The sequence below is a fragment of the Rhamphochromis sp. 'chilingali' genome (genome assembly GCF_963969265.1).
Source record: "Rhamphochromis sp. 'chilingali' genome assembly, chromosome: 4".
NCBI classification, from domain to species: Eukaryota; Metazoa; Chordata; class Actinopteri; order Cichliformes; family Cichlidae; genus Rhamphochromis; species Rhamphochromis sp. 'chilingali'.
Window position 1 is genome coordinate 33,383,280 of NC_137948.1, and position 65,191 is coordinate 33,448,470.

A 65,191-nucleotide genomic window follows, 5' to 3' on the forward strand; every position below is an offset into this window, starting at 1 on the left:
CTGAAAAGCCTGCAGCCTACATCTGGTACAAGAACAGAGAGTTTCTCTATGAGGACTGGTCTCCCTGGTACCAAGAGCTGCTCAGCAGTGAGGAAGCAGTCACATACTCCTGTGCTGTCAAAGGCTACGAGCATCTCAGAGCCCCTCAAGTCTCTGTGGGTGAGTCATGATGGACACCTCCTCATCATGTTATGAGATGTTAAACACAAACACTTTACTCTTCAGACTCTAATGAATTTACTGAAAGTTGTTGGTTTTTCTCAGGTTCCATCACAGAGACCTGCTTCAGTGTGACCTATGCTAAAGGGAGAATGTGTTCTTCTCAGCAGACATCAGTGGACGAGTCCTGCTCCATCACATATCCCAGAGGTGAAGTTCTGGACAAACTGCACTTTGAAATTTCATTTTTATTTCTTAATTTATTTGACATGACAGAGATGAACTGGTGGAAAATGTGTTCATCATCTCCCAACAGAAATTCATGTCCAGAGGACTCCTGCTGAACACAGAGGTCACATCAGACTGACCTGTAACAGCAGCTGTTTTCTGACTGAGCCTCTGATTTCCTTTGTGTGGTATGAGAACAGAAAGCCTACAGTGCAGGAGGGAAAACAGATTCTAGTTCACATCTCTCAGCCAGACAGTTTGTCTTGTGCTGTAAAAGGTCTTGAGGATGTGCGCTCTGCTGACGTCTGTGAGTAAACTTATTGTCTCTCCACTTACAAAGTATTACCACCACTTCTTGCAATTATGACTAATCATCACACTGGTTTCCTGTAAAGTTCAGGATCAGTTTTAAAACGTTGGTGATCACATCACAATTCTCAGCTGCAGATCCAAAACTCTCCCTCTTCAGATCTGCTCATCTATGATACTAACAGTATTCATCTCCTGACTTCTGCTCAGCTTTTTCAGTCTCAGCCAAGAGTAACTCAGTCTGTCATTTTGCCCAGTGTATTTCTTTCTTCTTTTATATATATTTAATGTTATTATTTTATTATTGCTTTTGTTAATTATTTGGTTGTTTTTATTCTAAGTATACTTTAAAGTGCTTTTTACTTGTTGTTGTGTTTAAATGTGTGATAGAAATAAACTGATTTGACTAATTAAGTTAAAATATCTCTTCTCTGTTTCATTGATATTTCAGGTCTAAATGATTTCTGCTGGGCGTTGAATTATGTCCACAGCAGAATCTGTGCTCTGGAAGGATCTTCAGTCAACATCTCCAGTAAATACTCACATCCTGACTACGAGCAGATAAAGTCTAAATGTTGGTATAAAGTCAAGAGAGAAGCTGAACAGCTGACTGAGGATGCAGATCATGTGGAGTATGATGACAGCATGAAGAACCAACACATCCTCAGATTAAAGAAGCTGAAGAGAGATGACCCAGCAGAATACAGGTTCACCATCACAACAGGAAATGAAGAAGTGAAACAGTTTGATTTTCCTGGAGTTACTCTGATTGTCACAGGTAATTACAGCTTGTTTGACTCACTGTTCATTGTTTAGATCCCAGTTAGTCCTGTGTGTTACTCAAATAAGCTAACAGAAACTAATCTAAGCTGGTAGTGGGGAGACTCACCCAGCTCTAACAGCCTACAGCTGCATGACTACAACGTTTCAGCTTGATGATGAAATCCACGAGCAACTCCAGAGTTAGCTACAATTATTAGCTATTAATGGCAATTAACAGAAGCTCTGCTCACCTATGTTTGCACTTGTTACTTTAGTGGTGAAAATAGATCCCAGGTATGTGTTAGCATAAGGACTAGAACAATCGGTGAGAACGATTTGAGAGATGTAATATTTATACACATGTTTTAACCTTTACAGTTACTGAAAGAGTCAAAAAGAAAATGTCCACAACTTTAGACTTTAAATGTAGTCTTGTGTTGCTTTGAGGGAGAGAGAACATCAATGAGAAGCAAAAAAAAAAAAAAAAAAAAAAAAAAAAAAGGATGAACTGAAGCTCTGCCATCACGTAATGTCGCATACTGCTGTTTCTGATGTCATTTAAAAAAAAAAAAAAAAAAAAAAAAAAAAGGAGAAGCAGAGACTCAGCACAAACTCACCAAACCTCTTCCAGGTTTCAGTCCAACACAGCAGGAATTCCAGTTCATAAATCCATTGATTATGGTTCAATTTGTCACGGTTCTGGGTCCGTTGGACCCAGTATTTTGAGTTTTATTATGTTTGGGTTTTAGTTTTGGATTGTTTTCTTCTTCTCTTGTTGTGTTTATGGTGATGATTATGATGTTTATTATTAGAGTTCCATGTTTCTGTTTATCTGGGTTTAAGATGCGGGTTTAGTTTATATGTTATTTCCTGTCTGTCTCTCGATGTCGAGCCTGCGTGTGATGTTTTATTGTGAAGGTCTGCGTCTCATGTGAGTGTGTTCAGTTTTACCTCTGTCTCGTCTCACTGATTGTTCCCAGCTGTGTCCACCACCTGTGTGTAATTCCCGTGTTTCTCTGTGTGTATTTAAGTCGTGTCCTCCGTCATTGTAGTTGCTGGTCCGTCTGTGTATTCCACTCTGTGTCATCTGTGTATCTACCATGTCTCACCCGTGTGTTCTCCCTGCTGTCCATCGTCATTCTCCTCTGCTCGTTCTCATTCAGGTTTGTGCTTTGTAGTTTAGTTGTTCTCCAGTCTAGTTTATTTCGTGCTCCATTTGCTGTTTGTCCCTATTTATTTCATGTTCAATAAACCACCTTCACTTCTCCACTACTGCCTGCGATTGGATCCTCATTTATTATTTTCACACGGCTCTCCTCACCCGCCGTGACACAATTCTCTCGGGTTTCCTACTAAAGATGTTCTCCAGTAATGTAAAAGGTGTCACACGTACAGTAAAGTAATATTTTTACATTTCTGGCCGTTTGAACATTTACTGTCAGTAGGTTCATTTTGGGTAAAAATCTTTACTAAATTATCTTTTTTTTTCTTCAATTTAATACAGTTCTAATATTTGTAAAAACAAAAAAAATTTCTCACTCACTTTGTAACATTGATGCCTGAAAACCAACCTGCTGTTTATAAGAAATATCTCTTACATTTACTGACCAGTCTGAGTGTCTTTCAGAGCTGAGAGTGAAGATGAGTCCTTCTGCAGTGGTGACAGAGGGTCAGAGAGTCACACTGACCTGCAGCACCAGCTGTCCTCTGACTGACAACACAAACTACATTTGGTACTTGAACAGTCGACCTCTGACCCCGAGAGAGAACCAGAACAAACATCTGATCTTAGACCCAGTCAGCAGGGAGGATGCAGGAAGCTACTCCTGTGCTGTGAAAACCAACAAAGAGATCAGCTCTGCTCCAAAGACTCTCACTGTCCAAAGTATCACAGGAACATGGACACCAGCAGCTGCAGGAGTTTCTGCAGCTCTGCTGGTTTTAATACTTCTCACTGTCTGCTGGTGGATCAGGTGAGGATAAAGACTGTTTCCTCTGTCAAATCTCTTAGGTTTCATCTAGAATTTACACACTAACCAGACACCACCTGTTCATGTTTGTATTCACTATTTTTCATAAACCAGAAGAAAGAAGAACTCTCACCAACCTTCAAGAAATGAAGATTTGGATGATTTGGAGGTGATAAAAATAAAGTACAGTTTTAGTACAACACAAAACATCAGTGTCATTCTATACTTTTTCATACAAGTCATTTTTAAGAGATGATACGTTTCTTATTCATTATTTAATCACATCATTGTTCTTTCTTAGTTTTTTGTCTTCTTTTAGTTTTTCTTCTGCTGACACAGAAATGTTATGTACCACATGTTTTAAGGTCCTGTACTCTACAGCAACAAATAATAGACCAGTCAGTTTTTTAAAAGCTTCATGATAGTTTTTTTTAAAATGTCAGAGCAAATTATTTAAACAGACTCACTCACATAGTTTAACTCATATTGAATATCTATGAATATAAGTTTGAATCTACTATTTTGGGCTAATTCTACCATCCAGCTGAGCTCTTAGTTGAAGGATCTGCAATAATGTATTCATTATTGTAAAAGTAACAATAATCATCATCATCACTGAAAATGTAACTTCTCTGTTTCTTTGTTATCATTTAAACTTTGGTCCCCAGTATGACGACATCGCAGCCCATCGAGGAGAGCAGGACCTGAACTACCAAAGACTCCACGTCTACAAGAATGAAACAGATTCTCTCTACTCCACGATTCCTCCATCTCAGCCCCGAGAACAACATCATATCCACTACAAACCTGAGTATGTCTGAAATATTAATTACACTGTAAATGAGGGCTATATTGTTACAAAACTGTAGATTATTACAGACTGGGCTTTATAATAACCTGAATAAGATCCAAGTGGATTATAGAGTTCATTACTTTGTGTTTTGAATATAGAGGGCTGTGAGCTCCTTTCCAGATTCAGTGGATCAAATAAGGAAATTGTTTTTGTCTTATATTTCACATAGTCAGTCATCTTTTTTTAACTAGATCAAAGAGGACTTCCAGACAGTCTCCAAGAAGAACATCAGACAACAAAGAGCAGGTACAGAACTGGATTCAAACAAAAACATCTCCTCATCTGTCGTGTTTGTCTTCACCTAAAATAATCAAAAAAGTCTTCAGCTTTTTCAGTTTTCTCACAAACTCTACCTGAAGATTTTCTTTTATAGAGTTTTTATTAGATTATATACAGTTACACCATGAACATCATGTGACAGGGACACACTACTATTATATTTTGAGATACTACAAATGCCATACATCGACAATCATTAGGCTGATATCAGGCTTACATATTATTTTTGGACATTGAACAGACGTGAAGTTTAGCCCTGACTGTACACAGATTTCACTCTGATTTGAACTACATCAAAAAGCCATGTAGTATAATTTATGTTAATAAACTAGGAAATAATTCCCTGAAACGACCACTAAAAGGCTTGTTTACCACATGTTTAACACAGACATTTATCAGTTGAGCTCTACAAAGTGATGTTTATAATGCTCTGAAAGGAGAGTGAGCTAAAGATTTAGTTTAATATAAATGTATAATTACTGTCTCGTCTCCTCAGATGAACCCTGAAAGTATCTCAGCTCAGTCAGCAGAGCAGGATGATCATCACTACAGGAGACTGCACTTCAGTCAGAACCACACAGCTGATCTCTACTCCACCATAGAGCCACTGCCTGCTCACTAAAGAAGAGTTTGTTACCATGGTGATTTAAAGGAACATTTTGTGGAGAGTTTGTGTCTGAAATAACTTCAGTGTCACAGCAGAGACACCACAGCTGGTGTGTCTGTCAGTGGGTTTCACACATTGTACTAAAACAGACAACACAGGAAAGTAATTAACAGAAATATAGAAATACTTCAGCTTCACTTTAAAGAGGTCCAATGAAAATAGGAGACATGCTAATGATATTACTCTGTGAGCTTTGGTTTGTTTTACTTTCTGGGTGCTCTGCAGCTTTGACTGTAAAATTATTAACTCTGTTTCTGACGCAACATAAAACATCAAAGTCATCACGTCTGCAGGTTTAACTTCTGTCAAGTGTTGGGGGTTTTTTTTCTAAACCACAAAATAACAACTAAACCACATGTCTCTGTTCCCACTGTTACACTGACAGGTATTGATGAAAATATAATTACGTTTAATTACATTACATTTAATAATTTCCTATGTGTACTTTGTAAAAACTAAACAATAAAAAGAAAAAATGCAGCAAAGAAGAAAACAAATTCTAAGGAACATTCAATATGATGTCAGTGCATCGATTCTCCACTAGAGGGCTCTGCTTTGTGGGAAAGACATATGAGGAAGTGTTGCTTTTAATGCTGAATGCAGTCTGTCTGCAGACACACTCACACGAGACATCTTTTTAACCAACAACACAAAGCATCCCTCTGAAAATGACATAAGGGCTGAACTAACAACACGTAATAGAAGCATAACAGAATTTTCATGCTGGTGAGTATTTTTTTTAGGTAGGGGAGACCGGGGATAGTTGTAACATGGGTCAGTTGTAACTCTTCCAATTTCTCCAATCAGGGCTAAGTTTCAAATGATGTGACTCATCCTGTGCATGCCCAATTCAGTTCTGCTATCACATGTGAAAAATCAGCACATTTTGTCAAACACAGACAATTTCAAGGTTCAAGGTTCTTTATTTGTCACATGCATAGTTATACAAGTATAACACACAGTGAAATGTAGCCTGACACGCTCCTCGACATGTGCAAAAATTGGGGGGGGGGGGGGTGTAGAGGAAGAACATTATATATATATATATATATATACATACATATAGTATATACACTGGGTGAATGTGCAGTAGTAGCAGCAAGCAGGTGAATTCTGTACATTAATATGAATAGACATCTGACTATTTTACGGGATAGACAATATAAACATATTTAAAATTAAAGGAATTGAAATGTACATTGTGCCTTGGTTTAGAGTGTCTGGAAGAGAGTCCTGTCTCAGTCAATTATAGATGATGTGAGAGGGCGGGTGTGTGTGTTTAGGGCACGGATGGCTTGGGGATAGAAGCTCCTCTTGAGTCTCTCTGTCCTTGCCCGGAAGATGCGGAACCTTCTACCAGATTGCAGAAGTTGGAACAGTTTGTTGCCAGGATGGGACGGGTCCTTCAGTATCTGCGCTGCTCTAGTCCGGCATCTCCTGGTGTAGGTGTCCTGAAGCGGGGGGAGAGCAATCCTGCAGCAGCGTTCTGCTGTACGGATCACTCTCTGGAGAGCTTTTTGGTCCTTCACACAGCTGTTCCCAAACCACGATGTCATGTTCTGTGTGAGGATGCTCTCCACAGCGCCTGTATAGAAAATCCTGAGGATCTTTGGAGAGACCCTGAACTTCCTCAGTTGTCGTAGGTGATACAGGCGCTGCCTAGCCTTTTTGGTCTGGACCTGAATGTGGGCAGCCCATGTCAGGTCTGAGGAGATGTGGACACCAAGATACTTGAAGGACTGCACCCTCTCCACTGGAGCTCCATTGATGATAATGGGCTTGTAGTCTCTGTGCTGACCCCTTTTGAAGTCCACCACCAGCTCCTTGGTCTTGCTGACGTTCAGCTGGAGGTGGTTGTCCTGGCACCACGATGCCAGATTCTTCACTTCATCCATGTAGGCCGCCTCATCGTTGTTGGAGATGGCACCCAACACCACTGTGTCGTCAGCAAACTTCACAATGGTGTTGGAGCCGTGGGTGGCCACACAGTCTGAAGTGTAGAGGGAGTAGAGCAGTGGCGAGAGGACACATCCCTGAGGTGCTCCTGTGTTGATGGTGATGCTGTTGGAGAAGCACCTGCCCACCCTCACCACCTGAGTTCTGCCAGTGAGGAAGTCCAACACCCATGCACACAGACGGCTGTTAAGTCCTGGATCCCTGAGCTTTGTGAACAGTCTGCAGGGCACTATTGTGTTAAACGCTGAACTGTAATCAACAAACAGCATTCGCACATAGTTACCCTGTTTCTTGTCCACGTGGCTGAGAGTGGTGTGTAGGACGTGGGCGATGGCATCCTCTGTGGATCTGTTGGATCTGTAGGCGAACTGCAGCGGATCTGTGGTGTCTGGGATGGAGGAGGAGATGATGTTCTTCAGCAGCCTCTCAAACACCTTCATTACTACCGAGGTCAGTGCAACTGGCCGGTAATCGTTCAGGGATGAGGGTTTGCACGAAACACGAAGCACGAAACACGAAAAAAAGTCATTTGTATGCCAAAAAGTAAGTTTTTCTACTTTATTTCAATTTGTAATAGCATTATCTGCTTTGCAGCTAAACTCAAACTTAAATTATGTTATTTGTATGTCTATGGGGATATATTCTGTGTAAGTCTTTAGTGCTAATGTTTTAGCCGTTGGCTGTAATGTTAGCTAGTTTATGGCTATAGGAGTCTGGGTCAGTTGTAACAGTAACAGTCTGGGTTAGTTGTAACAATAATGTATGTTACAACTTACCACACTATTACTTTAACTTATATTGAACAAGTTGGGGCAACGACATCAGCAGAGAGAGGTTCACTGGTCGCATTTGTATATGTGGTTAATGCCATTGGCAACACAATTCCTCCACTGTTTGTGTTCCCACACATACATTATGCAGACCACTGTGTCAGAGATGGGCCAGTAGGAAGTACTGGTAGTGGAACTAAATCAGGATGGGTGCAAGAAACAGATTTCCTCATCTTTCTGAAGCACTTTGCAAACCACACCAAGGTAAGCCATGATAAAAAGTAATGGAATTGCGATGCTGGTGAACAACTACATTTTTTCAGCTTCATTGTTATGTTCAAAATTGGTGCAAGAGTTGTAGGTTATAATGCCCACTGAGCCAATGAGGCCAAACTCAAGGAAGACCAACCAAAATTAATGAAATATTCAGCTGCAGAAAATTCCATAATTTGTCTTTTTTGGGGGGTTGGAATATGTTCAAAAGCTAGATTTCTGCATTCTGTCACACACATTCATGTGTTGAATAAACAAAGATTACATGTTAATGTTTTGTTAGTACCCTTATTTCATTGTGTTACATTTTACCCCAGGATATGTTACAACTAACCCAGACTATGGGGTTAATTGTAACATTTCACTCTTTGTGTTTGAGACCATACCATGCAATGGGTAATTGTGCTGCAGAGAAAATAGCTGCACTATTTAATAGCAGAGACATGTAAATACTTTGCATTACATTTTGAATCCACTACCTTAAAAGAGCTTCAATTTACAGACAGAAATGTCAAAAATGTTACAACTATCCCCAGTCTCCCCTATCATTAGCCTAAAATAAATACCAGAGTCTTTATAGCCAGTCTTCAAACTCACCAGCCTTTTTGAACTAACTGTGGGATCTTCTAAATGTTAACTTTATTTATAACACACATCTGTGCTCCACAATAAACTTTTTTGAACACTTTTCTTACGTCTGCCACCGTTCTGTTGTGGAATTCTTCCAAACACGTTAATTCAAGATTCTTTCTCTTTACGTCTACAATGCTAACTTGTTAGAATAATGTTGCAAACTAGCTCTGAACTGGTATTGATACTGTAATGAAAATATTATTTTTGTTTGCATTTTTTTCTAATCAATTAGTGTCATAATTAAATTGCTGGATAAATTGGCTGGGTGAGTTAACTTTGATTCCGCCCCAAAATAGATACATAAACAAATGCCCTCGATCCTCAATGAGCTCAAATAATGTTGTAAAGGAGAGTGGACCAATATTCCTTCACATCAATGTGAAAGACTGTTAAAGTAAAAACAAAAATAAGTTATTAAAGTAAAAAAATGTGTCGGTCAGATTGGTAACAAGTCCAGACTGTTCCCTGCCTCTTTCACTATGTTATGGATAGGCTCCAGCCCCCAGCAGAAGGGGATGGATGGAAGTGAAAGAATAAAGTCTGGCTCTCAAGACTACCATGACCTGAATGACTGAGATCCTACACAGACAACATTTTAACCCATTGCTGTTTAATGTTTCATGACGTATTTATAAATTTGGACCAAGAAAGGAACAGGACCAGTTTGTGAATTAAAAAGTCACAAAACCTGAAAAGGCAGATTTTTGAGAACCAGTTCAAATGTGTTTCATGTTCAGCAGAAAATACTTTTATTTCATTGTGCTTGTTTGTTGATCTGCAAAGACAAAGAAAAAAACCTCAAATATGTTAAAGGATGAAATTTATTGTTTCACTTTTAATGCAAAATGTTTGTTACATGTTCATGAATATGAAGTCTTATTGATATTCTATCCTGTAACTATCCTGGATTTTTGATGAAGACATTTTTGACTTTACAGGAAATTGAGCTGCACTGTTTGTTTGTTTGTTTGTTTGTTTGTTTGTTTGTTTTCTTTATTACAGTCTTTGGGACTATTTTGCTCTACAGTTTTGCTGGCATGTTGAGCAAAGCCTGATATAATGATGACTTTATAATGTGTGAAAGAGACTTTAAGAGAGATATGCACATAGATAAAGCACTGTTTTTGAGGCTTCCTCTTATCCGGTGTGAGACAGAGCCTGAGAGCGATTGTCTCAACATAAAGAGCTGGTAACCATTTCAAATGTTTTAGTTTCAGTTCCTATGAGGGTTTGAAAGAAGCCTGTAAAGAGTCACCACAGTTTGTCCATACTCATCAGAAAAAGTAAATACAAGAAGTGAATGTAATACCAACATCATGAACAGAACAATTTAAGTTCTGTACAGGCAGATGCGTTGTTATATTTTATCTTCTTTAAGTTGATGTGTTGTACAGGCTCTAGGTGTCCACAGCCTGGTCATTGCGTCTGAAAGTAACAAAAATGGTGCATTAATTAAAAAAATACAAAAATACAAAAAAAAATCTAATTTTATAAGGAATCTGCTCTGTGGCTTACACATGAAACGTGGTTTTTAAAGGAGGATTTACAACACAATGTAGGCAGCACGGTGGCACGGTGGTTAGCACTGTTGCCGCACAGCAAGAAGGTCCTGAGTTCAATTCCACCATCAGGCCGGGGTCTTTCTGTGTGGAGTTTGCATGTTCTCCCCGTGTTTGCGTGGGTTCTCTCCGGGTACTCCGGCTTCCTCCCACCGTCCAAAGACATGCAGCTTGTGGGGATAGGTTAATTGGATAATTCAAATTGCCACTAGGTGTGAATGTGCGAGTGAATCTGAGTGTGAATGGTTGTCTGTCCCTGTGTGTTAGCCCTGCGACAGACTGGCGACCTGTCCAGGGTGTACCCCGCCTCTCGCCCCATGACAGCTGGGATAGGCTCCAGCGCCCCCCGCGACCCTGAAAAGGATAAGCGGTAGCGAATGGATGGATGGATTTACAACACACTTTAGTCCTCCTGCTCAGTGGGGAAACATATTTTTTTTCACTTACTGCAGTAGAACAACTTTATGTGAAAAACTGATTTGCAGTGTAAATGTAGTTAAACTTCTTTACACTGACAGGATGGGCTTCTCTGGTCCCACCAACTTAAGAATAAAGTTTTTATAAACATAAAACTTAAGCATATGTGTAAGTTCAAAAAATAATCAGTAATCTGCAATGACTCATCTGTTCTTTAGTTCACTGCCACTAGCCCATCTTGTCAAACTCAATACTGACATCATTACTCTTGTCCAGTCATCGTCTTCTTACCCACCCTCTCTAAGCCAATCAGCTTCCATTTCACTCTGCTCCACCACAACCACCCACACATGCAGGGCTTGGGGTGCAGCTGTGTCACTGAAGTGCAGGGGAGGCACTCCCCCTCTGTCCCCTTCTGGCTGCCTGTGGCTCAATTTTCTTCACACACCCCCATTCTCTGTGAGCCATCGGGGTGTAGCGGCTTTGAGGAGGAGTTGGCTGTCTGATTGGAGTCTGGGATGCGGGGCTTCCCTGCTACTGCGGGAGCGGTCTTCTTGTCTCCACCCCAGGGAAAAGGGTAACATCTCCTGGGTCTAGGTGTAGTTTCCCCCTCTGGTGCTGGTTGTGCCTGGTAGTGATGGGATTTCTGGCTCTTTTTAGAGATCCGGCTCTTTCGGTTCGGCTCACTAAAAAGAGCCGGCTCTTTCGGCTCCGAACCGGCTCTTCAGGTTGTTTTGTTGCTTTATTTCATTTATTATTAACAATAATATAAAATTATGCACAAAAGGAATTACTAACGTAAAAAAAAAATGGTTTTATTTATATATGTTTATATATAAATATATGCGGTGGCCCCTAGAGACAAAACACGTACAAACTCCAAAACACATTTCTAGCATGAACTGAACTTCCAAATCAGAGCTACTAGATCACTTAAATTACACAATTGAAAGCATATGTGTATTGTTTGTGTATTTATACACAGGCACTCATATATATTCAAATAATTTTAAAAAAAAGTTCATTTACCTGTTACTACCACACACCAAATCCGGTCGTTGGTACTTGCTGGCTTGTGTAGCCACAAGATAACAAAAGCTCAACACTGCGCCCAGCATCCTGGAGCACTTCTGTTGTCTTTTGTACGTGTTTTGAGTTTTTATGTGCTTCGGAGTTTGTACGTGTTTTTACGTGTTTTGGAGTTTGTACATGCTTCAGAGTTTGTACGTGATTTGGAGTTTTTACGTGATTTGAAGTTTGTACATGCTTCAGAGTTTGTACGTGATTTGAAGTTTGTATGTGCTTTGTCTCTAGGGGTCACTGTAAATATACTTTTATTTATTCACTCCACATAAAATGTAATAAATAAATCATATAATACAAAAATCAACTATTCACATTTCAACTTTTAACTATTTAAATTTTCAGCTTTTGCTTTTTACAAATTTAAAGTGAAAACAACACAAAACACTGCAAACCACAACCCAATTAAATATAAATTATAATATGAAAACAAAAAGAACATGCATATTCTCTGTCATATGGGCCTGCATGAATAAACTTTCTGAATCCTTTATCATCTGCAACCGAAAATAGTTGTGGATGGTGATGACGCGACGAATCCGACGAATCCTACTTCCGGGTCTAAACGCTCCTGTGTTCAATATGACACAATGCTGTGTTCCTGGTTGTTTTAACCAATCTGGCTCAAAACAACAGTCTAATCTGTCATTTTACCGGTTTCCTTGTGAAAAGAGAGAGAAGAGGAAGTGGCTGAAGTTGATAAGGTATGTTACAACTCGTAAGTGAATGAATAAATTTGTAAGATAAGAGCTAGTGGGCTCTTACTTTAGTTAGCTAATATAGCTAGTGATGAACAATTAAAACCTGCTACTAAAAGACAAACTGGCTTTTACGAGTAATTGTACTTATATAGGCAATGGATTTTATTGTGTGTTTTTTTTAATACAAAGACGTTGTTGCATTTTTGAAGTCATTTTTATTTCTCCAAGCAAAGATTGAGAGCTAAGGGTCACTTCGCTATATATATGAACCTTAGTTACCTTTCGACCCTCAGAGGAATAAAAATTACGTCCAAAAAGCGATGTCTATGTAAGAAAATACATTACAATCCCCAGCCTATGTGCCAGTTAATTACCAAAATAAAGACCTAACCAACAAATAGCAAGCAAAGGTTGCCAGTACTTACCTTTCTGATAAGCTTAAAAGCAAATTAGTACAATAATGTGTAAGAAAAGCATCTGGACTTCTTTAAGTTTTAAGTTTCTTGAAGCTTCTCTCATCTGGATGAAAGAAGCTTCTCTCATCTGGATGAAAGAAGCTTCTCTCTGTTATTTATCTCTATTTTTTTTTTTCCATTAATCATAACTAATGGAGGGCTAGCGTATGATCTGAAATTTCTCTCTGCCTTTTTAAACACTTCCACAGACGTGAAAACTTCACCCCAAACTGCAACTCAAGAGTCTGCAGTTGGCACTTCCCTCAAGGAAAAGCTGCGGGACCAACAAGATTTGCATGGAACGACGGGAAGTCTTTTCAGTTCCCAGATGACCACAACCCTGTTAGAAAAAAGAGCAGGTCCCAGCTATTGGTGAAAATCAGAGTGAAAGATCAGATGAGCTACATCATTCCAACAATGCAGATACACAGACAGCTACTGCAAGTTCCACAAGTTCTTCCCAAAGTCTTCTGGTGCTAGAGATTCAGAATGACATGCTAAGAATAGAGAATGAAAAACTTAAAAAACAAGTAGAGAAGCAGACTTTCTCATTCAGTCAAATATCTGACAATCCTGAAAGGGTCCAGTACTATACTGGATTGCCCAATGCTGCTTCTGTCCTGTTTTTAGAAGCGCTTCTTTCCAGATTTGATCTTAAATATCATTCTGATTGGACTGTCCAAATGATGCCCCTAATTGACCAGTTATTTCTAACCCTGATCAAGCTCAAACTTAATTTTATTCATGAAGACCTTTCAACAAGGTTTAACTGCAGCAGAGGCACAGTAACTAATATTTTTACAACAATTGTTAGTGCACTGTATGACATTTTGTATGTTGGCATGCTGGAAAACAACATTCCCTCGAGAGCCAAGAATCAAACATCGCTGCCAGATTGCTTCCAACCATTTCCTAACTGCAGGATTGTGCTTGACTGCACGGAAGTTTCTGTTTGTAACACAGAGAGACTTGACACACAAAGTCATTTGTACAGCCAGTACAAAGGACGGACCACACTAAAGGCTCTAATTGGTGTGGCTCCTAATTAGGGCTGGGCGATATATCAAAAATTTATCGTTACCGAAATTTATGACTCTCATCGACGTCATTTTGCCCATGTCGGTAAATTCGGTATTTTAAAAAAAAGAAAAGGCATGTGCAGGTCGGCGATGTTCATGTCCCTTTAAAACGCTGTGCTACGTTACAGACTTGACGGGGTGGAGTCACATGACTCTACTACCTGTTATGCTGGACAGACACTGTGCGTTTTTTTCAGTCGCGCGATTCAGCTCCTGCTCAAACTGTACGATTGACTCGCAGGGGTTAGAAGTTCATAGGTCACGATGCAGGGTCTCACACTATACGGCCCGATGCTCTGATGCGACCTGAGTGCTCACACTGTGTGTCCATAAAATGAAGGTTATAACAGAAATTCTGTCGCTCGCTCTCCCTCTCTGTCTTTCACTCACACAGACACGCACACCACCACCATCAACTTTGCTAAATTGCTAATGAAAAACATTGATCAAGCAGCTGTGATTGAGCAGCAGTGTAGATCCAACTATTTTCACGGTTGTTGTGGTCGCGATCATTTTGTGAGGCCACATCGAAAAGCCTCGGATGAGCTTTCCAAAGTTCTACAAGTTGTGCCTCCGTCGCTTGTGTCCAGATCACACGCTGCACTGTCGTGTTGCGTCGTCTTTTTCGCTGACATTTGTGTTTGCGCGTGCGCAGTGTGACAAACTGCGGTGACACCCTCACGACGGTCGTGAATCCTCGCGACCAAGCGATTGATGATTGGGAGCTCGTCGTGAGGTGTCAATCGCTTCTCGTTACCCCACGTATACTATACGATGCATGACGCACGATGAAGGCCAAAATCGTGCCGCTCGCCAAAACGGTCGCACGACTCAAAAATCGGCTCAAAATGGGCCAAAAATCGCACAGTGTAAGCCCAGCATAACAGGACGAGACACGGGTGAACAAATGGAGGACGATTTAAATGTTGAAGCAGCAGCGACGGAGGTAGAGCTGGTGGAGGAGGAAGAGGAGACGCTTGTTAACAAAAAAAATGCATCATCAATCGTTTGGCAACATTTTGGATTCAACAAGGATGATATTGATCAAACAATTGTTAAATGTAAACTCTGCAAAAAGACTGTTGCGTCAAGTCAAGGTAACACAACCAACCTCTTCCACCACCTGCAGCACAAGTTTTTGTTTAAGAGTTTATAGTTTTCACTAGTCACATGGCAGTGCTTAGTATTTATTATAGTTTTTTCTGTGTTCAATTGACATTTGTGTTTGTGACATTATTTGTTTACAGGTTATAGTACCTCAAGGCCTTAGCAGAGATAGGCCTTTGTCCATGATGGCATTACATTTGCACAATCATTGTTTACTTTGTGAATAGCCAATGTGAAACATATTTATTATTAAACTATTTTGTTTACAAGGGATACACATTTTTTAGAGAGCATGGTTACATATTGTATCCTACACTTTTTATTTTGTTCAGTTAATAAATCTTAACCACTAAAAATACTTACTACTATTGTCTTCATTTATTTTCAGTGACATTTTACAGTCCTTTAAAGTGGTAATAATATAATTGCAATGAATAGGTCTAGGGGGAATAATATTATCAAAATAACTGGAGGAACTATGCTGCCTGCCACAGCCCCATCAAATGAAAAAAAAAAAAGTTTGGTTTTTTTGGCACTTGGGGTGGTTATCGTCCATTTATCGTTATCGAGGTTAACTGCTCAATTTATCGTGATATTGATTTTAGGCCATATCGCCCAGCCCTACTCCTAATGGTGTAATAACCTTTGTAAGCAACTTGTACGGTGGAAGTGCCTCAGATAAGGCCATAACAGCTGACTGTGGAGTACTGCAACATCTACAACCAGGTGACATGGTCATTGCAGATAAGGGCTTCACAATTCGGGACATCCTACCAGAAGGGGTCTCACTGAATATTCCGTCCTTCCTCACCACCGGACAATTCACACAGGAGGAAGTGAACAACAACAGGAAGATTTCCTGTGCAAGAATACATGTAGAGCGTTCCATTCAAAGACTGAAAGTTTTCTCAATTTTGCATCACATCCCATATCAGTTAAAAAAAAATATTAATAAGATCTTGAAAGCATGTGTGTGTCTTACAAATTTACAAACACCTATTCTCCGTGAAATTGAATAAATTATACCTGTGAGAGTTCAGAGGTAAAAGTACATTGTGTCATTTTCTAACTACTTGTGGACCAGAAAACACAACTGTTGAATAAGTTTACTTTTATTATTTATAACTCCTAAGTGTTCTGGATTGTTTTGTGTGTATACTCAGGATGTTACAACATAAAAACAACTTAGTTGCATAGTTTCAAATTGAGAATGGTCTCATTTGTGATTCGTATAATGTTTTACTGTTTTTATCAATGGCTTGTTACATTTTTCATTCCATTCCAGCTTCCTGATTACTGCCTAGTTTTCTTGCTATGCATTTTCAATTAAAATGAAGAATACCAGATACATGTGTTACTCTTTATTTTCAGGAACAGTTTGTCCAAAACATTTTATTTTTTCAAATCTAAAATTAATATAATTTAAAAATTTATCTGAATATATTTACAAAGTTACAATGACAAAAATGTACAATTTCCAAATATTTCCAAATAGTTTTAAAATTAACTATAAACATTTGGACTGATAAATTACTCATGCTGATATGAATTCAAAGCTGCGATAAAATATGGGGTAAAAAAAACTTCCCGGTAGAACGTTTCCAATGCTTCAATGTTAACAGCCCAAGTTTGTTCTCTATCCACATGCAAGATGAAAAAGTCACATGGAGTCCAAACAATAAAGTGACAGCTTTTCGCCCCTGTGAGATAGAGGTTGCCCTGGATCTGATGCCAGTAGTTGTGATTCTTTTTTAATACCAGGAAACCACTTGCCTCATCCAGCTGTAGGAAAAAGTCCTTACTTTCTGCAGCCTCCAATACAGTTTTGGCTCTGGCTGACCATGGGCATTTCACCTCAATGATGCACTCATTAGAGACAGTCCCATCTGGAGAACCACCAAGCAGGCCACTGTTAGATAAAAACAGTCCCCTCTCCTTGATAGCTGCACCAGTACAGTCAGTGTACAACTGCTTGGCCTTTGGCTCATGAAGGATCCCCCAATCACATGCCTTTGGGGATGAAAATACAACTTAGTCATAAAGGAATTCTTAGATGCACAGACCCTTTTTACTAACAACTTACTTTAGATCCTTCTGTCAGGTTGTACTGTCCAAGCAGAGTCTTAAATAAGGAAGGGGGGTATGAGCGCTGCTGGACTGCACTCAGGACCAAACCGAAGTTGCTGGCTGTGATTCTCTTCTTGCGATATGCTGACCTTTTATAAAGAAACACAAAATAAGAGACACAGTTAACTAAAATTTCCTACTTAACACTTAACAGAATTAATTTCAAAGCACTTTCTTACCACAATGCATTCTTCGTTTGCCCAACTGTTGCTTCCTCGATCTGTTTCTTCTCTTCGTCAGACACAGCCAGTGATGCCAAGAGATAACGAGCCTTGTCTTCTGCTTGGGGAAATCCCAGGTTCCTCAGCACTTCATCAAATGTCTTGGCTGGTTTAGCCTAGATTTAAAGCAAAAGGATTTTAAAGGTTTTAATGGAACCAAGCAATTTTGACCACAGAATAGACAAAGTCAGGTACAGAGTATATAAAATACATGTAAAAAATAAAGTGGGGACAGTGGAAGCAAACAGTCTGCTGTATGTAGTTTACAAGAGTTTACATACATGTACAATTTATACCACATGTTAAAGTAAATATCAAAGTACCTGGGAGCATTCAGGACTCAAAATCCAGCCCATCCCAGTAAAACGTTGCAATTTCGATAGGGATGCCACTGCCCATTCCTTGTCCTCCTGGGAGACAGGTCTTTCGATTCCAGCTGAAAAAAAAAATGCTTTTAGTAATCTGAATAAATAATAATTATAGCATATAAAACACAATGCTTTTTAAAAAGTTAAGAAAATAATTATTATAATTAATTCAAAGAGCAAATTTTAAATAAATAACTGACCTTGTGTTGTTGAGGGTGTCATCACAGACACTCTCTTGGCAGTAATTTCTTCTGCTTTGCATGATTTTACCCTCTTCCACACACATTCCACGTCAGTGCGAGACACATTCTTCTCCACCCAAATCAACAATGCCGCCATATGATGGCACTTATCATTGCCAATCGGGCACTCACAGGAGCTGAACCTGACTGACTGACCCTCAACATGCACCTACATTGAAAGAAAGTTAATGCTTACCCTAAACATTCTAACAAACACTTGCAGCGCTGCTCTGTGTACTGGTACTAGGTTAACTAGGCTAATATAACTGGTACTAGGCTAACATTACTAACTCTCCAAAACCTCCATGTTATGTAGATTTTCATCTTCGTTTACTTCCACTGTTATAGCATTGCTGTACGTGTGTGTGCTTTATGAAATACATCAGAATACAGAATATCTCATGTTTAATCGTCGGCTAGCTAGCTTACTCCTAGCTCACCTCAACATTGTAAATCTTCTTTTTCATGGATGCCTGGACACTTCCCTTTATAATTCTGCCTGGGAGAACAGTTACACTGACCACTTTACTAGAGTTGAAGGAATTAAGACCCTTTTTAACCCTAATTGGTACTTTGCTAAAGAAGGAGGTAATCGTGAACCAAGTCACTGGCTCCGCCATCGTTGTTTCTTGAGGAGCACTTAGACCCGGAAATACCAGCAACGTCATCTGACTGAACAACCGGATACCTTTCTAATGTGACGTTGTTGTCCCTGGCTCTCTTTCTCTCTCTCTCTCCCTCTGGCTCTGTTCCTGTGCTACTGAGTGTAACTACCGCCCCTCCCCCCTCTGCCCAGCGTAAAGCACAAGGCTCCCGTGCAGAGTGAAGCGGAAAAAAAGTGCAAGAGAGAGAGAGGGTGAGAGAAAGAAAAAAAAAACCCACGTGACGGCTCGCGATAAGGATCCGGCTCGCGATAAGGATCCGGCTCGCGTCGTTCACGTCAAAGAGCCGGCTGTAAGAGCTATTTCGTTCGCGAACGACCCATCACTACTTCCAACATAAATGAAGACAGAAAACTACACAGCAGTGACGTTTGTAGGGTTACTGAAGTTTGGCTAGTTGGTATATAATGATGTGCTACGTGACCGCTAGCGACACAGCTATGTTAGCATAATATAAACAAGCTAACTTTTTTTCCACTCAATAAAAGTTAACATGAGTGTTCTCGGTGGTCAGGAACAAATGTAATCGCATGGCAGGATGCTGTAAAAGGACCAAACTTCAGCCAGGAGAACAACTGAGATAATCCATCCACAATACGAGGTTAGTCATTCATATACTGCTGCATGGGCTGGGCTGTAGTTACATCCTAAGGTTTTAAAAACTGAGCTTAAATAAATACTTAGCGGTAATAAAGGCCGAGGGAGGTCAACAGTGATCACTGACTGTTTTAGGAGATTTTTGAGATTAAATAGAAGAAAATACATAACATTAAATATGTTAACAACACAAAAGCCATATTAAACGCAGACTACTTTAGGCCCGGAAGTAGGATTCGTCACGTCATCACTTAACGACCAGATAGCAGCTCTTGTATATCCGTCGCGTGGATGCAGTCTTGTCTTGTCTCATCAGTGGTTGGGAGTGAAATTCTCACCATCATGTAGGCACCAGTTTGGTAATGAAGTGTGTCGTGGCCTTGAGCAAAGCTTAGTTAGAGTTTATGAAGACTGAAAAACAACTACAACTTTGTACAAGAAAGTTACAAATACATATCAATAGTACACAGAGGTTAAGAGGAGGTGAAACACACATTTTCCATCACATTTGTCATTCCCCTTCATCAAGACCAGGTATTTAAGGAGCAGCTGTGGCAGCAGTTCTCTTCCTGATCATTGTCTCCTCTACAGCATTAACTCATGCACACATCCCTGTGGTGATGATCACTTTGTGAGTCTGACACAGAAAGCAAATAAGTTATTTTGTCCTGAGTTAATGCCCCTTAAAACTGACCTATTTCAGACTTACAGTTCAATACTATTCAATATAGCAAATCTTCAACTGGACAGTGTTAAATAAAATTATTTCCTTTTAAACTTGAAGCTTTGAACATATTTCTTTTTGCATTGGGACAGAAATTAATACGAAAAAGGCTCTTTTCAAATTTGTTTGGGTGAATGGAAAATATTTTTTGTGGTATCGTAAAAAAATATCCATCCATCTTCATCCGCTTTATCCGGGGCCGGGTCGCGGGGGCAGCAGCCTAAGCAAAGAGGCCCAGACCTCCCTCTCCCCAGCCACCTCCTCCAGCTTATCCGGGGGAATACCAAGGCGTTCCCAGGCCAGCCAAGAGATATAATCTCTCCAGCGTGTCCTGGGTCTGCCCCGGGGCCTCCTCCCGGTGGGACATGCCTGGAACACCTCACCCAGGAGGCGCCCAGGGGGCATCCTTGTCAGATGCCCGAACCACCTCAGCTGGCTCCTTTCAATGTGGAGCAGCAGCTGCTCTACTCTGAGCCCTTCCCGGATGGCCGAACTTCTCACCCTATCTCTAAGGGAGAGGCCAGCCACCCTAGGGAGGAAGCTCATTTCTGCCGCTTGTATCTGCGATCTCGTTCTTTCGGTCACTACCCACAGCTCGTGGCCATAGGTGAGGGTAGGGACGTAGATCGACCGGTAAATTGAGAGCTTCGCTTTTACACTCAGCTCCCTCTTCACCACGACGGACCGGTGCAGCGTCCGCATTACTGCAGCTGCAGCCCCAATCCGTCTGTCGATCTCCGGCTCCCTTCTCCCATCACTCGCGAACAAGACCCCGAGATACTTGAACTCCTCCACTTGGGGCAGGAACTCATCCCCGACCCGGAGTGGGCACTCCACCCTTTTCCGGCTGAGAACCATGGCCTCAGATTTGGAGGTGCTGATCCTCATTCCCGCTGCTTCACACTCGGCTGCGAACCGTTCCAGTGCGAGCTGGAGGCCCTCACCCGATGAAGCCAACAGAACCACATCATCTGCAAAAATCAGAGATGAGATTCTGAGGCCACCAAAGCGAAAGCCCTCCGCCACTTGGCTGCGCCTAGAAATTCTGTCCATAAAAATTATGAACAGAACCGGAGACAAAGGGCAGCCCTGGCGGAGCCCATCACCCACCGGGAACGAGTCCGACTTATTGCCGGCAATGCGAACCAAGCTCTTGCAACGGTTGTATAGGGATCGAATGGCCCGTAGCAATGGGCCAGACACCCCATATTCCCGCAACACCTCCCACAGGACACCCCGAGGGACACGGTCGAATGCCTTCTCCAAGTCCACAAAACACATGTAGACTGGTTGGGCAAACTCCCATGCACCCTCAAGTATCCTGGAGAGGATAAAGAGCTGGTCCAGTGTTCCGCGACCAGGACGAAAACCGCATTGTTCCTCCTGTATCCGAGGTTCGACTAACGGACGAACTCTCCTTTCCAGCACCCTGGCATAGACTTTCCCAGGGAGGCTGAGGAGTGTGATCCCCCTGTAGTTGGAACACACCCTCCGGTCCCCCTTCTTAAAGATGGGGACCACCACCCCGGTCTGCCAGTCCACAGGTACTGCCCCTGATCTCCACGCAACATTGCAGAGGCGTGTCAACCAGGACAGCCCTACAACGTCCAGAGCCTTCAGGAACTCGGGGCGGACCTCATCAACACCAGGGGCTCTGCCACCAAGGAGTTGTTTAACTGCCTCAGTGACCTCGCCCCCGGAAATTGGCGGGTCATTCCCCTCATCCCCAGACTCTGCTTCCTCCTCGGAAGACGTGTCAGTGGGATTAAGGAGGTCCTCGAAGTATTCCTTCCACCGCCTGACAATTTTCTCAGTCGACGTCAGCAGCGCTCCGCCAGCACTATACACAGTGCAGGTAGAGCACCGCTTTCCCCTCCTGAGACGTCTGACGGTTTGCCAGAATCTCTTCGAGGCAGTCCGAAAGTCTTTTTCCATGGCCTCTCCGAACTCCTCCCACACCCGAGTTTTTGCTTCAGCCACTGCCCGAGCCGCATTCCGCTTGGCCTGTCGATACCTGTTGGCTGCCTCCGGAGAGGCTAACCAAGGCTAACCAAGCCCGATAGGACTCCTTCTTCAGCCTGGTGGCTCCCTTCACCTCTGGTGTCCACCATTTGGTTCGTAAAAAAATATTTGTTATATAAATATATTGGTATGGAAAAACATTTATTATTCATAAATACAGATACATAGATACAAGCTTATGTTATTCATAGATAGAATGAGTGTGATAAAGGACATAGTGTGTTGTTACACTGGTAATGCCAGGAGAGGCAGTATCGGTTCTGTAAGAAAGTGGAAGAAGAGAGCGTCCTGCAGGAGGCAGTGAACAGACACTGATGTTATGAACATGTGGCTAAGAGAAGGTTCAGTAAACAAGTAGCAGCAATATTCCTGTGTGAGGCTCAGTCATTTCATTTTTATTTTTTGAAGATGCAACATCCTAAAGGTATATATAGAAAACATGTTGATCCTGAAGCATTTATTGAAGCTTCTGAGCTATTTGTGTAATCTTCTCCTGAAGTTCTCAGGTAGATTTGGCCTTTCGATTGGGAATTTACCATCTTGTACAAAGTTAAAGACTTTTATTTAAGTTTGGTAGAATTCTATTTCAAAGAAAAGCAAGACTCTCTGCTAAGTTGATGAAATCACATTTTGCATTCTAAGTGGATGACATCACACTCCATTTGCACTCCCTGACATGACACTCCAGATCAAAGGATCAAAGGGAAATTGAGCAATAACATTAAGTAGGACATCAGCGTGCTCTCAGTATGTCTCAGAACTGTGCAACTGTATAGGAACACACCACGAGCCAACCTTTAGTCAAAGATTTGACACGTTAAGTGTATGCAACAAACCCAAACCCCGATCGAATAGAGAAAATATCATTCGACATTGTAAGACAAAAGACAAGAAAAATGCAACATATGCAGCAAAACCTTGATCCCCAGGAAGGGACCTCATTGGCCGCTGTTCACCCTAAGCAGCAAAACCCAAACCCAAGAGGGAAAAACAAGACACCAAATGAGGGGACTCCATCTGATGCTGCCAAACCAAAGGGTGCAAACAAGAAGAAGATGCAGAAAAATGCAAACCCAAACCCCAGAGCCAGAAACCCTGGACCCAATCGAGGGCCTGTGCCACATCAGCCCAATGCCCACTTTAAACCCAATAATGGGCCTGGGCAACATTGGCAAAATCCACAGTTTTTGCCAAAACGAGGGCCTGTGCCACATCAGCCCAATGCCCACTTTAAACCCAATAATGGGCCTGGGCAACATTGGCAAAATCCACAGTTTTTGCCAAAACGAGGGCCTGTGCCACATCAGCCCCATCCCTGACCATAAAACCACCTGGGCCACCTCAGCCACAGCCTCACTTAACACCAAATGATGGCAGTCGTCCATACAATGAGACTGATGAACTGGGTGCGCTGAGATTCCACCTGCAGGAGGCTCAGCACATGTGCAAAACCAATCTTTATAAAATGACAGCTGCAAACCACAAAGCTGCTGCAGCTAAAACTCAGAATGATTGGGTTCACCTGCAGCTACAGTGCTGTAGACAAAACGCTCAAAAAACCATCCTTGAGCTCCAAAAACAGCTGGAAGAGGCTCGTAGAAAGACACCCGAGGAGAACTTCACCCCTGAGGAGAGTGAGACTCCTGTTGAAGACAGCAACACAGCTGCAGAGCTGAGTGTGGACGCTTCAACACAAACTGCAGAAGCTCCACACACAGACTCTACAGATGTAAAAACTGTTCGAGAAGCTGAGTTGGAGGTCCAGTGCAAAAAACAGCAAGAAGAGATCGAACAACTCCGTGAGCAGCTCCTCAAAACTCAAAAGAATCTTGAAGAGGAAGTTGCAAAGCGCAAAGATCAGGAACAAAGAGTCAACTGTGAGCTCACTGAGCTGAAAGACAAACTCAGCACCAGTGAGGCTCTTTGTGAAAAAAATGATTTGAAGGCGCAAAACTTAAAAGAAAAGCTGGAGAAAACCAAAGCTTCCCACCAGGAAATCGTGGAGCAAAACCTGGAGAACACAACAATCCCCAACCAACTCGGGCAAACAGAGGAAGAAAAGATCACACTTCAGGAGTTTTTGCTGTCTCTGCAAGAGACAATAAAAAAGCAAGAAGACCAGTCCAACGTTGCCAATCCTGAAAATTCTCCAGCCCGAAACGAGACACTCCAGGAGAAACAGCCAGAAAAAGGGGAGGCCAGCGCTACCAAACCAGAAAGTCCAGAGGCCCGAGATGACCAAGTGCCAAAAGAAAAACCAAAAAAGAAAAAGAAGCGCAACTGGTTTTGGAGACTATTCACTCGATCGTGGCTCAAGAGTTGGGAGGTCGCCTTGTAATCGGAAGGTTACTGGTTCGAGCCCCGGCTTGGACAGTCTCGGTCGTTGTGTCCTTGGGCAAGACACTTCACCCGTTGCCTACTGGTGGTGGTCAGAGGGCCCGGTGGCGCCAGTGTCAGGCAGCCTCGCCTCTGTCAGTGCGCCCCAGGGTGGCTGTGGCTACAATGTAGCTTGCCATCACCAGTATGTGAATGTGTGTGTGAATGGGTGGATGACTGGATATGTAAAGCGCTTTGGGGTCCTTAGGGACTAGTAAAGCGCTATATAAATACAGGCCATTTACCAGGCCATTTACTTAAGTGCCTTCCACTCCGTCTCCTATAAAATCACAGTAATATACAACTAAATATTATCAGTCACTTCCAGTGCCAAAACACCCATTTAAAAGCATATTTGCTTTAATATTTAGTTGTGTATAACTTTGTCATCGGTCGCGGCAGATGGCCACCCCTCCCTGAGCCTGGTTCTGCCGGAGGTTTCTACCTTTTGAAAGGTAGTTTTTCCTCCCCACTGTCGCCAAGTGCTTGCTCATAGGGGATTGTTGGGTTTTTTCTTTAGTTCAGTTCAATTCAGTTCATTTGTATGTAAATACTGTTGGATTGAATTGAACTGAATTAAAGAAGATTTTTAGGAGACGGCGTAATCACTGAGTGAACCAGGGTATTATAACATCTTACCCATGAAAAACTACCATCAACCAATCAAATAAACAATTGGATTTAACAAAACATCTGAAGTGTGAACATTTTGTCTCATTTAAAACATGTGAAAATGTCCAATTATAACAACCTAACAGCAGAAATAAAAACGTTTACATCCTGGTTGAAAACATTGTTCTGTGAATGATATCCACTGTGTCTGTGCTGTTGATGCCTTTTGAAAAAAAAAGTCTAAAGTATTGTAGTTGAGTACAGCTCCAGGTTTTGTACAGAGCACTATCCATTTGCTGTAACTTTACTCTGCTATCTCATCAATAATGAATTTGATCATCATCTGTTCCCTGAATGCAATTGACACCCTCTTCTCAACGAGAAGCCTGGGCTCGGGTGGGCCTGAGTGTCCTGGAGGTACTTTCCCTGCCGGATACACGGGTGGCCAGGTCGTGTGCCTGGCGGGACTGTTGAAAAGTTATTAGCTACATTTGCAAAGCCCTTTATTAAAATATGCTCTCATGACATTCTTGTTTGTCGGACGGTGGTCAGAGCTATCAGTGGCTGATGAGTGGGACATGATATGTGACCTCTCGGGACACTGGGGAGGGAGCCCGAGTTAGTGTCTTGGGTTGAGAGATACTGACCTCAATAAACAGCTTGAGGATCTGCGGCTGTATGGTCTGGACACTCAGGTGAGGAGAGGAGCTGAGCTGGAGACATCTGACAGAGGCCCTGGTACAGAAGATCTTAAACTCCCAGTTTGAAGTGAAGACAGAGCTGAGTGTAAAAGCAAAGATCTCAATTTACTGTCTGAGCTACGTCCTTATCTTCACCTATGGTCATAAGCTTGATTTAAAGATTGAAAGAATGAGATCACGGATACAAGCAGCAGAAATAAACTTCCCCTGTCAATCTTTTCTGTTCTGCGAGAGCAGACATTTTTTTTTTTTTTTTTTTTTAAGTAGAGCAAATATATAACTGTGCTTTAAAGAATATGATTGTTTCCTTGCATGACAAATGGAGATGAGTTCTCCGTCACAAATGGTGTGGTCACCTGCAGGTTGAAGGTCATTGCAACTCCAACCCACATCCACTGCTACTATACTTAAAAGAAGTTAGGACAACATTAAAGACTTTGTTCAGGTAATTGCATTTGGATCACCTAAATCATGCCTGGACTGACAAACAAATCGTCCTTATAGATGTTACAACATGCCAAGCTTCTGTTGTTGAATGCAGCAACCAGCAATGACACTGGACTGTCATTCCTACCGGAGAATTGTAGTCTGATTGCATTACCAGAAAGTAACCATTTCAAACATTGAGGACAGCTATCCGGTTGTTCAGTCTGACGTCACTAGCCGTGTCTGGACCTAAACTCCGCTGCAGGTCCATATATCAAACGATCACTATGGCATTACTGAGAGTTGAAAAACTGTCTAAAGTCTTTCATCTTTAATAAAATGATCAGCGTTCTGCTCTACCAGGTGTAACAATTGAGTTTAACATCCAGGCATCCATGAAAACGGAATTTATGACATTTAACGGGGTTAAAAGTTAGCAGGGAGTTAGCTCGCTAGCTTCTATCTAAATACAATATAGCATGTCCTGACTGCGGGGTTTTGGAAACAAATTAAAACGTACAGCTCTGTTATCACTTCCAGCATAAATGAAGACAGAAAACTAAACAGCAGTGATGTTTGTAGGGTTACTGAAGTTGGGCTAGCTGGTATATAATGATGTGCTACGTGACCGCTAGCGACACAGCTATGTTAGCATAATATAAACAAGCTAACTTTTTTTCCACTCGATAAAAGTTAACGTGAGTGTTCTCGGTGGTCAGGAACAAATGTAATCGCATGGCAGGATGCTGTAAAAGGACCAAACTTCAGCCAGGAGAACAACTGAGATAATCCATCCACAATACGAGGTTAGTCATTCATATACTGCTGCATGGGCTGGGCTGTAGTTACATCCTAAGGTTTTAAAAACTGATCTTAAATAAATGATTAGCGGTAATAAAAGCCGAGGGAGGTCAACAGTGATCACTGACTGTTTTAGGAGCTTTTTGAGATCAAATAGAAGAAAATACATAACATTAAACATGTTAACAACACAAAAGCCATATTAAACGCAGACTACTTTAGGCCCGGAAGTAGGATTCGTCACGTCATCACTGAACTAGTACCTTGTACTTGGATAGTACTAGTACCTTGGAATATCACAGGCAAATGGCAACCATGAAGAGGCCGCTTGGCAAGCTGCAACCACCAAACACCTGCAGAGAGTAAGGCGACTTCTGAGGAGTCAGCCAAATGGGGTGGACAAGATCCAGGGCAACATCTACACCCTGCTGTTCGTCAGATACCCTGCTGGGACAAGAAGTTGGCCAAAGGAAGCAATAAAGCCACTGACCTTATCATGCATAGAGGGTTTCAAAGCAATAAACAGCCAAGTTTATAAGGGTGCAGGCTGACTGAGATTAACTGAAACAACAACAAAGCAGTTCGGTCAATATTAAGATATTTTATTCCCATACCATTTATACTTCAGGATTAAGCCAAATACAAAAAAATAAAAATACAAAATAATTTGTTCCTCCTGTCCGTGTTGTGCACATAGCAGCAGGGCGTCTGTTCCTTTATCTTTCACAGAGATGATTCATTCAAATACATCTTTCATGTCAGTTTTAAGATTTCATATTAATATCATATTTTATCAACAGACATGAGGCTAAATATTGCGTTTCAAGTCAGTATAAATAACTCAGAAAGGCATTAGATTACTACGGAAGGAAGAAAAGGTACAAATGTGGGTCCCACACATAAGGCAGAACTGGTTCAACATCACCACCATCTCAGCTGCACCTGAGAATACTGCTGATGCTCTGGTGGCAATTCAGGGTCCCTTTTATCACACAGCTTAATGGAAAAATTCAATGACTCGGGTGTATTTGTAAGTGTGTGTCAGAAGTGAATGTGATGAACAAGTGAGGAAAAAAGGGGAAGGAAACACTCCAGATTTACCTCAACAAATCCAGAGGTAGATTGACCCAGTGTAGGGGGAAGTGGAAACTTACATGACACTGTAACAGTCAGTTTACATTTCCTCAGTACAACTTCAACTTCTTCATTGGTTCATATGTTAGAAGTAAACCTGATCAACCACAACAGGATCAGTGCTAAGGTCACATGATGCTACATAAAACACCTTTAAACAGGCTTTAGTAGGTCAGCTGTTTCCTGGGTTAGCTTTCCACATATTTAATACGTTTGTACTCATACTCAAACTGATTCATTCAGTTTGAACAGAGAGCACACCGACACACACATTACAGTTTTTAGTCAGACATACAGCTCAGTAATCTCACTGCTCCATTCAAACACTCTTCACAGCCTCCATTTGTGATGTTCTTGTGCTTTTAGTTGTTCAGTAGTAATTTTGCCAGAGACTGGAGGACCTCCCTCTTCTCATACAGATACATCTGGGTCTCCCACAGCATGTCCACCAGGGCTGCGTCGCTCACCTCATCCAGCATCACCTCCTGAGATAGTTGGGGACTCAATCTGCACACAATGCAACGGACACAGTGATTAATAAACAAAATAATGATAACTAACTGTGCAGAGAGACATGCTAAAGATAGTAAAGAAAGACTAAATGCAAAAAAAGGGATAAATAAAAACAACAGGAAAAATCACCATTGCTGCTGAAGAGCTTTTGGAGCTACGTTCATGCTTCTTTTCCACTGTAGGCTTGCTTACAAGACAATGCTGAACCACATGGTACAACAGAAAAAGAGTGTGTGTGCTAAACTGATCGACTGCAGTGTAAACCTGTTATTTGGTACTTTATGAGTTTCTAACAGAAGTGAAACTACAGCATTTGGTCTCAGGTTCTCACGTGAGTACAGCGAAAAAGACGAGATGCAACATAACCTCATGACCTTGTGACACTTTACGGTCCTTTTTATCACACAATTTAACGGAAACACTGACATCAAAATTTATATGTATGAACTGATATCATATTTATAAACACAAACATCTACCTATTTAATGATGCACACGGTTCTCTGTAGGGACCAGTTCTATTTATATTCTACATGCTCCTCTTAGGCAGGCATATTATACATACTTCTATTGCTATTTAAATGATGTGCACCTTTATCTATCCATGAAGCTAAAAGACACAGCAGTTAGTTCCACAGTGCCTCTTTTACCTCCTCTTCCTCCTCCTCCCCCTCAACAGCAAAAAGCCGCCCCTCTCCCTGAGCCTGGAGATTTCTTCCTGTTAAAAGGGAGTTTTTTCTTCCCACTGTCAGCAGTGGTTGTTCATAGGGAGTCATAAGATTGTTGTGGTTTATTATCTATTACTGTAAAGTAATTTACCTTATAATATAAAGTGCCTTGATGTGGCTTGTGATTTGATGCTATATAAATAAAACTTAATTAAAACCAAACTGAATTGAAATGTCATAACTACATCCATGAAAGTAATTTATAATGTGACAAAACTGCAGTCATGTCATATATAGGTTGGTGATAAATGTCCTACTTCTAGATAACTGACATGCGGCAGATTTGATCACTGTGACAGTTCACATGAAATGTACGTGTGAATCAGTTTATACAACTGTCTGCATTTAATCAATAGTTATTATTAATCTCTGGCTCTCTTCCACAGCATGTCTTTGTTCGGTCTCATCCACTCAGCCCCTATGTGAGTTTGATTTTAGTGCAGGTTTCTTCCTGCTTGCTCATAGAGGGGTCATATGATTGCTGGACTTTCCTCTATTTTCTGTATTATTGTAGGGTCTTTACCTTACAATATAAAGTCAAATCACAACTGTTGTTGTGATTTGTCACCATTTGAATAAAACTGAATGAAATTGAAGTAAACACTCAGTCTTACAGGAACTCCTTTTAAACCCCTGCAGATGAAGCGTCTGGGAATAAGAAACAACTACAAGCATTCTAAGATAAATGGATGAGAGCAAGTTGGTACAAATACAGAGAGGCTGAGAAAAGAGGATGCATTAAAAAAGAAGCAAAACTAACACGTGTGTCGTTTCTGACCTGTGGTAAATGGTGTCGATCATTTCACACCACGCTCTGGCCCTGTCCACTGCACAGCCATCAGAGTCTGTACACTGTGCAGTAAGAGAGACGTATTTATAATGAGCAAGAAAAACATGCTTTAACAAATGTTTTTGTTATTAGAACACCAATACATGCACAAATGTCAAATGGAATAAACACAAATAACAGATTAAATAAAAATAAGTAATCAGGGCACATTACAGCAATGGCCAGAGTTAACCACTCACAGACATAAACTGAAAAATGATGCACTCACACAGTCCACCAGCATTTTGCCCAGCTCTTTTGCTCCTACAAAGGACTTGGCCAGCTCCAGTGGGTTGGAGGGTCGGAACACATCCACAGAGCTCACCACCACCTGTGGAGGTTTACCTGGAGACACACAGGAGCACGCGTACAAAATGATAAAGGGGAGGGAGACTTCAAATAGAGACACTGAACTCCAGCTAGTTATTCACAATGTGATAGGTATGCATTCCTGTGTAGCTCTGATACAACTGATATATACACCCACTGGCCACTTAATTAAGTACACCTGTTCAACTGCATGTTAACACAAATATCTAAATCAGTCAAACACATGGCAGCGATTCAGTGCATTTAGACATGATCAAGATGAACTGCTGAAAATCAAACTGAGCATCAGAATGAGGAACAAACTTTATTTGAGCGACACAGATGTTGGTGCCAGACAGGCTGCTCTGAGCATTTCAGAAGCTGTTGATCTGCTGGGATTTTCCCACAAAACCGTCTCTAAGGTTTACAAGAGAATGGTCAACTTAGTATCAACTAAGGTAATTAAGAGCATTTCTAAACATAAAACATGTCAAACGCATGGGCTAAAGCAGCAGAAGACCACACCAGGTGTCCTTCTATCAGTTAAGAACAGCAAACTGAGGCTACAAGTCACCAAAAATTGACAACAGAAGATTAGAAAAACAGTACCTGGTCTGATAAGTTTCAAATTCTGCAGCAACATTTAGAGTGTTGGGTCAAAATGTGGCATAAAAAACACAAACGTCTGCACTGCTACTGGTCGTGCAATGGTTTCAAGGACACTTTCCCGGCACTCTTGGGCCCCTTAGTGCTAAATGACATCATTTAAACACCACAGTTACCCGACTATTGTTGCTGAGCGTGTCTATATTGTATGTCTATGTGGTCCTTTATCACACCACTGTACCAATCTTTTGAAGGCTGTATCCAGCAAGATAATGTGCCATGTCTGGTTCCTTGAACATGACATCATTTATGTGCATCCAACCAATCTGCAGCAACTCTGTGATATCATGTCAATATGGACCCAAATCTCTGAGGAATCCTTTCATCACCTTGTTGAATTTGTGCCACACAGAATTAGGGCAGGTCTAAAAGCAAAACAGAGTCCAACCCAGTACTAGCGATATGTACCTAATAAAGTGGCCAGTGTGTGTGTATATATCAGTTTACTTTGCATTTAATGAATATTAAAGACACAGAAGAAGAGATATGACTCACATAATTTAACATTTTGACACACAATTACTTGGCTCACCTGTTCCAAGAGAGACCACTATACCCAGCTTCTTTAAGTCCTTCTCACGGCCCTAAGAGACACACGTGCAGAGAAGAAGTCACGAACAAATCCATGTGGCTTAACGTCCATTAAGTGCATAAAGGAAGGAAAGTGAATAGAGCTCCGGTTGCCTACCTCTGCTTTTAAGGCCTTATTGTACTGATGGACTTCTGTCATGGCATCTAGTGTCGGGTTATTGGCCAGCAGCCCTCCATCCAGAAAGCGCCCCATTGGTCGGAAGTAGGTGGGAGCAGCGCCGCTGGAGCGAGCAGCTCGCCATACAAGTTGTTCTGATATGAACACAAGGATATAAGTAAGAAAGTCATGCATAGTAAATGCAATTACACTGTTCTGAGTTCATAATTATCACTTCCTGTCTGTCTTTTTCACGACTTTCCAGGACTTGGTCCTGTACGCATACACACACCTTCATCTGTCACCTTCCTTATCTTTCTGGGTGGCTCTTCTGTGTATCCTACTATCAACACATCTTCATCCTCCCAGCCTGTAACAACAACACGGCTGGGACTCACACACAACACAGGACACGACTCCTTCATGAACAGCACACACAGTCTCAGTTTCAGTGTTGTGTTCAAACACAGGCTTAGTTTTCAGCTTTTCTTGCCTCAGTGAAGTGAAAGTAGATAACCCTCACATTAAAATATGAGCTCTGAAAATTCCTTTGGTGCCATCCAGTGGTATGTTCAGAGCACTTCATTATCCCATTTAATACATTTGACATTTGAGGGCTGGTGCTGTAGCTGACAAACACAGGTGATATCTGACGTGCCTTGTGGGATGGTGAGAGGCTTGAATGTGGCAGTGGTGGTGTATGGGGCCTCTCTGGAGACGGATGGAGGGTCATAGTTCCTGAATATATGAAGCTCGCCTGGATGTCTGTCTGCCAGAACACTGGTCACCATTACCCTGTAAAGAAAGAAAGAAGTGAAAGGATGTTTGCCTGTTCTCCTTAAACACCTGAAAATTTGAACAGCAGCATTTCAACCAAATTACAAAAATATTTTTAAAACCAATCTGGCTTCAGCTGTATTATTTTAGTGTTAAGAGAGCCATGCTACACATATCTAAGCAAGTCAGTACCTTTTCTTAATTCTCAGGAACTGAACCTCGGAAAAAAATTAGGTGACTCAATTTAACACATCAGGGTAAAACCAGCTCAAAGTTTTAAAAACTGACCAATCACAGCAAAAGAGTGGGATATTTAAAGCTTTTATATGACACTGTTCGCACCAGCAGAAACTGGGGCGACTAAATTCTTAGTCGAGTTTGGCTAATTGATTAGTATAAAACCTAAGAAACACTGAGGTCTGAACAATGACAGACTTAAAGGAAGATTAAGGCTGCATTAACAAATTTCTGGTGCTTAACTATAGCAATGGAAAAGCTGCAGCGCCATCTTGTGGCAGATGGCTGCATAACATTTAGAACGCAACAATTTGTCATTCTCTCTGTAAGCGTGACAGGTCGAAAAGTTATGAATGAATTATAATAAAACTTTGTAGGAGTGTAGAGTGGGTTCATGTTAATCACATTTGACCTCTGACCTCACCTTCAATGTAAAACTCAAGGTTAAAGTGATAATAATTCTATTTAGAGCTATTTATAACTGTTTATTACCACCATTGTCAGTATTGACAACATATAGCTATATAGGGAATGGTATATGGGGATTGTAAATATCATGTTACTGTCTCTGACTTCTTCTTCGAGGTCAGATAAATTCAAACTTTCATAAAATGTCAATTTTCTTAAAATGGTGTTTAAAATTCTGCTGCCTTCGTTTATATTGGCATTACTTAGGAAATGATTCTGTTATATGGGGATTCTAAATATCACACTATAGTTACCATTTAAATATCATGTCACATTTGACCTCTGACCTCACTTTTACGTATCACATCTGCCTTTGTTTCACACGATGATGAATGAGCTGCTAGTTGGTTAGAAATAAACTGCATTATAATATTATATAATAAGCTCAAGTTATTTCAGTTATTTACAAATCAATACCTATTATCTATTGCCTGCTTGTACACAATGTTTTAATAGAAGATACATTACTCTTTGCTTAAAAGTAAATGCTGCCCAGATGACGAGCAGCTTGGGCAGAGGTCTGCAATTCTTTTGAATTTTAGCTTTTTTTTGGCATTTTTCTGCCTATTATCACATTCAGATATCTACCTGGGGAACTTTATGTCAGTCATCTTGGTGTTTTCTCCAAACTCTGTTTTTAGGAAGTCCTCTAGCGGTGCTGATTCATAGGGTCTTGATCCTTTGAACACCTGCTCCTTCATCCTAAAGTACAGGCAGCGCAGGTACTCCATGGATTTACCTACACATAGAAGAAGTGTCATTGTTGTTCTGATGCTATGTGATGAAAACCCAGCACTGGAAAAGAGAACACAAACACACCGTGGATTATAGCCAGAGCCAGGATGCCTCCCGTGCTCGTGCCAGCTACCCAGTCGAAGAGCTCTCTGGTGGGTCTGCCCGCCTCCTTCTCCAGAGCGATCAGCATCTGGATCAGCACCAGGCCTTTAATACCGCCACCATCAAGACACAGCAGACTGTCCATCCTGTCGGATGGCCAAGACCAATATGATGAATTTTATCCAGCCAATCACTTGCATATCCAACTTTTTAGATCCTCTGGAACAGAGCAGAATCCTCGAAACAGAGTTTACTGAAAAGAGTCATGTGACCAGCAAAACCAAACATCACAACACAGAGAACAGCAAAATAAAACAAAGCAAAGTAAACCTGGAGAGAAAGGCCTTAAACGCATGCAGGTCAAAGCCCACAAATGGTAAAGAAATCAAGGAGGGCAGAGGCTTTCAATGCATACTGAACAATGGCATTACTACACTGTGAAACCTATTATTGTGCAGCACAGAACAGCAGAAGTGCTTTGACCCTGGATTCTTTCTAAAAGTGAGCTGTGGGTGTATCAGTTATACACTTTACAATAATATGAATTATTAATATTACATTTGTATTAAAGTGGTTTTAGAAACACTTTCATGGTGAGTTTATGGCCACAGTCACATTGTCAGTGTGCATGTGTATCTCAATCTGAACACAATATGATTATTTTATAAATGATGGTCCCACTTAGAGTTAAATAGACAGTATAGATAAAGCAGAGTATGATTTAGGATGAAGTATGAGGAATATCACATCCACCTGTTACCGTCACATCCACTTTGAAAAAAAGACACATAGTTACTGTGGTGTAGGTAAATATGTGTCATTGTTACAGCACAGTAACTATACAGAACTATGATAACTGTAGGTAAAGTCACAACGGCCATGTCTGTCTTATATATTCAGTGTTTGCCTACAACCTTCTGTGTGTGCTTTGATTATGGGTAAGTAGTAGCAATAAAGGCGCGTGATATGTTATACTCACTTTCTCGTTTCCATTTGGGGGCCGTCTATTTCAGATATGCCTCTGCTCATTGCACCCACTGCAGCCCCCACATACAAGATGTCCTCAAATCCTAAAAGCCAATCACAACAGCTGTTGGTACAGGAGCAAAACATGACATCACATTTGTGCATAAACTAAACTAAACTAGGAAAAAACGGGGTCACCAGGATTTTGTGGAGGAAGCATTTACTGGTGGTGTCACTACTGTAAAAACCATCACCACACACACTCTGCCACAGCCTGCTGCTTTTGGGAAGTGTTGAGGAGCTCATCACACCATGCAGCTCACCTTTTACAGAAAATTTAAATTCTACTGGGTCCTAATTTTTTCACAGCTCATTACCTGCCTTTTAAAAAGATTTAAGAGTAGTCTTTGAAGACTGTGTTTGTATCATTTAACCCCTTAACTGATCCCCTATCATATTATATACATGTGGTTTTTATGAGTTTTTGAGATTTTTACATTACAGTCATTTTTATTCTCCCCAAAGAACCCCTAAAAAAATTGTGCATTACATTTTTAAGGATAAAATTGCAAATAACGCACAATGTAACAAATATGATACAATTAAAAATCAACTATTCTAATTTACATATTTTTTTAATTTGTCAGAAGGCTCAATAAACACTCTATTAAAAAAATTTCTGGCAATTATTTTATGGTTCAGGCTTAAAGGGTTAAATGTCTTTTTCTGGGGGGGCGACCGTGGCTCAGGGGGTTGGGAAGCGTATCTGTAACCAGAAGGTCGCCGGTTCGATCCCCGGGCTCTCTGTCCTGGTCGTTGTGTCCTTGGGCAAGACACTTTACCCTACCGCCTACTGGTGTTGGCCAGAGGGGCCGATGGCACGATATGGCAGCCTCGCTTCTGTCAGTCTGCCCCAGGGCAGCTGTGGCTACAACCGTAGCTTGCCTCCACCAGTGTGTGAATGTGAGAGTGACTGAATAGTGGCATTGTAAAGTGCTTTGGGTGCCTTGAAAAGCGCTATATAAATCCAATCCATTATTATTATTATTTTAACTTAAATATGAAGGAACACTTGAATCCAGCTCTTACATTACGTTTACAGCGATTTAAGATTATCCTAAATTTGATCATTAAATATATAATACAGAAAGAATGATCTATAGCTAAGAAAAGTAAGGGTAAAAAATTGACTGACAACACAAACTCGAATATTTGAAGTGACAGAAAAATGGAAATGGAGAAGCATGAGGGAGGAGCAGGGGTGAGGGGGTGGTGGTGTTACCTATGCCTTGAGGCTTGACCTTCTTGGAGATGGGAGGAGGAGGAGGACTGCCGGGGGAGGGAGGGAGGCAACGCTGTACTCCTACACTACACAGCAAGTCCAGCAGTATCTTTCTATTAGGACCTTTCATGTTAACACACAAACACACACACAGAGCAGCAGCCAACAAGTTAGACGTGCACACACGCCACAAAGATGAGAGACGGAGAGAGATGAAAGGAAGAGAGAAAGCAAGAACATAAGCAAGCTGTTAGCAATTATCATGCATTTTCAAAATCAGTAAGTCAATACAAACTTAGTTTACTCCCATTTCTTCTTTGTGAATGGTTTCCTGCACTGTCTATGTATTTGAAAGCAAACATCCATTAGCTGGCTCAATTTAGCCGTAACATGCTCTGAGCTTTTCTAAGAAATCAAAGTGAAATTTTAAATCTTTGTCTTTGTCTCCAGCTTTCTGCCAAAAAAGAAAGTGATCAGAAAAATAACAGTAAACAGCTGCATATATCAACAGAAAGAAATTAGAAACTGTTTTTATTTCCTGTGGGATGACTAAGGCTACGTTCACACTGCAGGCAAAACCGCATCAAATCTGACTTTTTTGACCTTGTGCGACCCATATCCGATCATGGTATGACAGTGTGAACGGCACAAGTCCGATATTTTCAAATCCGATCTGGGTCACTTTCGTATGTGGTACTGAATCCGATACATATCCGATGTTTTAGAAAGCGACTGCTGTTTGAATGGTCATGTCGCATTAAATCCGTCTTTTACGTCACTGACACAAGACAGACAACAATTATCAGCGCCGGAGAAGACATCGCGAACACTTCCCGGCCATCCAGTGTAGATGTCAGTGAAACTGTTGGGAAGACAACGTTGGAGAAACGTGAACATTTTATTTGTACTGTATAATCTGCAGATTATCTGCAACTAGCCTTTGAAGCACCGCTCCTCTCTAAAACAGCAATAAGGATAATTATTAGGCCATATGTAAATAAAAAAATAACTTTATAACTTAAAGCAAAATTGGAAAACGTAAAGTCCGAAACAAGTCTTTATATTAAAGGCCATCAGTCAAACAATACTGTTTGATCTAAACAGAGCGCGTTGTGTGTGACGTCTTCTTTTGCGCATGCGGGCCGCAAAAGAAACTAGAGCGCGTTTGCTGTCGCATTTTATTTGTAGTGTGAACAAGCAGACAAAAAAATCGGATTTGATCAAAAAATCGGAATTGAGCATTAAGACCTGCAGTGTGAACGTAGCCTTAGAGTTAGTGAGTTTATTTGTATGCTCTTTTCCATTTTCTGCTTCTGTGGACCAAAATCTAACCTAATCTAATCGGATATTTCACTAAAAGGCAGTAAGGCCAAGATGCTGCAATACTGCATACTGCAAAAAAAAAAAAAAAAAAAAAGCATGATCACAAAGTTTAACTGACTATAAGCAATAACTAATATTTTTTCATTGCTTCATAGTGATAAAGCAATATATCTGTAACAGGAAGTGTTATCATATCATATAATATTAATACATAATGGGATAAAGTGGCAGATTATAAAACCCTTAATTACAGCTCCAACACAACATGCAGACTAATATCATCCACAGTGGACACATGCTTTCAAATCAGACTACATGAGATCAAACAGGGTTGTTAGGTCAGGCACATTAACTCCTAATTTCACTGTTAACACCACCAGTCCAAGCTCAGACTTCTATGTTCTTTATATGTTTAAATGTTTCGCTTTAACCCCCCATCTCACTCTCTCTCTCTCATTACCTTTGCTGGTGCGTGCAGCGATGAGTCCAGGTGTCTCGCCCAAATCATTGTGAATCTCCACATCTGCACCAAACACTATTAGAGCTTTGATCAACTCTATGTGGTCCATCTGAGCAGTCACAACAAATGAGAAGAGGTTTTTTTTAAGGATATGGAACAAAGGATAAAACAAAAAAATACAACCTCAATTCCAAACAAATTGGGATGCTGGGTAAGAAGTAAATAAAAACAGAATTTCTGAGTTTCTCAGAGGTGAAGATGGCCAGAAGTTCCCTAATATGGAAAAAGTGTGTTTATAGAGGAAATCACTGATTGGGCTCAAGAAGACTTCCAGAAGTTTTTGTTGAAACTATTACATCTGGAAAGGTTCCACGAATGCTGGAAGGTGCTAGCAGGTTTTAGAGCAACATACGCTTCCCTTCAACAAGGCAATACTAAACCACATACTGCAATTATTACAACAGCATGACTTTGTAGGAGAAGAGTCCGCTGAGCTGGCCTGCCTGCAGTCTGCAGGACTGTTGAGCAGCTAGAATCCTAAATCAGACAACAGTTAGACGTCCAGCAACTGGTCTCCTGAGTTTTACGTACTGCTGTCAAAACAAGAGGGGCTGCTACTCAGTGATGTCGCAACAGTTTTTAAGATGTGTTGCTGCCATTAAATTCAAAATAAGCAAATGTTTTTCTTAAGCTGGCACATTTTCACAGTTTAAACATTTAAAACATAAATTGTCTCACTGTTCTATTTTGAGTAAAATATGATTATCAGATTTGCGAATCATTACATTTTGTAGTTAGTTACATTTCACACAGCATTGAAGGTTTTTTGCAGTTGTATTTGAACAATCAGTACTTGTTGCAATAGCTTAGCTGGGTTTGTACCCCCATTGTGAAAAACCTCAGTTATGCAGCTCACATTAAAATAATACATATTTTTTAAAATGGAAACACTGTAGCAATTCAGACAGCATTTCTCTAACCATACATTTATGCAGTGCTTTATGCTATACGCACTATTAACCTCACATGGCCAATTTACAATCACCAACTAAGCTACAATGCACATCTTTGGTCTGTGGGAGGAAAGCACAGGGAGAATATGTAAGCTCCAGATACAAAGCACCAGCCTGCCAGGACATTTGAACCAGGAATCGTCTTGCTGTGAGGCGGCAGTGCTAACCATGTGCCCACAAACAAACATTTGATGTTGAATAAGAACTCATCAAAACAGACTGGAAAGAGATTTTGCAGTGTGAACACGCTGGCTGTAACACAGAGCATGACCTCAGTTTTCTTTATGAGTATTGCAATCTGATTTCAAAGGTGCTGCGTTCTACAACTCCCGTAATCTCACAATGTCTTGCAAAGTAACCTTTCTCTTTTCTCCTCATGAACATTTTGCAGATCGTATACACACCTTCATGGCTAAGTGCAGAGCTGTGTTTCCATCCTGGCCCCTCAGGTTGGCATTCGCTCCGTGGGTGAGCAACACCATAGCCGCCTCAAAGCGACCCTTCTTGGTCAAAATGTGCAGAGCGCTCTCTCCGGTCTTACTGAGGTAGTTCACTTCACAGCCACACTCTAACAGCATGCGACACATCTATCACCCAGACATGAAGACAGAAAGAAACATGAAGTCAAGTCTCCAACTCCGTGTTAATCCCTCGCAGATGTGCTGATTTGAGAGACCAGAGGACGCACAGCCATCACTGGCAGGCGGCTAGATTTACTCAGGATTAAACTCAGTGTGAATTTCTCAGGATGTTTGCAAGAGTAATGCCAAAACTAAACAAACCATTATGAATTTTTACACAGCACACGACGTAGTGTTTCTAACCTCAGCAGTTTTAGCCCAGTGGAGAGGCGTCCCTCCATACAAAGAGTCCTCTGCCTGGAGCTGGTTTGGATCTGCTTTGAGGATCTCCTCCACACAACTAACAGATGAACACGAAATTAAAACAAGAATATTAAATATGTACTACATTCTTTATTATAGTGTAGAGAAGTCACACATTACAGACAGACAGACAGACAGACAGACAACTTCTAGAGAACCGGTAAAAAAGGAGAACCAGAGAAGCTGTTCCCATTTTCAGTGTTCTTTAGTATCGTGCAGTAAAACACAGACGCACAATCGGCCAATTCTGCTCATCTATAGACACAAAAATAACTCATTGTTCCTCCCACTCACCCCTTCTCGCTGTATTTCATGGCGCTGTGGATGGGGTAACCTGTACCGCCAATGATGTCACATTTGGCCCCACCTCCTAACAGGGCCTTGACAGCCTCCACTCGGCCTGTACGGCAGGCCACATGGAGCGGCGTCTCTCCGTTCTTGTTGAGTTCGTCCACACCAGAGCATAACCGCGAGCAAAGGACCTGGATGATGAGAGAAAGGTGAGAACGAAAACAGCAGGAAAAGTGGAGAGAGGGAGAAATCATTTTAATGTGCACTTTAGAGGGTCTGAGGTCTGACTCTACCATCTTGCTTTAGCTGAGGCTCACCTGGATGATTACCGTAGAATCCTGCTTGGCAGCGTAGTGGATCGGTGTCTCTCCGTTTTGGTCTTTGATGTCAGTGCGAGCTTGGCTTTCTTCCAAAAGCTCCTTCACACATGTGGCGTCAGCTCGCCCACATGCCAGATGCAGCGGCGTCTGGCCTGATGCGTCCCGAGCATTGATCTGACTGGAGATGCAAAGATTTTGAGCTGATGTTGTGGGAGCTCTGCACCATGAAGCACCGCAGAGGCTTTCTGTGTGCTTTAGTCAACAAACTTTCCTAAGCTTCTTTTTATTTCCTAAATTCTTCAGCTATATGTTTTCAAGTCATATCAGTAAAGCATGAGAGCTGGGGAGAGGGGGGGTTGTTGTTTTGTTTTTTAAGCAGACTTGTGTTATTATTGCTTTGGTCAAGGAAGGACTGCCTTTTCCTGTTTTTCCTCAGCAACTCATTTCACTTCGGATTTCCTTATTATGTTATTCTCGTATCCAGACCGTGTCCGTCCATTCTCTCTGCCACTTATCCTTTTCAGGGTCGCGGGGGCGCTGGAGCCTATCCCAGCTGTCTTAGGGCAAGAGGCAGGGTACGCCCTGGACAGGTCGCCAGTCTGTCACAGGGCTAACACAGGCACACTGACAACCATTCGCACTCACATTCACACCTACTCTCCAGATCGTGTCTTTTAAGTTAAACTTCCCAGCAACGCTACTTGTAGAGGATGGTTTTCAGGCTGAATCAGAGACTTTTTTTGTGAAACTGTTAGAACTAAATATCCACTAATAGACTAACTGAATCAAGTAGCTTTCAATTTTACCTCAAAATTACTCAAAAGTCACATTTTTTATTAATAAGACAGAAACTTTTGCCAATAAGGGAGCAATTTAAAAAATGCACAAGAAAATGAGTGAAAAAATAAATGACTTGTATCTAATGAGCTATAAGCTTCGATAATACCATAAGTGCTTTGAGACAACATTTCTATAAACCAATTAAATAATCAATACCATCTGTTGCACTGGATTCATTTAGCTGGCACAGACTTCCTGACTAATGAGTTACATCTCTCTTCATTCGGCATTATTCATCCACCCATCAATCAATACCATAAACACGAAGATGCAACTGTGAGACGTACTGCTGTCTGATATTTCACTCACTAAAAGGCCAATAAATACAAAATAATCACAGAAACCCAAAAAAGAATATCAATTTGGCTTATCTTACCTCTGCACATAGTTATGTTTGAGACACTCTCTCAGGCCTGTTTCAACAGCAATGTGGGCAGAGCTCCAGTCTGGGTGAGCACGGATGCAGTCCACGATTGGCTGTGTCGACTCACACTTCAGAAGAAGCGTTTCATAGAAAGGTCGAAGTTTGAGGGCGTACTGTGGGAACCAGTTCATGGCATCTTCCTCTGACACCACCTGAAACAGCCTGCAGGCAATGCAATGATTACAAGAAGAGGAAATGTGGATAGATTACCAAAAGTTCTGCTAATGTGGTACCAATGAACTAGTAGATAAAGAATAAATAATAATATTTCTCCTCTGCTAAGAAAAACAATTCAAAAAAGCTTCAAGCATTAGTGTTTAAGACGTTTATTCCTTTTATTTCTTTGCTGCTTTAGCTTCCAAAAGTTCCTTTTAATGTTTTTTTACATACTATACATAAATAATATTTTACTTTTGCTTTCAACATATCCACAATCAATCCTTTGCTTGTGTCTCAAACCATCTCAAACCTCACCTCTAGTTTCTCTCCAAACCACTCAACCTTAGCTGTCTCTCTGATACACTCATCTCTAATCCTGTCCCTCCTGGTTACTCCCAACAAGGATCTGGTTTGCGCTAGTAAACTAATAATATTTGACATGTCTGGTATCAGCTGAGGCCAATGCTAAGACCTTCTTTCTATCTTTCTTCAAACCTGCCTTTCAGATCTGTAGCCAAGCAGCAACATCCCGAGCTGAAAAGTTATGCCAGCGCAGATCTGCCAAACTCTGCAGCTCCCGGAGTGGCAATATGAGGCCAACTCCAAAAGCAGGTCAACTCCCTTATAAGCTCATGGACAACTTTAACAGCAGAAAGAAATAAACATGTTTACAGCTGGGTACATCAAATGCTTTGGTTTCTATGACTAATCCTTTTCACGACAACTGTTCAAGTTAAAGTGAAGACTTGTTAAGGGTTAAAGTTAGGGGTAAGGCTACCCTGATTGTCAATTGTGACAACATAGGAGATCTCCTGACCTCTGCTCATAGGAATAACAAACCTGGACCTCTCAGCTTGTTTGTGTTCTTTGATACTTTAGGGGCATTTGTAATGGAATTACCTGACAGGACCTATATGCTTTTTGTAGTGGTAACAGATTGTCCAGATAATCCCGACTGATACTCTCTGCTTTCATTTTTATGACTGAAGTTGTAACATTTTACTTGAAATGTTACTTAGCACTAAATAGCAAATATACATGTACTTTACAGATGCAACTTCCCAAGCAAGATTGCTAGTACTAGTTTATAATTTAGTACTCCCTCCTTGTGTCTACATAAGGTCAACTCTGGTGCACAAAAACCAACAACATGCCTCCCAAAATGCTAACAGTGAAGGCTGAAAACAGGGTTTTGCAAAAAAAAATGGATGATGTCATAGTTACTAGCATATCACATGATTGCTACAAAGCTTTATAGCTGATAAAATAAAAGGCATAGCCTTAGCTGCCTGTTTGAGTAATGGTGATGTAGGCTAAACCAGTAAACCAGTAAGATGACACAGGATGAAATGAGCAACTATGCTAATAAAAGCAACTAAAGGTGCAAAAGAAATTTTTTTGCAGCTGACACTGAACTTTCACACCCATGTCAGAGTCACACAGAACAGTGTATCTACGTGATCAACACAGACCTCAAAGCCACATTCGGTGTCTCTGGGCAGAGAAGGAGACAGTCCCATGACTGACTGTACTTGTACAGAACTATGCGACCCTCCTCTTTTAATTTCACTTTCCCTCCTCCTCCATAGTCAGACAGCGGCACTTCTCGGACCCGGTAAGGGTTGGTGAAGAGGGTTGACACAGAGGAGACTGTGTCCAGCAGCCGCCCTAGGAACTGCATCGTTACCTGGGAAGACAAAGGGGAGGCTGAAACAAACTACAGCAGCCTGTAGTATTGCTGTCAACATTAATGAATGATTTCTTCCACCCCAGGAGCGCATGTTACCACTGAACAGGAGCGACATGTGCAATATCTAAGAGATACATACATATAATACTTATTGTTTCTATTTTGTGGAAATACAAGTGAAGTAGCTTGCGGGTATAAATAAGCGCTATATTACAGTTATTATTAGGAACTGAGTGAAGGTTAGCCCACTCACCACTTCCTCTGACACTCCAACACCTGCTTTGTTGATATGAACACTGAGTATAAAAGAGGCTAGTTCTCGTTTGAATTATAAATAAGTGGCTCCATTTATGCTGCTCATTCACGAGTTTCAGCTTATCTACAATCAGCCAGACAAACTACCAAGGCTAAAAAGCCGCAGACGGCGAACACTGAGCGAAACACCCTAATCGTTCATGGGTTTTTTTAATCGCAAACTCATTTAGAGCACACAGAGTACAGTTAGTGGGCTACTTGTGAAGTGCGGCTAATCGCATTAAGCAGTAAAGACGCAGCCTGCTGCTGTCTGCTTACCTGCTAGCTGCTCTCTGTGCCGACTACCTGACTTCTGACACATACATCAACAACCGCCGCCCTGCAACCAACCCTGCAAAAGAATTTGATCGACGTGTGTTTAACCAATCACAGCTTAAGAACGTGAAGGAGCTTGGCAGAAAAGGCGGGGCAAAAATAAAGTCACACCAACAACGACACGACTTTTGACCGACCAATCAACGACATGTGAGGATTTCAACAGTATTATATAATTGACTTCAGGCACGTGAAGTAATTGTTTGCTTTAGAAATAAAAAAGCTAATTGTTTAAATTTAAATTGTGTTTCCACACAACTCTGGTCTGTCGAATTAATTCGATTAAAATACATTTCTTCCTATTTTTTTCCCCTTTTTCAATTTTTACCAGTCTTTATCCCTAAGTCCTTCTTTACAACCCTTGATTCTAGAATTTCCTCCTACGTTTGGAGGGTAAAAGACCTCAAGTAGCTAATATGCATTTACAGAAACCTAAGACTGAAGGGAGCCTGGCACTCCCTAGCTTCCGCGTTTGCTATTGGGCTGCCAATATTTGCTCCATGGCCTACTGGTTAAAATCTGGGAAGGTTGTGGGCCACACCACTTGGCTAGCAATGGAGTTTGACTCAACTCAGGGTATGTCTCTTGCCTCCTTTCTGGGTTCTTCTCTACCTTTGTCAATTGACAACTTCACATTCAGCACTTCCTCCGGGTGTGGGCTCAGTTCAGGATGCAGTTCAATCTCAAGAATTTCTCACTTCAAAATCCTATCTTATTAAATCACCTATTATTCCCTTAAGCTTTGGACAACTTGTTTTGGGTCTGGTTTAGAGCAGGTATTATTTACTTTAAAGATATCTTTATACACAACTAGACTAGCATTATTTGATCAGCTGTCAGCAAAATACACTCTTCCCAAAACTCAATTTTTTAGATATTTACAACTCAACATTTTTTGCAATCCAACCTCTCCAGTTTTCCAGAAGCTCCAGCTACTAAGTTACTGGACAAGCTCCTTAGTTTGCAACTATCAGGCAAAGGTATAATCTCCCGCATCTATAGCAAACTGTGCAGGATAACTTCAGCTCCCTTTGAAGGCCTTAAATCCACATGGGGGAAGGAGTTGGGTATATCTATGTCAGATGACGTTTGGGATTCAGTCCTCACTCTGGTAAATTCTATGTCACTCTGCACCCGCCACTCCCAATTCAACTCACACAACTCACAATTCAAAGTAGTTCATAGGGCCCACTTGTCTAAATACAAATCAGCTAAGATTTATCCTGGCTCTATCCCTCGCTGTAACAGCTGCGGGTCTGATGATGCCAATCTAACCCACATGCTTTGCTTTGGACCTGCCCTGACTTGGTAAATTTTTGGGAGGCGGTTTTCTACACTCTGAACAAGGCTACTGACCTGAAACTGGCTCTCAACCCCCTACTTGCTCTCTTTGGTACAGTGGGTGAGGATGATAAGTATATCACTGGGGCAAAACGTTGGGTGCTGTCCTTTGACTAACAGAATTGCTCATCCCACAGAGGTCTGATGACCTACCACTCTATAGGTTTTACTGTGTTAATGTAAATGTGAAGCTCAGCTAATTTCTGTGTGGTTTGCAAAGATAGGTTTTCTTGGAATCAATCGCTCCTCCGTTTTTCCGTTTTGTTCCAACGTGAGAAGTTCTGTTTTGTATTCAGTGTAACCAGTTTTTATGTTTCCCTTGGTTTTTTTTTTCTTTTTTGTTAACTGTATCCACAATTGCTCAATAAAAATATTTTGAGTAAAAAATTTTGTTTCCATTTTGTTCATTTTTCTCAACAAGGCTCCCTTAAAGGCAAGACGACAGACTGATGTAAAGGAAAGTTTAGGTTGAACATAAGCTACCAAATAACAGTCATGTGGTATAAAACTGTTATTATTATTATCATTATTAAGCAGTTTTAGTTGTCAGCAAGTCCTTGGTTCAAACGCTATTGTAAAACATACCCCACAAGAAGCTTAAGAGTACCATGACTGTGTCATAAAATGTGAACCTCTCTTTGGCTTTCAGTAAGCTTCAAAACAGCATGTTTATCACACCAGTGACCTGTTCTTATTGTTTGTTTTTCCTTCCAGAAAAACCTGACATTCACACCAGCCTCCAGCATATATCGCCTTTGTTTTTGAATCCTCGTGACATTTTGGCTTTTGCCATCTTTGTTTTGTTTTGTTTTTTTCTATGAGAGATATGATCATGTTTGAAGAAGAGTTTAGAGTTTTCGATACTTACACTTAAACCGTGCTTATAACAGGGTGTACTTATCAGACGAGTTAAAGTGAAAGCCCTGAGTCTTTCAGTACAATAACAAGCTGAATGAATTGTGACAAAGTCAGCTTTGTCCCTCCCTTAACAACACTCCTTCAATTACACAATACTTAAAGCCTGAACACAAACCAGTCACATATACATTGCACACAAAAAAAATAAAAAAAAGTTAAGGGAGCATGTGATTATCACATTATAACAGCAACTCAGTTAAGTTTCGGGGATATCAGTCAATCCTCTCAGGAATAACAAGCCATTGAGAGGCAACAACAAGGCATAGATCATTGCCCTGCCCTTGTCTTTCCTGACTGATCTTTCTCTACTTTTGTTTTTTGTTAGTGTCCTTGTTACTGCTGGTAGAACAACGGCACATTCAGGTTGCACAGGTAGCGCAGCTCCCATTTTAGGATGGCCTATCTATACGTGCCACTACAAGAAGGTTTGCTGGGTCTCCATAGTCTTAATAGTGTAGATGAGATCCCATTAGGCATGAGGAGAGCTGGATCAACCCACCAACGACACGGGTGTCTGCTCCTTTGCGCAAGGAGGAACAGGAAGAGTACTGCAAGAGTCTCCAGTGGGACACTCATGCATGTTTCCAAACTGTCAGATTTAGATTCCTTGAGGGTCTCACAAGGTCACAACATCCTTTAGTTTTGACCTTCCGGTTCTATATAAGCGGAGTTCAACAGATGGGTTGAGTCTCCTTATATTGTGCTCATTTACAAAGACTCATTCAGACTGATGGCAATATGTTGGCAATTTGTTTGCATTTATAACTTTGACAACAATCATTTGCAAGACTTCAGCAATCCCTCTTAGAGTGATTACAGTCAATCCAAGTCAGACTGCACTGTTTGCAGAGAGGTCGCCACCTATCAGGTGACCTGTGCAATCCTCTTGTGATCCAAAGTGGCCGTGAAAGTGTAAACTTGTCAAGCTATGGGCAACCAGGTAATCACCACAAGTTGCAATCAGTGCAGAATAGAAAATACAAAATAATACAATACAATCACCAATCATACAGTCTTTTTTTTTTTGTGTAGATTCAAGAATGTTGCTGTGCTGTTTTTACTTATGTGACTGAGCCATTAGTTTGCACTGAATTGGGATGAAGCTTTATCAAGCTAAGTGTGTCCAGTGTTGGATGAGTTTTCGGTTAAGCCCGTTTAATGTGAGTTTGCTCAGCTAATGCTGGATGGATCATGTTGGATGATATGAGCACTCTTGTTCCTAGCATCCAGCAACTTTTTAAGTGATTTAATAAAATATCAGTATGTTTTGAGCCTGTATCAAAACAATCTTGCCATGCAAAATATTGCCATATATGGCAATATTTTGCATGGCAAGATCACTGCAACTCTTAGCAATCGTCATCAAATGAAACAGTGCTGGGAGTTTTCTTCAGATAAGTTGCTTGTTGACTTTGAACATTCACTCAGCACAAGTGTCAGTGTGCCATTTTCATCTCTGCCAGGTGACTTACAGAATGCTCTGGAAATGAACAAAAGTTTTACAGATGTGCATTTTCAGGATAAAGTGCTTCAGCGTGTGTCTGCTATATCTGTCAGCAGTGTCAAATATGAACTTGAGGATGTTTTTGTAGTTGGCCATGTACACACTGAAGCCATACCTCAATTCTTTAAAATCAAGTATATTTTGAATGTTGATACTTGTTGGGTATTGTGTGGGAAACTGTTACTTCCTTGCACTTATGAATGTCATTTCCATGCTTACCAAGTGGCAGTTGACAATGACTCGATCCTGTTCAATCCAGGAAATGAATTAGACTTTCAAGCTCTAGACACCTATTTAGTTGATGATAGGCTGTTTGTGTCCTTGAGGTATTCTGTGTGACGTGATTGCAAGAACATTTTGTGTGTGTGTGTGTGTGTGTGTGTGTGTGTGTGTGTGTGTGTGTGTGTGTGTGTGTGTGTGTGTGTGTGTGTGTGTGTGTGTGTGTGTGCGCGCGTATGTATGTATGTGCGTGCTTGTTGAAGTAGAGCAAAACATTTGTGTGGACAGTTTTTTAAATACATGCCATCTCTGTGATCCGTCAAAACATTGTGTTCAGGTGTTTAATGTCTTTATGTGATTGTTTACTTTTTTTTTTTTTTAAATGAATGTATTTTTCTTGACATGTCCTATAGCAATATACGAATGTAATCAAGGATGTATTCCTGTGGTTGTTTAAGTGCTTTGATGTGATTCTATTATCGAAAATAAATGGTTAAATAACCAAATATTTTGGACTATTGGGGGTACATTTTTGTCTCTTTAGGTACGAAATAGGTTGTCGCTGGGGGGGTACCCTCATAGGTACCCTATTGTACCCTTTTCAAGAGAACATTTCTGTACTATAGTTTCAAGGTACATTTATGTCTTAGGAAAGTACATGATTGTACCTCAGATGGTACAACTTCATAAGGTACAAAAACGTACCAAGCCTAAAGGGTACAGAAATGTCCTTCAAAAAGGAACACCCCCAGCGACAAGCATTTGTACCCTTTTTGGTACACTTTGGTACCCCTATTTCTGAGAGTGTACTATGCTGTATCGATTCCCCCCCTACTACTACTAATTGTTTCATAAATAGCTTCTTGCCTTAAACCAGAGGGAATTTTTAACTTGGAGGACTAATGTTTTGCATTCAAACCAAATGCCGAACGTTTATTTTATGTTTATGATTAAAATAATTAAATAAATAAATACATGTTTAACAAAGTAAGGTAAATAAAATTTGTCAATTTCATGGCATAGAAGGGAATTTTCGTGGCTTAGTGGGACGCTTGAAAAGAGCCATTGATTAAATTGTCCACTGGTTCAAATGTGTGACTGAATACTTGAATAAGGCAAATATTATTAAACCAGTTAACATTATGAAATGTAAATATAAATACAATGTAAAATTCCGATGACCTTCGGTGTTAAAACATTTGTATGAAGTCTAATTAGGTCTGTAATAATTTAATTAACGTTAATAACCTTTTCGTGTCTTTTGACGCTGATGTTTAAAGCTCAGAGCCGCGCGGGCTTTTTTTCTCCTCGGGTTGCCGGCGACCAGATAGGTCGCACCGCCGCCGCTGCTGCTGTGCTGTCTCCGTGTGTGTGCAGCCCTTCGCACGGTTTGGTCGATCCGTGCAGACAGCGGAGCTTGTCGTCTGGAGAGACGGACACCGAGACAGGTAGCTCAGTTCGGGTATGAAACATGGAGCTCTCGGCGGCGGGAGATCGCATTTTCGCCGCGGAAGCCATACTTAAACGCCGCGTCCGTAAGGTGAGCTACAGCCGCCACTGTCCCGCGTGTTTTGACTACGTGCAGATGTTCCCCGTCGGCAGCGCGGCACTGCTTTAGTCCATAGGCTCAGGGCTGTCATCTTACGCCTATGAAATACTGCAGAGGCCTTCGTGCGTTTGCTTTTACTTTGCTAGTCCGAGCTAGATCAGAGCAGCGAGGCTTATGACTCGTGGCGCGGACATTGAGGCAGCGACAGGGCAATAAAAACAACACAAAGAACGGGGTGGCTGCAAAGACACGCTAGCCCCGCTGATGGTATTGTGGACTGTGCTGTGAAACTGAGAGGCCTGGTTTGCTTGCCAGCTAATGGTAGCTAAAGCTATACGGTCACAGTCAGCGGTTCATAGCCCAGTTTATGTGTAGCTGCCACATTAACGACAGCTTGACTTTGTTACTTTCTCGTGCGAGTTATGAAGGTGGTTGCAGAAGCACAAGTTCTCATACGCCGGTGATGGGAAAGGAGTCTTCAACCATAGCTGATTAAGGACTTTTGAGAGTTTCCAATGTGTTTTCAGTATTTTGCATGTAAGAGACTCTGTCCATTATGGCATGTTGCCTTCTGAAGTTGCCGGTATACAGAGTTAACCAGCAAGGCCCACCGTGCCTCCAATAGCTTCAGAAGTCCCTGCTTGGAGTTTTTAGCGTATCCTTCTTGCTGTAAAACACTTGCAACACACGAACAAACGTAGATTTCACATAAACGATACCCAAACGTGAAATGTATTTGATCTTATTATAAAACATAGGAAGATTTAACCCTAGCGAAGACGTGAAAGAAATGAAGTCATCTTCTGTAACTTGGACTGAAATGTGCTAAAGTGCATTCAGTTGCATTGCAGATTTGGTGTTGCTGTGCATTAACAGCATGTGGAGTTTTGTTCCCATGTTGGTGTAAAGGCAAGAATATCCTATTTGTAATTAAAATACTCAAAACCTGTGTTTGAATGTTGTTGTTTTTTTCTTTTTAAAAAAAATCTATTCTCATATGAACTGTTTTAGTAATTCTAACATTTGTCTTCTTCTTTCAGGGAAGGCTCGAATACCTGGTGAAATGGAAAGGATGGGCAATGAAGTGAGTGCCTTGAATCCACAATGTTAATGTGACACAAGCATTGGTTCGATTCAGCTGAAAAATGCACATTAACTGTGCTTTGGAGCAAAAATGAATGCATGCGTTTTTCTTCATGTTGCTGCATTTGTGTTCAGGCACAGCACTTGGGAGCCGGAGGAGAACATCCTGGATGACAGGCTGATTTTGGGGTTTGAGCAAAAGTGAGTGTAGCTGCTTCATGAGGAGCCCTGCGTGTGCTTTGAGTAATCAGTCTTGATTTTTATTTATGTATTTATTTTTTCTCTCTTGCTTGTTTTTATATTTTGGCTCCTATCTTGAAAAGTCTAAAGCATGTCTGCTCAGTCCCCCGGGCCCATTTACCTTTTTATCATGTGTTCTTGTTTTAAATTACTTCCAGTGTCTCTTCCTCTAAGTGCTTGTGTTTACTCATACTTTCATCCCCCCGCATCCCCCTTTCGTGTCTTTACATTCCTCCTCTTTGCTGCCTAATTGAAAAAAAAATCTGCACCGAACTTCTTTTTGTCTGTTGCCAAGCTCTTTGAAATGCTCGTGCTGCTCATGGAAATGTTTAGAGTAAAGTTCAAGTATCAGAAAACTTTTAATGGGAGGCAGGGGATACAACAAATGACTGAAACGGTGTTTTCGCTACATGTCATTCCTCTCTTCGCTGGCTCTTACATTTCCTGTCCTTCTTCAACATTATCCCTGATGAAAATAAGAGCAAAGAATAAGATTTTTTTTTTTTTTTAAAGGAAACCTAACTGTGTTCTGACATGGCTGCAGAGATGCTCTTTTTGCCCACGCTCACCCACAGCTTTCATGTCTGTCATCACCTTTGAGTCATTCTATTTGCTCTCGTTCTCTTGTTCTTTTTGTTGCGTGTGTCTTTTCATTTGTGGTCAATGCCATTCGAACTGTCACTACTTTTTTTCTTTTTTAGAGAGCGGGAAAGAGAGTTGCACGGGCCAAAGAAAAGGGGACCAAAACCCAAGAACCTTGTAATGAAGGTACAGTTTTTTTTTTTTATGCTCCTCCACAGGGAGGAGCTGCTGCATCTGAAATCATATTTAAAATTTTGACGAGTGGACTGGAAACTATGACTAGTTTGCATGAGTTAAATTTGCAGCTTTGTTGAAATCTGTACCTTTGTTCAGTTTGCATCACCACCCTGCAGGAAAGTGGAACATTCTGTTTGTGGTTTCTGCTGTTAAAGCTGAGAAAAAGGTCAACCTACTTGAACCTCAAACGGTGTCTGAAGTTTATTTAAATCTTCATACAGTGCATGCTTTGTCTTTGGAAAATGACATGAAAAGAAGCGTGAGCGGCAGGGACACGTTTGTCCTGTGCTACATTTCACCTGAGGCACATACTGCAGCAACCTTTGGTCATAGAAAAACGCTTTCAGAAAGCCGTGTGAAGGGGGAGGGTCATTTATATCAACAACAATAAATGGAGTTACAAAGGAGACACGTCTGACTGAAGTTACATTCAGCACGGCTAAACGTTGTGGTGTTGGGTGCATTAACTTCTCTTTGTAACTGCTGATTTTGTTAATTTTAATTCTTTTGATCTCAAATTAACTTTAGTCTAATATAAGCTAAATTAGCTGGAAAGTGTGCACTTTTGAGGCATTAGTTACAACGCTGTCATCCAAGAAGCATTTTAATGGCTGATATAAATCATTGTGACTCTAGTGTTGCCAAAAACAACTAACTTAAGTGAGTGCCCATGGTTACATAGTCTCAGCTCCACCCTCCAGAATTGTAGCTAGAATGAGCTGGAGGAGATCTGGTTCACACACTGCTGAAGAGCAGAGCAAGAGCTACCAGGGTTAGCTGCAGTCCGAGGTGCTGGAGTTGAGCCAGATGTTTTAGCCAAATGTTTAAAAGTGGCTGCTGTTGCTGTGTATCACTCAGTAAACGTGTTTAGAGGTTCAAAAAGCTCACTCTACAAAAATGGTTTCTTAAATGTGCTTTGTCTCGCAGGCTCGCGGTCAGAAAGGAGAGAGCGGCAGCCGAGCCTCAAACACCCGCCAGACCACTTTGCGTCCTACTTCGTCCACTTCTAACCGGGCAGCTTCCTCCTCCTCCTCTGCCTCAGCGCATCTTTTACCGTCGTCCTCCAGCTCGGCTGTCGCACCTTCCCCTAAACTTAACTCCCTTGCGGCCACACACAAACTGAAGAAAGACATTCACCGCTGCCACCGGATGTCCCGGCGCCCTCTGCCTCGCACAGACCCCATGGCGACCACCTTCTCCAACCCTGGTGGCTTCCCGTCCCGCATGCACGTTTCTCCCTTCTCTGAAACCGTCCGCATCCTTAACCGTAGGGTGAAACCCCGGGAAGTCAAGAGAGGCCGAATCATCCTCAATCTGAAGGTCATCGACAAAGCGGGCCGGGGTGGCACAGCGGCCGGGGGTCGGAATATTTCGGCAGGACGTCAGAACATCCCATCCCGCAATCGTATCATTGGGAAGAAGAGGGAAGCCCCATATAGACCTTTCCAGCCTCCTCTGAAGATGCTGGGGTTCCCGATGTACGGGAAGCCATTCGGGCTGCAGTGCGGAGGACCTGTGCCTTTTCACTCCCACCCAAGCTCATGCTCCAGCACAGGAGCTAGGGAAAGCCGCACCAGCCCCTCTCAGTTCCAGGCACCTCCTTCTCCTTCCAGCTCCAGTGGGTCTGAAGGAAAATCTCCCACCAATGCTGCTGCTGCCCAGTCTCAGCCTTCCACTGGGGCCTCGCCGTCTAGCAAGGATCCCAAGTCCAGCAAACCTCACGCAGACACTCAGAAGAGCCAGAGCACCAAGTCCTCCACCCCTGCCGCGTCCTCAGATGCAAACCAGGCTGCATCATCATCATCCCCCTTCCTCCCCTCCTCTCCCTCTTCCTCCCTGGAAGACGAAGAGGACGAGGGCGCCCCGGACCGTACGGTGCCCTCAGAGGAAGGCAGGAAAAATCCTCGCCAGTGCAGGGCTAAACACCAGTTGCCCACCGCGCTTCCCCCTGCCGCTCCCGGGGACCAAACCTCTGCCCCCACCGAACCTCCAAGGGTGCCCGCTGAGGGAGACCCCGACTGGCACCCTGAAATGGCTCCGAGCTGCAAGGATGTAGTGGTCACAGATGTGACCACCAACCTCGTCACCGTCACCATAAAAGAGTTCCCATCCCCTGCCTCCTGCCCCGCTTCACCTTCTGCTAGCCCCGAAAATGCCTCTTCCCCCCCTCCCACCGCCGCCTCCGACGACCCCTCCCCAGCGAAGCCATAGGAGGACGGACATTATGAAGTCAAATGCCATTGAAGAAAGGAAAAAAAAAAAAGTGTCATGCCACTTCAACTCGCTTCTACCTTTACCTTGAAGGGTATGTCCATATTTGTGTAATGAGTAATGAAATATAACCCAACACCGCCCTGTCATTGAATAGTTTAAAAACATTGACATATTTTTTTTAGAAGAATTATATAAATTTGAGATGGGGCAGCTAATACGCCCTTCTTGGCATTTCAGTTGCCATATTTTGTCCACTTGCACAACACTGACTGTTTGGCTTGGATGGAAATGGTGGTAATTCTTTCACTTGCTTCATGCTGAGTTTATCTTGTTTGGTACAATGTAACATTGTCCTGAAAGTGGAACCGTCGCCCGTTTAGTGTGCAGGTTGAACTTTTAGAAGGCATACTCAGCCTGTGTGGAAGAAACTTAATATTTAGATGCAAGCTCTGCTCTGGAGGCTGTTGTCAGCAGCCTGCAGGTGTTTTGACCTGTTAGTCTCGTTGGAAGTTCAACTCAGTGAACTTAACACAGCTGGATTTGGATATTGCATCGATGCAATAGCGAGGTAAATGCACTTGACTGCATCATTTAAAAACCAACCTATTCTGTGTGGTTTATCAGTTTTTCCAAAGCCTTCTCCTCTTGCTCTCTTGAATGCACATGCATATACATATAAGTATTTATATGCACACACAACCATAAAGGCTGATAAAGAATATGAAATTCAGTAATTTTTTTTTAAGTTATTGCTGCCATTTGCAGTCTCTTACATATTTGCCTTGTTTTTCACTCTGTTCCCGCCACCTACTTCGACTCCATAACGTCCACCAAGACCCTAAACTGGTCTGCAGTGAATTTGAACAGTTTCTCTGTATGCCGTAATCGCTAAAATTAACTTCTTAAACTGTCCAGGTCTAGAAGGTCCATGAGCTGAACACAGTTCAGACTGAACGTCGACAAAATGCAGCTAAAAATAGAAGTTGACTCGGCGACAGGTGTTTCAAATCTGTGGAACATGAATCCAGGCAGCTGTGGCTTGTACAATGTAGCGACTGTTAAGTTTTGTCTATTTATCTTCCACTTTTGACTGGTTAAAAGCTGTTTCCCATGCTTTTCGTCCTGTGGATGTTGCCAGTTTGTCCTTTTATGCTTCGTAACTGTTCTTTATTAGTATGTGCTCTGGTAGTAACGTCAATAGAAGTGCTTTATTCTTGCTACCCATAGGGCATGCGTGTGTCTTTCCACTGATGCAGAGCCAGTGCGAAGCCACTTCCAACTTGGGTGCCTTACGACGAAAAGCCTACATTTCCGCAGATTCATAACCGAACATTACATGGGGTTATGTAGCAAAGGCTGGGGTGATTTACACGGGATGGAGAATCTGTGTTTGGTGAATTTCTTGAGAGACAACGGTGGTTACAACTTTTGGCGCAGTCAGTTTTGTGAAGCTGCTGAATGTCGGCTGTTTGGAACCAGCATTGATATTTTCTTGTAGTGGAAATGCATGAAACTGGTTCTACAGGGGGCACCTGCACTACTGTAGTGGAAAAGGGTTCATCTAGTCCTATAGCCATCAGACTCTAGTCATCATGATGAGAAGTAAGACAACTTTGCCTCTTGCTCCTGTTGTACCAAGATTTGTTTTGCTATAACTGAGGCCCAACATGTCTTTTAAGTCCTGGCTTTAGACTTAGTTGAGCTTATTGTCAGCTTAATGTAAACAGTGCTCCTGGACACATGTAGAGGAACAGTGAGGACCAAGGATACCTCGATGTTCCAGTCTAAACAGGACACTGCGTTTTTACTTCCTAAATGAAGCGCCGTTTTGCCTGTTTCCTGTCTTGTTGCTTTTACCCGTTTATGAAGGATAAAACCTTTGGACCGCTGTTTAATAACTGGAGAGGATGCTGGCACAGTTGTCTTCCCCTTTTCAGACACATCAGACAGGCTGTCTTTCAGTAGGATCACAGTACAGCTGGTGTGTCGGGGAGCTGGATGGTTAGAAAAGCTGCTTGATCTCTAACGGTTTGATCCAGCGCCCTTGTGTTCTTGGCTGTAAACCTTTTGTCGTGTACGTTAACCGGAGGTTGTTTCCAGCTAAATCCCTCAAGCTCGAAATTGATCAAAGTTTCTGACCTTACCTTCAAACGCGTCAGCCGTACTTTAAAGAAACCTTTACAGACCCCTTTATACACAGATTCTTTTTTCCTCCTGCTCTTTCTAGGCCTTCCCAGACTCTTCGGCTCTAAACTCCGTTCTATCTACAGTATGTGTTAGAATATATTAAAAGCTTCCGCATGCGTTGCCTTAGAGCTCACCGTCGGCTGCACTCGAGGCAACTGTAACCTCATCACACTTGGCTCTTATCAAAGAGAACGGCTGAAAACGTCATTAAATCTCGACTTTAGCTCGGTGACTTTAAGGGTCGCAGACTGTAATAAGTTTTTATGTTTTCTGTCGTCTTCTTTTCCAGAAGTTGCGAGTACCGCTTTTTCCGTGTCTTTTAACAGGCGAAGGCGACGTTCCTGTCATATACTGAATGGTTCTAGTTGTTGTCAGTGCTGTTTCAGTACTCTCTCTCATAGGTTACACTTGGAAGGATTTATTCCAAAATGACACATCCATTAATATGAAGAAAAAAAGAAAAACGGTCTGTAGTTCAAATTCGAATCGATGTCTGTTGATAATAACACTACTTAAATCCTTATTTGACACAGTAAAAGCAGAGTGGTCCTATTTTTTTTTTCTAGAATTATTTTCTTCTCAAATGGATATATTGTAATTTGGAATAGATTTTTTCATCTACTCTATAATATGTTTAAGTGGTGGATAGAAGTGACTCTTGCAGTTGGTAGATTTGTAAGGTATTAGACTGCTAAGTGATGTTTTTTTTTTTAAATTTTGTTTTAAATTTTTTGCTTATTCTTTGTCATACGGAGTAGCACAACTCGATTTAGTGGCCTCTTTCAACCAAATAGGGCTCTTGATTTTTATAATTTCCGATTTTTAAAGCTTTTCTTTCCCCCCTTTTAAATAGTTTTCTATGTGATCTAAGTGCTAGATTCATGTTGGCACTAATTAGAAGAAAAAGAAGGATCCTTGTTTAAACGTATGAAATGTGATGCTTAACGAAATGGAAACGAGCATTATTTTGTTGTTTGTACTGTAATTAAGTACTTTTTTTGAAATATGCATAACATTGTCAATGTGATGATGTTTATTTGAATGCCATTTTCTTTTGGCTTTTTTAGTAGTCTAAGATGGGTTTGATCAGAAGGACTCACTGATTTTTACATGTCAAGACTGCAGTTTCGTCTGGTTTTATGCTAATATGAATTATGTACATTGTATTGATGCTAAAGAGGAGGAGTTGGAGGCTGACATTGTAATGTATCTGAACTTCAGAAGCATGTTTTACAAACCCTTATTGTACAGATTATGTATTCAGTGTCACGTTACCTGTTACTGTTGTTGCTTTCTGTGTGTTTCTCGTACAAAGCTTTTAATTAAAAGCTCTCTAAAAAAACTTCCTTTTGGCTGTTGTCATATTTTAGTGTGATTTAACATAAGAGGCAGACTGTAGAATTAACAGCTGTAGTTTTTCATTTTACTTGGTGCCCGAAGTGGTGCTGACAGCAGAGTTAGGCTCATCAATTCAACTTCAACACTTAAAATCAACTCCAGATCTGCCCAACTTATGAAACCTCACCTGACCCGGGCTACAGCCGTCTGTTAAATAGATTTCACAGGACTCTGAATTCCTCTGAAAAATTAAGTGTACCTTTACTGCTTTCACAGGAAATAAGAACAAAAGTAGCAGCTGGCCGCTGCTAATCAGACGCGCAATTCCTTCAATTCATTATCAAGTGTGAGCACCTTTAGACTTTTTTTAACAGTTTGCTGCTCTGGAGTGTTCTGGTGTGTGTTAACAAAGTGCTAAATCTTCCTAGGAGTGTATGGCTTAGTAAGTTCACCCTAACGTCAGACTGAAAGGGCCAAAAACTTGGCCCTAACTGTATCAGAAAAGAGGTGGAGAGGGAAATCAAGTCAAGTGGCTTTATTGTCATTTCAACCATATACGGTGGTACAGTACACAGTGAAATGAGACGGTGTTCCTCCAGGATCATGGTGCTACATGCACACTACATAAAGTGCACGTGTGCAAAACTTGCAAAAACAGTACAACACCAGGCAGAACAGAAAGATGCAGACACAAGGCAGTGCAACAGAAAAGTGCAACAATGACAAAGGATTGTGCAGAAAGCACTTGAGTTAAACGAATGTTTAAAGGTGTGTGTGTGTTGTATGTATATGACACTGTGCAGGAAATGTTTGACTGCCAGAGCTTCACATCAGGTAATCTCTCCATATCCACCACCCTATTTGTCATGTTTGTTCATATTCACATGGCAGAGTGTACAGGGAACGTCTACGAAGTACAACACAAACAAAAATATAATGCATATATAAATGTTCTCAGACAGTGTCACCGATATGTAACGGGCCTCTCACAGCCGGCTGCACATAGAGACCAGTTCTGTTATTGGAAAACGAATCATTTAAAAAAAAATAATATATATATATATATATGAAAGTTAGTTTGTGTTTTTACCACAGAAATATAGAGCATGAAAAGGCTTCCAGTTACTCATGGATGGTACGTACTGACACTACTTAAAAACACTGATAAGTTCTTACTCTGATACAGCGGAAATGGCTAATAATGATCCTGCTTGGACCATCTGGGAAAAAAAAAAAAAAAGACCAATTTCACTTGAGCACTATTGCCAGAGTCCACCGTGAGGCGCTGTTGAGCTGCTCATTTTCTTTCAGAGTAATGGAGCAGCAGCATCTGTGTTCTCAGATGGATTGTGAGAGTTGGGGGTCATATTAAGGTCATCACGCCTGTGTATTCATCTTTGTGTGTTTTGATGTGGAGATGAATACGTCGAGTTCAAACAGCTTCATCCTTTTCCACAGGCAGTATTTCATTTTATTCTTCTACCCTTCAGACTGTGGGACGTATAACAGAAAGACACATGTAGTCTCCTTTCACTCCTTCCCCGTGCTGCCTTTGGTTCTCTGTCTGTTTCCTTCCTGGCCCGATACCACAGGCGCTTACTGTATGAGCCAGATGGAGCTAAAACAGACCCAGAGTTTGATACCAGTGGCCAACATCTGTGTGTTTGTGTTTGTGTGTGTGTATATAACATACACATGTGCATTAGTGAGTGCAAGCTCAGTCACCTCTGGAGATTAAGCCACAATCTGGGTTACTGGTCATTAGACTGAAGCCCATCTGCGTTTGGTGTTTGAGCTTCTGATGGTTATAGATACATATTCCGTATTTTTCATGTGATTTCATTCATTTCATTCTGCAGGAGTTTGACTTGAGGGTAAAAACTAACAGCAGTGTAGTTCCACAGTATTCCTTATATCCTGTTAAATAGAAATTTTAAACTGTGTGTGTCCTTGCAAAATAGGTACTAAAAGTGAATGTTTTCTCTTTGCTTCATAAATATTCCAGCCTGTTCACAGCGAAAAGGCCGGGTCAAGTTGATTGCAATGTTCCACACTGGAAAAAAGACTCCTAACAAGGTTAAGCTGCATCGAGAAATTTTTTTAAAAAACACTCTCAAACATAAGCCCTGCAAAATCAATGGGTGACACCTCACCTCCTGTATGGAGCAAGCACACAAGAAGAAGAGGCAGAGATGCCTTCGTTGGCTCTGCAGACTGGAAGGAAAGCAGTCGGAGGACGTGTTTACATTCGCTTCCCAACCGTACACAGACGGCAGTGCTGGTTTTACTTAGCCGGTCTGTCGCTTTACACTGAACAGATAGGTAAGACGTTTTGAACAAACGGTGAATTCTAATGACTTTGACAAACACAAAGTGCCACCAGCTGCTCCAGGTTTTCACTTATGCCATTCATGGATGGGCTCAAAATCTGACACAACCAGATCTTCCAGCGTTGACAGCTGCACTTTTTAATTTGACTGGCTGCCTGGAGTGGTGTTGACAATAGAGACGTCAGACGAGGAGCGCAGAGGGAATTGTTTGGCTGCCGGAGCTGCGGATCTGGTTTCATATTCTAAATCATCTGTTCATCTGATATCCATATGAAAATATTGTTTGCTGCAATTTCAACCTTGTTGGTTGGAAACCATGTTTTGGCTGCTGTGAATCTAGCCAGTGCACTGCTGCTCACTGCCTGAATGCTATCATCATTGTACCCGACTGGGTGGGACACATGGGGCTGCTTTCACAGTCTTTCTCCAGACATCAATTAAATCCTTAAAAAAAGTCACTTGTGTTCATCAAACAGAGTGTGAGTGTGTGTTTTTTAATCCACTCTGTAAAATAGCTTAGATATAACTCCACACCTTTAATTCATTTACTATGCACAGCTATACGAAAATGCAAAACCCTATTTCCTCAGCCACTTACTCTTGGGTGGAGGCTGTACCTCAAGAGGTTCATCTGCTAATGAGTGGAGGGTTGGTGGTTCAATACTAAGCTATTTGAACTCTTGTGTATGGGGCTGCATAGCTGTGGACCAGTCAGGGTGCCTGTGCTGACTTCTGTCCACTCCTGAAAGCACCAACAATGAACATGTGAGCATCAGAACTGGACCACAGAGCAGTGGAAGAAAGTGGCTGCTCTATATGAATCACGTTTTCTTTTACATCACATAGGTGGGGCTCTGTGTGCATTGCTTACTTGGTGAACAACTAGCACCAGGATGCACTATGGGAAGAAGGCAAGCAGGCATTATTACTTTGTTGCATATCACATACACCCTTTCATGCCTGTGGCTTCTAAGGTTTTGATGGGCCTCCAAATTCTCCAGATCTTAGTCCAGTCGAGCTTCAGTGGGATGTACTGGGCAAGTCAGATTCATAGAGGCCTCACCTGGCAGCTTACAGGATCTGTTGCTAACATTTTGATATCACATTACACCTTCAGTGGAGTCCATGCATTGAAAGGTCGGGGCTGTTTCGGCAGCAAAAGGGGGACCTACACATTATTAGGCAATTAGGCATTAGCTAATGAAAACTGTCACTGTGAATCGAGAGGTCCAGGCTGACGCTTATATTAACAGCTGTGAGAGAAATATCTTTTGGAAAGTGTGTTACAGACATCAACAGCCGCTAAGAATGAAATAGAAATGAAGTAATGAACAAGTCCCTGAACCTGTTGAACATATCCATCAACCTTAATTTTTTTGGTTAACGCTAATAAAACCTACTCGCCTCCTACACTATCACAGCAAATACAGTAAACACTGCTGCAGTAACGATGTAGCAATCCAAGGGTGTCAAAAGCTGCTGTTCCGTGAGAAGCTGCTGGTGATTCACGCAGAGATACACAAATTCTCCTTTAGCTACAGCGGCGCTGGATGTGACAAAGATAGCCCTGCTGACATTAACCCGATAATTCGTGACACCAACAGCAAAGAACACCTTGGTGTCAAACGTCAGCGTTTGACCTGCCTTAAAATGAGAACACTGAAGTCCAGGGTTGTCAAACTCATTCATGGTCCACCTACAGCACAAACAGGCCTTTGATCTCAGATGGACTGAAATAAAAGTGCTGCATAACAAGAAAAAGAATACAAGTTGTTTCCATCCCTTTGAGTGTAAGTACAGGCTCATTCTGAAATTAAACGTTGAATAAAACATGTATTTTCAAAAGACGTGATGAGCATCCAGAGCTTGCTTGAGAAAAATAAATGCACTTTCAACAATATGTCTCAGTTTTTCAACATTCAGCTGGTCGACTTCTGTTGTAAGTCAGGGGAAGACGTAAGCACGATGATGTCTGTGTGAGTAAGAAGGCTATAAAACTGCAGATGATTCAGACCTAACAACACAATGGCTGCTGCTGTAAAACACAGTGAAAAGTTTCTGCTTCATTCTCTGCAATCCAAGCAGCGGGCCACGGGTGGATATGGCAAGTATGTGTTTGTGAGATATCTCTGCAAAGTGTAAGCTAGGTGAAAGGTGTGTCATGGGAAGTGACCTCACTGATTTTAGTTGTTTCATTACAAAGCAAGAATCACATATTAATAGCTTTATTTTCCTTTCTCAACACTGACATCAGATCTTTTCACAGTGGTAGATTACATGTCTTTCTTTTTCTTTAAATTTAAATATGCATATTTATTTGGATTGCTATGCAGAGAAAACTTTATAAAAGTCTTTCCTCCATCCAGCGGAGAGGATTTGTTTGCCGAACAGAGCCACAGAGGACAGAGGGTCAGGGTTGGATCATTCCTGTCGGCGTTAGTGCTGCATTAGTCGGGACTGCCTCTTGAGGAAAACATGTTCTTCCTCCTACTCAGTATAAAAACCCTGGTGTTAAAGGTCCCACGTCTCTGTTTTTCCTTTCTTCTTCTCCTCTACACTATCCAGCCTTTCCACTTCTGCTGCAGCTCGTCTTACGTGCGATTTCTTACATCAGATGTCGCATGTAAATAAACTCAGGCTGTACACATAGTTGTGAAAGAAAAAGTGCACTGCACACTGGGATTTTGCATCCCTTATCAATGCAGTTTGGATTCTTTACATCGGTTTTTATGTTAAGTTTTTAAAATGTGTCCACCCCCCCCCCCCCTTTCCTTCCTTTTATCTTCCAAGCCTCCAGAACAGGATGTGCGCTCAGGCAGCGCAGTCACACGCTGATCCATCATCGCCTTGTTTGCTCGGCTGCTGCTGGAGGTTCACCTAGGCTCTGACCCGCGCATGCCCACAGCCTCGCTCCTCCTCTCCGAGAGATCCCCATAGTAACGCGCGGAGGAGAGCAGCTTAGCAACACGGAGACTGGAGAGGGAGCATCTCTGCTCCAGACAGCGCGGTGCCGTCAACATTAGGTACACACAGAGGGTGGTGAGGAAACAACAGCAGCAGAGCCCCGGATCTACCCGCTCCTACAGTAAGTGTCACATTCCGCCTGAAAGATCTGGCGACTTTATTTGACACGTCAGGCTGAGATTATATTGAGGCGGGCTGCAGTCTTCCTACATGCTGTTCTGAGTTCCAGCCTCCAAAGCCCAGACAAGTCTTTGTTTTTGTTTTATTTTTTAAATTATTTTTTAAAGGATTTTTATTTGTATTTGTTTTTTATTGCAGGCTCGTGTGTGTGTCACCTTGTGTCTGAACTCCTGATCTACATCACTGCTCTTCACGGTCACCATGAAGTTCGCAGTGGTGCTCGTGGGAGCGGGCACTCTGGCCTTCCTCGGCGCGGTCATCTGCATCATTGCCAGCGTTTATCCGCGCAAACGCGCCGCTCTCGTCAGCGATAACGGAACCCTGACGTCGGAGTCGCTGCTCCAGCCTCTGGAGCCGGGGTCGGTGGCTCACGCCGGGCCGCTGGGCGCTCTGCACGGCGCGGAGTCGTACGATGGTGGAAACGGACTCGGCGGCATCGGCGTGGAGGTTCCCACTCTGAACGAGCTCAACCTTGGGGAGGAGACGGGTGGAGGGCCGGCGAAGCAGTTCAGCTTCAGCCGACTCATCTGCACTCCTGTGCCGGTGGGAGAGTGCAAGACTAAAGACCTGAGGCAGCGGAGGGACCACCAGCAGCAGCAGGCGGACGATCCGCTCTACGGCACAGGGGATGAAGACCTGCGGACCACCGCGGAGGAACTCCGGCAGATGGTCCTGCAGCAGAACGACCAGATCCTCATGGACCAGAGGACCATAAGGGAGCTGACCGGGAAGCTCAGCGAGTGCGAGAGCGGCCTGGAGGACGAGCGGAGCATCCCGGAGCGCAGCATCGGGGTCTGGAGCGGGAACCGCCGCGTCATGGCCGGGGATGATGTGACCTCATCCGCCGCGGCACAGCTGCAGACGGCGCGGGCCGTGGAGGAGCTGGCCCGGGCCATCATGGAGCTGAAGGATCGCATTGAGAAACTGGAGGTAAACACAGGGATGCTGAGTGCGGGCTTGTCGCTGATTAACCTCCTGTCTGAGTTTTGTTTGACAGCGGGAGATTTGGAGAGGCACCAGAATGATGCATTAGCAGATGAGTCAGTGCCATTCAGTCTAAATTAGGCTCATTTCAAGATCTATCCTAATTTTAGCTTGATATCCACTGTGGTGGTTTAGGACTAACCATTAGAATTGACTTATGATTCAGATTAAAGTGCCACAGCTCTGCTGGTTCTCTGAGCCTGAAGAGGGGCTCTGGTCTTTATCTCTCTACACCTCTTTTCATTCTCCCCTCCCTCTTTTATCTTCTGCTCCTCTTTCCTCTGACAAGTAGCCTAACTCGTGACACAGATACCCCTGATCTCTTGCGCAAGCTCCACACGGACCCATGGGAAATCTTTCCACCTGCTGGCCCTCACGCTCCTCCGCATCCCCCCACCCTGCTGCCTCATACCCTGTACCACCGCATCTCCCACAGCAGGATGGAGACATAAATAAAACATGAAGCTGGCTGGACAGGAAGGAGGGAGGTGGAGTAGGGGGGTCAGATTTTATGTGTGTGTGTGTGTGTGCAAAGATTGAGACACACACCCACACACAAACACTGCTGCATCACTGCTGGTGCTCTCCAAGCACAGTCAGTTACAAGGTTGTCTCCGTCAGTGAGAATTTATATCCTGGACGTCCACATCCAGTCCTGCCTCAGCAACTCTCTTGATATTATATATCGCCCCCGAAGCCGTCTCATCCACACTA

At 41.9% G+C, this 65,191-nt stretch overlaps 4 protein-coding genes across 8 annotated transcripts in view; 3 read left to right on the forward strand and 1 right to left on the reverse strand.

Moving 5' to 3' along the window:
• LOC308395020 (B-cell receptor CD22-like) overlaps positions 1-6,179 on the forward strand; it is a 7,245-nt gene extending 1,066 nt beyond the window's left edge. The window contains exons 3-11 of the mRNA XM_080879675.1: positions 1-159; positions 265-369; positions 476-694; positions 1,148-1,474; positions 3,086-3,431; positions 3,543-3,597; positions 4,097-4,239; positions 4,473-4,527; positions 5,057-6,179. The exon at positions 1-159 is cut by the window's left edge and continues 75 nt beyond it. Of these exons, the coding sequence (XP_080735801.1) occupies positions 1-159; positions 265-369; positions 476-694; positions 1,148-1,474; positions 3,086-3,431; positions 3,543-3,597; positions 4,097-4,239; positions 4,473-4,527; positions 5,057-5,182 (1,535 nt within the window). The 3' untranslated portion in view covers positions 5,183-6,179. The remainder of the gene's footprint in view (positions 160-264; positions 370-475; positions 695-1,147; positions 1,475-3,085; positions 3,432-3,542; positions 3,598-4,096; positions 4,240-4,472; positions 4,528-5,056) is intronic.
• A 21,541-nt stretch (positions 6,180-27,720) lies between these two features.
• pla2g6 (phospholipase A2, group VI (cytosolic, calcium-independent)) lies at positions 27,721-44,623 on the reverse strand. 4 transcript variants are annotated; one of them, XM_080879361.1, is made up of 19 exons: positions 44,551-44,623; positions 43,760-43,974; positions 42,081-42,290; positions 40,862-41,042; positions 40,548-40,735; positions 40,194-40,290; positions 39,774-39,956; positions 38,357-38,465; positions 36,574-36,696; positions 35,305-35,395; positions 34,308-34,471; positions 34,077-34,227; positions 32,665-32,801; positions 32,299-32,376; positions 32,007-32,161; positions 31,851-31,902; positions 30,573-30,688; positions 30,293-30,366; positions 27,721-28,780 (listed from the first exon to the last, which is right to left on the reverse strand). In XM_080879361.1, exons 2-19 carry the CDS (start codon positions 43,966-43,968, stop codon positions 28,636-28,638), a joined length of 2,463 nt encoding a protein of 820 aa, XP_080735487.1. In that variant the 5' UTR covers positions 43,969-43,974; positions 44,551-44,623; the 3' UTR covers positions 27,721-28,635. The 4 variants fall into 4 exon arrangements, with proteins under 4 accessions (XP_080735487.1, XP_080735488.1, XP_080735490.1 ...); XM_080879362.1 differs by lacking the exon at positions 44,551-44,623 and adding an exon at positions 44,231-44,532; XM_080879364.1 differs by lacking the exon at positions 36,574-36,696.
• A 5,259-nt stretch (positions 44,624-49,882) lies between these two features.
• Positions 49,883-58,014, forward strand: cbx6a (chromobox homolog 6a). 2 transcript variants are annotated; one of them, XM_080879366.1, is made up of 5 exons: positions 49,883-50,129; positions 51,179-51,222; positions 51,357-51,422; positions 52,163-52,229; positions 53,208-58,014. In XM_080879366.1, exons 1-5 carry the CDS (start codon positions 50,061-50,063, stop codon positions 54,489-54,491), a joined length of 1,530 nt encoding a protein of 509 aa, XP_080735492.1. In that variant the 5' UTR covers positions 49,883-50,060; the 3' UTR covers positions 54,492-58,014. The 2 variants fall into 2 exon arrangements, with proteins under 2 accessions (XP_080735492.1, XP_080735493.1); XM_080879367.1 differs by having other exon boundaries at positions 49,898-50,037.
• A 5,285-nt stretch (positions 58,015-63,299) lies between these two features.
• The window catches only part of nptxrb (neuronal pentraxin receptor b), a 9,682-nt gene continuing 7,790 nt past the window's right edge, over positions 63,300-65,191 (forward strand). The window contains exons 1-2 of the mRNA XM_080880405.1: positions 63,300-63,434; positions 63,632-64,423. Coding sequence (XP_080736531.1) covers positions 63,695-64,423 — 729 coding nt within the window. The 5' untranslated portion in view covers positions 63,300-63,434; positions 63,632-63,694. The remainder of the gene's footprint in view (positions 63,435-63,631; positions 64,424-65,191) is intronic.

What these genes read in the sequence shown, in the direction of transcription:
- pla2g6 (XM_080879361.1), bottom strand. Translation starts at nt 43,968, where the DNA reads ATGCAGTTCCTAGGGCGGCTGCTGGACACAGTCTCCTCTGTGTCAACC. An exon ending in AAACATAACTATGTGCAGAG is followed by an intron (nt 41,043 to 42,080) that starts GTAAGATAAGCC and finishes TTGCATCTCCAG; the next exon opens with TCAGATCAATGCTCGGGACG. An exon ending in GGCTCTGGCTATAATCCACG is followed by an intron (nt 34,228 to 34,307) that starts GTGTGTTTGTGT and finishes TTCTATGTGTAG; the next exon opens with GTAAATCCATGGAGTACCTG.
- cbx6a (XM_080879366.1), top strand. Translation starts at nt 50,061, where the DNA reads ATGGAGCTCTCGGCGGCGGGAGATCGCATTTTCGCCGCGGAAGCCATA. An exon ending in TGGAAAGGATGGGCAATGAA is followed by an intron (nt 51,223 to 51,356) that starts GTGAGTGCCTTG and finishes ATTTGTGTTCAG; the next exon opens with GCACAGCACTTGGGAGCCGG. An exon ending in ATTTTGGGGTTTGAGCAAAA is followed by an intron (nt 51,423 to 52,162) that starts GTGAGTGTAGCT and finishes TTTCTTTTTTAG; the next exon opens with AGAGCGGGAAAGAGAGTTGC.